This window comes from Oncorhynchus mykiss, chromosome 29 (genome assembly GCF_057628025.1).
Source record: "Oncorhynchus mykiss isolate SJ-2025 chromosome 29, ASM5762802v1, whole genome shotgun sequence".
Taxonomy (NCBI): domain Eukaryota; kingdom Metazoa; phylum Chordata; class Actinopteri; order Salmoniformes; family Salmonidae; genus Oncorhynchus; species Oncorhynchus mykiss.
In genome coordinates, this window is record NC_143050.1 from 46656203 (window position 1) to 46728291 (window position 72089).

The window sequence follows — 72089 nt, forward strand, 5'->3', positions numbered from 1 at the left end:
TGGCCAGGGCAATATATTGCAATGTCAGTACTGTGAGACGCCTAAGACAGCGCTACAGGGAGACAGGATGGACAGCTGATTGTCCTCGCAGTGGCAGACCACGTAAAAATAAAAACAGAGGAAATGATTTTATGTAGAGGTGCTGACTATTAGCTATCAGCTATAAAAGTAAGGAGAGTCACACTACATATATAAACTCACATTCATTTATGGGGTAAATCACCAATGTTTTCGGCATCACTGTGCCTTCTTTATGGTAATGTCATGAATGCTTGAACCGGGTTATGTAGACAAAGAGTGCAATTAGTGCAACCAATGATAATAGTGAGGGGTGTGTCATAATTATTATTAAGTTAATTGGAATGAATTGAGTGAAACTGTTAAAAAACAATTGTTTATGGCATATTGAATATACTAGGCTATTGTTATCATATGGAAACATAATTGAATATACCTGGCTATTGTTATCATATGGAAACATAGTTGAATATTGTAAATATTAGCATCAACATACATTATTTTTTATTTCAATTTCACATATTTAATTGTTTCCTATTTCATTAAAAAAATTGTTACAAGTAATCTTTTGGTTCAAACATAATGCATAATAAGCATCATCAAAACAGGGGGAACATATTGGGTGTTCGCTGATAAGCTGATATAAGGAATATATCAATTCATAAGGCTTGTTCATAAAAGAGAGAATTGTTCATAAGAAAGTCCTGAGATCAAAGTCATTATTCAGACCACTATTGGTCAATGTTTTTAGATAGGATATACAGTAAGCCTCAATTTGTAGTATAAGGTTATGGCTATAAGAACTGGTTGTTTAGTGCGTTCGGAACAGAGTAGAAGGGTGTGGTTTTTCTGGGCGTTGAAGAATTGATTCAAGGCATAATGTACAGACAAGGGTATGGTAGAATGTGGGTACAGTGGAGGTAAACCTAGACATTGAGTGACAATGAGGTTTTGTCTCTAGAGGCACCAGTTAATCCAGGTGAGGTCACCGCATGTGTGGGGGGTGGGACAAAAGGGCATGTTGGGCTGGCCTGGGGGCTCTACAGTGAAATAAGACAATAATCACTAACCAAAACAGCAATAGACAAGGCATTTTTTTTTATTTTACCTTTAATTAACTAGGCAAGTCAGTTAAGAACAAATTCTTATTTTCAATGACGGCCTAGGAACAGTGGGTTAACTGCCTGTTCAGGGGTAGAACGACAGATTTGTACCTTGTCAGCTTGGGGATTTGAATTTGCAACCTTTCGGTTACTAGCCCAACACTCTAACCACTAGGCTACGCCTGCAAGACCAAGGGAGTAATCTATCTCATCACCTGTTCATGTGGGAAAGCCTACATATGACAAACAAAAAGACAATTAAAACAACGCATAGTTGAGCACTGCAGCTCAATCAGGTGTAAGAACATTGAATATCCAGTAGAAGCTCACTTTGTTGAAGCTACCCATCCCATCTCTTCGCTCAAATACACAGGCATTGAGCATGTTACTGTACCAAGGGGAGGAGGTAACATTGAGATCCTACTACTACTTCTCCTCTGTTCCTCTGGTAATGTAGAGGTTAACTCAGGCCCTGTAGCCCCCAGCACCACGCCCATTCCCCAGGCAGTCTCATTTGTTGACTTCTGTAACTGTAAAAGCCTTGGTTTCATGCATGTTAACATCAGAAGCCTCCTCCCTAAGTTTATTTTATTCATTGTGTTAGCACCCTCCGCTAACCCTGATGTCCTAGCTCTGTCTGAATCCTGGTTTAGGAAGGCCACCAAAAATCCTGAAATTTCCATCCCAAACTACAACATTTTCTGACAAGATAGAACTGCCAAAGGGGGCGGAGTTGCAATCTACTGCAGCGATAGCCTGCAGAATTCTGTCATACTATCCAGGTTGAGCTTCTACTTTAAAAATCCACCTTTCCAGAAACAAGTCTCTCACCGTTGCCGCTTGTTATAGACCCCCCTCAGCCCCTAGCTGTGCCTTGGACACCATATGTGAATTCATAGCCCCCATCTATCTTCAGAGTTCGTACTGTTATCAAGGAACCTACCAGGTACAGCCCTAAATCCGTAACCATGGGCGGATATCATCATCATCATAGATATCATCCTGACCAACTTGCCCTCTAAATACACCTCTGCCATCTTCAACTAGGATCTCAGCGATCACTGCCTCATTGACTGCGTCTGTAATGGGTCCACAGTTAAACAAACACCCCTCATCACTGTCAAACGCTCCCTAAAAAAAGTCAGCGAGCAGGCCTTTCTTATCGACCTGGCCCGGGTATCCTGGAAGGATATTGAATTCATCCCATCAGTAGAGGATGACTGGTTGCTCTTTAAAAGTGCTTTCCTCACAATCTTAAATAAGCATAGCCCATTCAAAAAATATAGAACTATGAACAGATATAATCATTGGTTCACCCTAGACTTGACTGCCCTTAACCAGTACAAAAACATCCTGTGGCGTTCTGCATTAGCATCGAATAGCCCTCACGATATGCAACTTTCCAGGGAAGTCAGGAACCAATATACACAGTCAGTTGGGAAAGCTAAGGATAGCTTTTTCAAACAGAAATTTGCATCCTGTAGCACTAATTCCTAAAATTTTGGGACACTAAAGTCCAAGGAGAATAAGAGCACCTCCTCCCAGCAGCCCACTGGACTGAGGCTAGGAAACACTGTCACCACCGATAAATCTGAAAGAGCTGCAAAATCTGGATCCCTACAAATCAGCTGGGCTAGACAATCTGGAGCATCTCTTTCTAAAATTATCCGCCAAAATGATTGCAATCCCTATTTCTCTCTTTCGTATCGTCTGAGATCCCCGAAGACTGGAAAGCTGCCGAGGTCATCCCCCATCCCCCAAAAACTGTTATAGATCTACATCCATCTCGCCCTGCCTTTCTAAAATCTTCAAAAGACAACTTAACAAACAGATTACCAACCATTTCGAATCCCACCGTTCCTTCTCCACTATGTAATCTGGTTTCCGAGCTGGTCATGGGTGCACCTCAGCCTCGCTCAAGGTCCTAAACGATATCATGTGCAGCCATCTTCATTTCTCTTGGCCAAGGCTTTCGGCTCTATCAATCACCGCATTCTTATCGACAGACTCAACAGCCTTGGTTTCTCAAATGACTGCGTCGCCTGGTTCACCAACTACTTCTCAGATAGAGTTCAGTGTGTCAAATCTGAGGGCCTGTTGTCCAAACCTCTGGCAGTCTCTGTGGGGGTGCCACAGGGTTCAATTCTCAGGCCGACTCTTTTCTCTGTAAATATCTATGATATTGCTCTGGCTGCTGGTGAATCTCTGATCCACCTCTATGCAGACGACACCATTCTGTATACATCTGGCACTTCTTTGGACACTGTTAACAAACCTCCAAATGAGCTTCAATGCCATACACCACTTCTTCCATGGCCTCCAACTGCTTTTAAATGCTAGTAAAACTAAATGCATGCTCTTCAACCGATTACTGCCCGCACCTGCTCGCCCGACTAGCATCACTACTCTGGATGGTTCTGACTTAGAATGTGGACAACTACAAATAACTAGGTGTCTGGTTAGACTGTAAACTCTCCTTCCAGACTCACATTAAGCATCTCCAATGCAAAATTAAATCTAGAATTGGCTTCCTATTTCGCAACAAACTATCCTTCACTCATGCTGCCAAATATACCCCCGTAAAACTGACTATCCTACCGATCCTTGACTTCGGTGATGTAATTTACAAAATAGCCTCAAACACTCTACTCAGCAAACTGGATGTAGTCTATCACAGTGCCATGCATTTTGTCACCAAAGCCCCATATACTACCCACCACTGCGACCTGTATGCTCTCGTTGTCTGACCCTTGCTACATATTCGTCGCCAAACCCACTGGCTCCAGGTCATCTATAAGTCTTTGCTAGGTAAAGCCCCGCCTTATCTCAGCTCAATGGTCACCATAGCAGCACCCACCCGTAGCAAACACTCCAGCAGGTATATTGCACTGGTCACCCCCAAAGGCAACACTTCTTTTGGCCGCTTTTTCTTCCAGTTCTCTGCTGCCAATGACTGGAACGAATTACAAAAATCACTGAAGCTGGAGACTTATATCTCCCTCTTTAAATTTAAGCATCAGCTGTCAGAGCAGCTTACCGATCACTGTACCTGTATATAGCCATCTGTAAATAGAACACCCAACTACCTCATCCCCATATTGTGTTTTATCTTCTTGCTCTTTGCACCCCAGTATCTCTACTTGCACATAATCTGCACATCTGTCTCTCCAATGTTAATGTTAAATTGCAATTATTTCACCTCTATGGCCTATTTATTGCCTTTTACCGCCCTACTCTTCTACATTTGCACACACTGTACACAGATTTTTATATTGTTTTATTGACTGTACGTTTGTTTATGTGTAACTCCATTCTGTTGTTTTTGTTGCACTGCTTTTCTTTATCTTGGCCAGGTCGCAGTTGTAAATGAGAACTTGTTCTCAACTGGCCTCCCTGGTTAAATAAAGGTGAAATAAAAAAATAAAAAAATAAGTAAAAATGTGATACCTCTAACAGGGATTTTTCAACCTGTATGTGGTTTTCTGAAGAAGGATGTTTTTATAGTGCTATTGCACTGTGTATATGAGCCACATTTGTAGTTCCTATTTGGAATGGATGTCAAGAGTGTCTGAGTGGGCTCAGGGGGCATGTCAGATCTCACCAAGTTATCACCAATATTGTGACCACGCTTATAGACCACCAGTGGGGGTTCCTTGAAGAGGTGTGCAATTTTTTTGTCTGATTGCAGAATATGACAGTGCTTTTTCAGGACTGCTTTAATTTTCTCCAAAAACCTGGTGTACTTGATGCCGAAGACAGTTGCGTTGTTTTCTTCTTTGGTTGAGTTTTTAGCAATTACTCTCTTGGTTTTTGAGATATTTTCATCATTACAGCATCAGGAGTTTTGTCCTTGTAGCCTCTCATTTTGAATTTATCTATAATTTTTTTTGCATTGGTGTCAAAATCTGTCTGGTGGCCACAAATTTGTTTAACCTTGCATAACTGGCTATATGGTAGACCATTCCTGAGGGGAAGGGGATGAATACTATCCACACATAGCAGGGTATTGCGGTCTGTGTGTAATGCATCATTCTCTTTGATGATCCATAAGTACAGGTAGTTTATTTTTCTCATCAGTCTGCATGGTTAATTTGAGGTATTCAGAGCTCTCGTTTAGTAGAGTTTGGAATTAATTTAGTTCCTGCTCACTTCCTTCCTAGACTACAAATACATAATCTACAATGCCTTGCGAAAGTATTCGGCCCCCTTGAACTTTGCGACCTTTTGCCACATTTCAGGCTTCAAACATAAAGATATAAAACTGTATTTTTTTGTGAAGAATCAACAACAAGTGGGACACAATCATGAAGTGGAACGACATTTATTGGATATTTCAAACTTTTTTAACAAATCAAAAACTGAAAAATTGGGCGTGCAAAATTATTCAGCCCCTTTACTTTCAGTGCAGCAAACTCTCTCCAGAAGTTCAGTGAGGATCTCTGAATGATCCAATGTTGACCTAAATGACTAATGATGATAAATACAATCCACCTGTGTGTAATCAAGTCTCCGTATAAATGCACCTGCACTGTGATAGTCTCAGAGGTCCGTTAAAAGCGCAGAGAGCATCATGAAGAACAAGGAACACACCAGGCAGGTCCGAGATACTGTTGTGGAGAAGTTTAAAGCCGGATTTGGATACAAAAAGATTTCCCAAGCTTTAAACATCCCAAGGAGCACTGTGCAAGCGATAATATTGAAATGGAAGGAGTATCAGACCACTGCAAATCTACCAAGACCTGGCCGTCCCTCTAAACTTTCAGCTCATACAAGGAGAAGACTGATCAGAGATGCAGCCAAGAGGCCCATGATCACTCTGGATGAACTGCAGGGATCTACAGCTGAGGTGGGAGACTCTGTCCATAGGACAACAATCAGTCGTATATTGCACAAATCTGGCCTTTATGGAAGAGTGGCAAGAAGAAAGCCATTTCTTAAAGATATCCATAAAAAGTGTCGTTTAAAGTTTGCCACAAGCCACCTGGGAGACACACCAAACACGTGGAAGAAGGTGCTCTGGTCAGATGAAACCAAAATTGAACATTTTGGCAACAATGCAAAACGTTATGTTTGGCGTAAAAGCAACACAGCTGAACACACCATCCCCACTGTCAAACATGGTGGTGGCAGCATCATGGTTTGGGCCTGCTTTTCTTCAGCAGGGACAGGGAAGATGGTTAAAATTGATGGGAAGATGGATGGAGCCAAATACAGGGCCATTCTGGAAGAAAACCTGATGGAGTCTGCAAAAGACCTGAGACTGGGACGGAGATTTGTCTTCCAACAAGACAATGATCCAAAACATAAAGCAAAATCTACAATGGAATGGTTCAAAAATAAACATATCCAGGTGTTAGAATGGCCAAGTCAAAGTCCAGACCTGAATCCAATCGAGAATCTGTGGAAAGAACTGAAAACTGCTGTTCACAAATGCTCTCCATCCAACCTCACTGAGCTCGAGCTGTTTTGCAAGGAGGAATGGGAAAAAAATTCAGTCTCTCGATGTGCAAAACTGATAGAGACATACCCCAAGCGACTTACAGCTGTAATCGCAGCAAAAGGTGGCGCTACAAAGTATTAGCTTAAGGGGGCTGAATAATTTTGCACGCCCAATTTTTCAGTTTTTGATTTGTTAAAAAAGTTTGAAATATCCAATAAATGTCGTTCCACTTCATGATTGTGTCCCACTTGTTGTTGATTCTTCACAAAAAATACAGTTTTATATCTTTATGTTTGAAGCCTGAAATGTGGCAAAAGGTCGCAAAGTTCAAGGGGGCCGAATACTTTCGCAAGGCACTGTATCTCAAGGTCTAATTTGTGTAATCTAGTTGTTTCAGCAGGGTTAAAACAGCCTCTTGCTCCTGGGAAATGTAGACAGGTGTTAGTACCACTACCATTGGTTTGCACTCGGTTAACAAATAGCTGACTCTCCAGGGCTGTGTTCATTAGGTAACGCAACTGAAAAGGTTAACAAATAGCTGACTCACCAGGGCTGTGTTCATTAGGTAACGCAACTGAAAAGGTTAACAAATAGCTGACTCACCAGGGCTGTGTTCATTAGGTAACGCAACTGAAAACTCAAATTGAGGGTCCAGGTAGTCAGTCTTCCATTTGGTGTCTAATAAACAATTGGGGTCCATAGACTACTTCCTTGGTATCCATAATATGAGGTAGACCCAAATCCTTGGAGAGGGCCTTCTTCAACACCCATCCTACCATATCAGTTAATCATATGCATTTATAAGATGTCATAAATTGCTTATTCAGAACCCAGCCTAAAACCCTAAACAGCAAGCCATACAGTATTACTACACACTCTTGTTATACTTTGGACTTGTAACTTGGTAACATTCGAATCTGTAACGGCATTCGTCCTCCTCTGATAAAGAGTAAGAGAGGTGAACAAACGAAACAGTCCCGTGTGGGAACAAACACTGACACGGAAGACAAACACCCACAACTCAAAAGTGAAATCAGGCTACCTAAGTATGATTCTCAATCAGGGACAACGATTGACAGCTGCCTCTGATTGAGAACCATACTAGGCCAAACACATAAATCCCAAAGTATAGAAAAACAAACATAGACAACCCACCCAGCTCACGCCCTGACTATACTAAAACAAAGATATAATAACAGAACTAAGGTCAGAACGTGACAGAATCAAATCCATTTTTATTTGTCAGATGCACCGAATACAGCAGGTATCACCCTAGAGTGAAATGCTTACTTTACAAGCCCTCAATAAATCCTGTTGGTACTTGGGGGCATTTTTTTTTCATTTTTGGAAGAAAAACGTTCCCGTTTTAAACGGGATATTTTTTCAGGACAAGATGCTAGAATATGCATATAATTGACAGCTTTGGTTTGAAAACACTAACGTTTCCAAAACTGTAAAGATATTGTCTGTGAGTATAACAGAACTGATGTTGCAGGCGAAAGCCTGAGAAAAATCCACTCCGGTATTACCCCAGGTTTTGAAAGCGCTGCGTTCCAATGCATCCCTATTGAGCTGTGAATGTGCTATCAACGAGCTTACGCTTTCTACGTATTCCCCAAGGTGTCTACAGCATTGTGACGTAGTTTTACGCATTTATGTTGAAGAATAGCTGTAGGCGGCTACATTGCGTAAGTGGTCACATGGTGGCTCCGGGAGAGATTCTCTCCTAAAATACAGAGGTAGCCATTACTCCAATCGGTCCTACTGAAAAACGAATTGTCCCGATGGATATATTATTGAATAGATATTAGAAAAACACCTTGAGGATTGATTATAAACTATGTTTGCCATGTTTCTGTCGATATTATGAAGCTAATTTTGAATATTTTTTGCCGTTTTCTTGACTGCAATTTTCCTGGGCGATTTCGCCTACAAAAATAATATTTTGGCTATCTACCTGGGAGTCTCGTGAGTGAAAACATACGAAGTCAAAGGTAAACGATTTAATTTGATTGCTTTTCAGATTTTCGTGACAAGGTTGCCTGCTGCTAGGAAGGCATAATGCTATGCTAGTCTATGATAAACTTAATAACAGAGAGTAGCAGCGGTGTGAAAGGGAGGTGGGTAATGCAAATAGTCTAGGTAGACATTTGATTAGCTGTCCAGGAGTCTTATGGCATGGGGGTAGAAGCTGTTAAGAAGTCTTTTGGACCTAGATTTGGCGCTCTGGTACCGCTTGCCGTGTGGTAGCAGAGAGAACATTCCATGACTAGGGTGGCTGGAGTCTTTGACAGTTTTTAGGGCCTTTTTTTGGGACTGCCTGGTATAGAGGTCCTGGATGGGAGGAAGCTTGGCCCCAGTGATGTACTGGGCCATACACAGTACCCTCTGTAGTGCCTTGTGGTCAGAGGTTGAGCAGTTGCCAAACCAGGCAGTGATGCAACTAGTCAGGATGCTCTCGATGGTGCAGCTGTAGAACTTTTTGAGGATCTGAAGACCCATGCCAAATCTTTTGTGTCTCCTGAGGGGGAAAAGGCTTTGTCGTGCCCTCTTCACGACTGTCTTGGTGTGTTTGGACAATGATAGTTTGTTGTTGATGTGGTCACCTGTGCTCCACTACATCCCTGTCGATGAGAATGGGGGCGAGCTCGGTCCTCCTTTTCCTGTAGTCCACAATCATCTCCTTTGTCTTGATCACATCGAGGGAGAGGCTGTTGTCCTGGCACCACACGGATAGGTCTCTGACCTCCTCCCTATAGGCTGTCTCATCGTGTCAGTGATCAGGCCTACCACTGTTGTGTCATCTGCAAACTTAATGATGGTGTTGGAGTCATGCCTGGCCATGCAGTCATGAGTGAACAGGGAGTACAGGAAGGGACTGAGCACGCACCCCTGAGGGGCCCCCGTGTTCAGGATCAGCTTACCACCTGGGGGCGGCCCGTCAGGAAGTCCAAGATCCAGTTGCAGAGGGGGGTGTTTAGTCCCAGGGACTTTAGATTAGTGATGAGCTTTGAGGGCACTATGGTGTTGAACGCTGAGCAGTTGTCAATGAATAGCATTCTCACATAGGTGTTCCTTTTGTCCAGGTGGGAAAGGGCAGTGAGGAGTCCTGTGGATCTGTTGGGGTGGTATGCAAATTGGAATGGGTCTAGGGTTTCTGGGATAATGGTGTGGATGTGAGCCATGTCCAGACTTTCAAAGCACTTCATGGCTACAGATGTGAGTGCAACGGGTTAGTAGTCTTTTAGGCAGATTACATTAATGTTTTGGGGCACAGGGACAATGGGGGTATCTGTTTGAAACATGTTGGTATTATAGAGTCAGTCAGAGACAGGTTGAAAATGTCAGTGAAGACACATGCAGTTGGTCAGCGCATGCTCACAGTACGTCTTGGTAATCCGTCTGGCCCTGCGGCCTTGTGAATATTATCCTGTTTAAAGGGCTTACTCACATGGGCTACGGAGAGCATGATCACACAGTCGTCCGGAACAGCTGATGTTCTCATGCATGTTTCAGTGTTACTTGCCTCGAAGCGAGCATATAAGGAACTTAGCTTGTCTGGTAGGCTTATGTCACTGGGCAGCTCACAGCTGTGCTTCCCTTTGTAGTCTGTAATAGTTTGCAAGCTCTGCCACATCCAACGCGCATAGGAGCCAGTGTTGTATGAATCAATCTTAGTCCTGTATTGACGCTCTGCCTGTTTGATGGTTTGTCGGAGGACATAGTGGGATTTCTTATAAGCTTCCGAGTTAGAGTCCCGCTCCTTGAATGCGGCACTCTTCCCTTTAACTCATTGCGGATATTGCCTGTAAACCATGGCTTCTTGGGGTACGGCGTCATCAATGCACTTATTGATGAAGCCAGTGACTAATGTGGTTTACTCCTCAATGCCATCGGAAGAATCCCGGATATTCCAGTCTGTGTTCGCAAAACAGTCCTGGAGCTTAGCATCTGCGTCATTTGACCACATCTTTATTGACCAAGTCACTTGTGCTTCCTACTTTAGTTTTGCTTGTAAGCAGGAATCAGGAGGATAGAACTTTGGTCCAATTTGCCAAATGGGGGGCGAGGGAGAGCTTTGTATGCGTTTCTGTGTGTGGAGTAGAGGTGTTCTACAGTTTTTTTCCCCTCTGGTTGCACACTTAACATGCTGGTAGAAATGAGGTAAAACAGATTTAAGTTTCCCTTCATTAAAGTCCCCGGCCACTAGGAGCGTCGCCTCTGGATGAGCGTTTTCCTGTTTGCTTATGGCCGTATACAGCTCATGTGTGCGGTCTTCGTGTCAGCATCGGTTTGTTGGTGGTGAAGACAGCTACGAAGAATATAGATTAAATCTCGCTTGGTAAATAGTGTGGTCTACAGATTATCATGAGATTTTCTACCTCAGGCGAGCAAAACCTTGAGACTCCCTTAGATTTCATACACCACCTGTTGTTTGCAAATATACATAGACCGCCACACCTAGTCTTACCAGAGGCCGCATTTCTAAAGCTGTATGTGATTCATGTCGTTCATGTTCACCCACGACTCAGTGAAACATAAGATATTACAGTTTTTAATGTCCCGTTGGTAGGAGATACATGCTCATTGTTTGTCCGTTTCTTTATCCAATGATTGGATGGCTAATAGGACCGATGGTAAAGGCAGATTACCCACTCGTGGTCAGATCCTTACAAGGCACCAAGACCTACCTCCCCAATATCTCTGTCTCTTTCTCATGTGAATGACGGGTCATTAAAGTGAGCATCTTCATCCACTACGAAGTGAGTAATCACTGTTCTGATGTCCAGAAGCTCTATTTGGTCATACGGGCCGGTGGCAGAAACATTATGTACAAAATAAATTACAAATAACGCGAAAAAACACACACAAAAGCACAATTGGTTAGGGGACCATAAAACCATTGGGACTAGTGTGTGGGACCAGCGCAGTGTTGAACGCTGGCCTTACATACACCTGTCCCTCATTTCTGAAAGATACATGTCAACAAACTCTTTGCACAGCACTCCCACTGACAGGCATCCCCATTTCCAGCAGCATACCACCCTGCATCCCACTGCTGGCTTGCTTCTGAAGCTGGTCATGGTCAGTCCCTGGATGGGAGATCAGACGCTGCTGGAAGTGGTGTTGGAGACACTCTTTCCTCTAGTCTACAAAATATCCCAATGCCCCAGGGCAGTGATTTGGGACACTGCCCTGTGTAGGGGGACGTTAAACGGGTGTCCTGACTCTCTGAGGTCATTAAAGATCCCATGGCACTTATCATAAGAGTATTGGTGTTAACCCCGGTGTCCTGGCTAAATTCCCAAGCTGTCCTTCATACCATCATGGTCACCTAATCATCCCCAGCTTACAATTGGCTCATTCATCCCCCTCCTCTCCCCTGTAACTATTCCCAAGGTTGTTGTTGCAAATGAGAATGTGTTCTCAGTCAACAACAAAATAAAAATAAATATGCTTACCAACTGTAAAAGGCATCAAAGTGGTAATTGTTTGATAAGTATCCAGCTAGCACATAATGTTCTGAGAACCATATGTTTCTTAGAACGTGGTAAGAAAGTGGTTGTCCTATGGTTGGTTTGCATACAACATTCTGGGAATGGTGCCAGATACCCAGTTACCACATAACATTCTGAGAACCATATGTTTCTTAGAACGTGGTAAGAAAGTGGTTGTCCTATGGTTGGTTTGCATACAACATTCTGGGAATGGTGCCAGATACCCAGTTACCACATAACATTCTGAGAACCATATGTTTCTTAGGTGGGAATTTCAGTACTTCAGCATAATGTTTCTGCAGGTTTCCTCATGGTTCTATTTAAAGTTATGTGCTCAGAACATAAAGATTTTTGCCAGAGTCACCCGTCTGTCCTGAGCTGCCAGAGTCGCCCGTCAGTCAGGCGCTGCCAGAATCGCCCGTCTGTCCTGAGCTGCCAGAGTCGCCCGTCTGTCCTGAGCTGCCAGAGTCGCCCGTCTGTCCTGAGCTGCCAGAGTCGCCCGTCTGTCCTGAGCTGCCAGAGTCGCCCGTCTGTCCTGAGCTGCCAGAGTCGCCCGTCTGTCCTGAGCTGCCAGAGTCGCCCGTCTGTCCTGAGCTGCCAGAGTCGCCCGTCTGTCCTGAGCTGCCAGAGTCGCCCGTCTGTCCTGAGCTGCCAGAGTCACACGTCTGTCCTGAGCTGCCAGAGTCGCCCGTCTGTCCTGAGCTGCCAGAGTCGCCCGTCTGTCCTGAGCTGCCAGAGTCGCCCGTCTGTCCTGAGCTGCCAGAGTCGCCCGTTTGTCCTGAGCTGCCAGAGCCGCCGTCAGCCAGGAGCTGCCAGAGCCGCCCGTCAGCCAGGAGCTCCCAGAGCCGCCCGTCAGCCAGGAGCTGCCAGAGCCACCCGTCAGCCAGGAGCTGCCAGAGCCGTCCGTCAGCCAGGAGCTGCCAGAGCCGTCCGTCTGTCCTGAGCTGCCAGAGTCGCCCGTCTGTCCTGTGCTGCCAGAGTCGCCCGTCTGTCCTGAGCTGCCAGAGTCGCCCGTCTGTCCTGAGCTGCCAGAGTCGCCCGTCTGTCCTGAGCTGCCAGAGTCGCCCGTCTGTCCTGAGCTGCCAGAGTCGCCCGTCTGTCCTGAGCTGCCAGAGTCGCCCGTCTGTCCTGAGCTGCCAGAGTCGCCCGTCAGTCAGGCGCTACCAGAGTCGCCCGTCTGTCCTGAGCTGCCAGAGTCGCCCGTCTGTCCTGAGCTGCCAGATCCGCCCGTCTGTCCTGAGCTGCCAGAGTCGCCCGTCTGTCCTGAGCTGCCAGAGTCGCCCGTCTGTCCTGAGCTGCCAGAGTCGCCCGTCTGTCCTGAGCTGCCAGATCCGCCCGTCTGTCCTGAGCTGCCAGATCCGCCCGTCTGTCCTGAGCTGCCAGATCCGCCCGTCTGTCCTGAGCTGCCAGAGTCGCCCGTCTGTCCTGAGCTGCCAGAGTCGCCCGTCTGTCCTGAGCTGCCAGAGTCGCCCGTCTGTCCTGAGCTGCCAGAGTCGCCCGTCTGTCCTGAGCTGCCAGAGTCGCCCGTCTGTCCTATGCTGCCAGAGTCGCCCGTCTGTCCTGAGCTGCCAGAGTCGCCCGTCTGTCCTGAGCTGCCAGAGTCGCCCGTCTGTCCGGAGCTGCCAGAGTCGCCCGTCTGTCCGGAGCTGCCAGAGTCGCCCGTCTGTCCGGAGCTGCCAGAGTCGCCCGTCTGTCCGGAGCTGCCAGAGTCGCCGTCTGTCCGGAGCTGCCAGAGTCGCCCGTCTGTCCGGAGCTGCCAGAGTCGCCCGTCTGTCCGGAGCTGCCAGAGTCGCCCGTCTGTCCGGAGCTGCCAGAGTCGCCCGTCTGTCCGGAGCTGCCAGAGTCGCCCGTCAGCCAGGCGCTACCAGAGTCGCCCGTCAGTCAGGAGCTACCAGAGCCGCCCGTCAGCCAGGAGCTGCCAGAGCCGTCCGTCAGCCAGGAGCTGCCAGAGCCGTCCGTCAGCCAGGAGCTTCCAGAACCGCCCGTCAGTCAGGAGCTGCCAGAGCCGCCGTCAGCCAGGAGCTGCCAGAGCCGCCCGTCAGCCAGGAGCTGCCAGAGCCGCCCGTCAGCCAGGAGCTGCCAGAGCCGCCCGTCAGCCAGGAGCTGCCAGAGCCGTCCGTCAGCCAGGAGCTGCCGGAGCCGTCCGTCAGCCAGGAGCTGCCGGAGCCGTCCGTCAGCCAGGAGCTGCCGGAGCCGTCCGTCAGCCAGGAGCTGCCAGAGCCGCCCGTCAGCCAGGAGCTGCCAGAGCCGTCCGTCAGCCAGGAGCTGCCAGAGCCGTCTATCAGCCAGGAGCTGCCGGAATCGCCCTTCACTCCTGAGCTTCCGGAATCTCCCGCCTGTCCGGTGCTGCCGGAATCTCCCGTCCATTTCTGACCCATTGCTAGGGTCCCAGTCCGAGGTCGGCGGCGAGGGTCGCCGAAAAGAGGCCTCGAAAGAGGCCACGGAGGCGGTTGAGGAGGCGGACAAAGACTATGGTGGAGTGGGGTCCACGTCCCGCGCCAGAGCCGCCACCGCGGACAGATATCCACCCAGACCCTCCCCTATAGGTTCAGGTTTTGAACCTATATGGGGGGGGGGGGGGGGGGGGTACTGTCACGTTCTGACCTTAGTTCCTTTGTTATGTTTTTGTTTTAGTATGGTCAGGGAGTGAGTTGGGTGGGTTTGTCTATGTTCCGTTTTCTATGTTGTGTTTTGAGTTTGGCCTGGTATGGTTCTCAATCAGAGGCAGGTGTCGTTAGTTGTCTCTGATTGAGAATCATACTCAGGTAGCCTTTTCCCACTTGTGTTTCGTGGGCGTTTATTTTCTGTGTCTGTGTGTTCCACACGGAACTGGTTATTTCACGTGTCGTTTATTGTTTTGTTTTAGTGTTCGCTTGTTTTAATAAAGAGCATGAACACGTACCACGCTGCGCATTGGTCCTCCGATCCTTACTACTCCTCCTCGTCATCGGAGGAGGAAGACAGCCGTTACAGTCAGCTGCATGATCCCAATGATCATCATTGAGATGTTTCTACAACTTTGGATTGGACTCCACCTATTGTAAATTCAATTGATTGGACATGATTTGGAAAGGCACACACCTGTCTTTATAAGGTCCAACAGTTGACAGTGCACGTGATAAGGGAATTATATGCTTAAAGGTAATGAATAAAGAAATTCCACCCTGAAACGTAATTATGACATGATGTAACAGATATAATGAATAATTAGACAAATGTAACTATTAGTAATCATTCGATTCTGTAACATGTATAATTAATTAGAATGGTAAACTTCAGTGTGACTAAGGAGAGACCGAGAACCATTGAACTATGCATGACCTGACCTGGCTAGAACTCTGAGAAACTTATGGTAGGACAGGGAGTCCTTTCAAGGTTCCTCTAATCTCAGGGGAATGGAACAGCCGGCTTGGTAGTGATAAACAGTGGATACAACTCACCAAATGTTCATGTGTATGTATGTGTGTAGGATATCTACTGTTCGTGTGTATGTATGTGTGTAGGATATCTACTGTTCGTGTGTATGTATGTGTGTAGGATATCTACTGTTCATGTGTGTTACAACTTCTACAATGGTGAGTGGAGGAGTCAAGCGCAGAGAGCAGGTAATTCAGTTCGTGGATATTTTATTCCATAGACTGTGGAGCCACCCGACATGCAAAACACCAGGGCGCATGAAACAACCAGTCCCAAAATACAACGGACTAAACTGTCCAGAAAAAAATACTCTTTACACTCATACACCAGATAACAGAAAACAAGCCCGCACAAATACCCAGCGGGCCTAGTGCCCTTAAATAGCATACAAACAAACACTAACTCAAAACAGGTGTACCCAATTACCCAATAAACAGAAACAAACGGAAAGGGAATCGATGGCAGCTAATAGGCCGGCAACGACAACCGAACAGGAAGAGGCACCATCTTCGGCGAGATTCGTGACAGTACCCCCCCCCTGACGCGCGGCTCCCGCAGCGCGCCGACCCTGGCCTCGAGGACGACCCGGAGGACGAGGCGCGGGGCGAATCCGGGTGGAGGCGGTGGAAATCCCTCAAGAGGGAAGGATCTAAAATGTCCCTCCCCGGTACCCACCTACCCCTCCCAGTCAACAAGGTACTGCAGGCCCCTCACCCGGCGTCTCGAGTCCAGAATAGCTCGTACTGTGTACGCCGGGGACCCCTCGATGTCCAGAGGGGGTGGAGGGACCTCCGGCACCTCACTGTCTTGTAGGGGACCAGCTACCACCGGCTTGAGGAGAGACACATGAAACGAGGGGTTAATGCGATAGTAAGAGGGAAGTTGCAATCTATAACACACCTCGTTTATCCTCCTCAGGACTTTAAATGGCCCCACACACTGCGGCCCGAGCTTCAGGCAGGGCAGGCGGAGGGGCAGGTTTCGGGTCGAGAGCCAGACCCTGTCCCCTGGTGCGAACACCGGGGCCTCACTGCGGTGGCGGTCAGCGTCTCTCTTCTGCCGTTCACTGGCCTGCCTGAGAGAATCCTGGACTGCCCGCCAGGTCTCTCTAGAACGCTGTACCCACTCCTCCACCGCAGGAGCTTCGGTCTGACTCTGATGCCACGGAGCCAGGACCTGCTGGTAGCCCAGTACGCATTCGAATGGCGACATATTCGTGGATGAATGCCGAAGTGAGTTCTGGGCCAACTCTGCCCACGGGACGTACCTCGCCCATTCTCCTGGCCGGTCCTGGCAATACGACCTCAGAAACCTACCCACTTCCTGGTTTACTCTCTCCACCTGCCCATTACCTTCGGGGTGATAACCAGAGGTAAGGCTGACCGAGATCCCCAGACGCTTCATAAACGCCTTCCAAACCCGGGACGTGAACTGGGGACCCCGATCAGATACGATATCCTCTGGAACCCCAGAGTGCCGGAAGACGTGGGTAAATAGAGCCTCTGCAGTCTGTAGGGCCGTAGGGAGACCAGGCAATGGGAGGAGACAGCAGGACTTAGAGAACCGATCCACAACGACCAGAACGGTAGTGTTCCCCTGAGATGGGGGAAGATCAGTAAGGAAATCTACCGAGAGATGGGACCATGGCCGTTGTGGAACCGGGAGGGGTTGTAACTTCCCTCTAGGAAGGTGCCTAGGAGCTTTACTCTGGGCGCATACCGAACAGGATGAGACAAGGAGCTTCACATCCTTAGCTAAGGTGGGCCACCAGTATTTCCCCCTAAGATCCCGCACTGTCCTATCAATCCCCGGATGACCCGAAGACGGTAGTGTGTGAGCCCACCGAATCAATTTATCACGGACACCAAGCGGCACGTACCTACGACCGGTCGGACACTGTGTAGGCGCGGGTTCAACCCTCAACGCCCGCTCGATGTCCGCGTCCACCTCCCATACCACCGGGGCCACCAGCCGAGAGGCTGGAAGGATGGGAGTGGGTTCGATGGACTGGTCCTCGGTGTCATAGAGACGGGACAGCGCGTTGGCCTTAGTGTTAAGGGAACCTGGTCTATAAGAGATCGTAAATCTAAAGTGTGTAAAGAACATGGCCCACCTAGCCTGACGCGGATTCAGTCTCCTCGCTGCTCGAATATACTCCAGATTGCGGTGGTCAGTCCAGATGAGGAAAGGGTGTTTAGCCCCCTCTAGCCAGTGTCTCCACACCTTCAGGGCCTTTACCATAGCTAGTAACTCCCGGTCCCCCACATCATAGTTCCGCTCCGCCGGACCCAGCTTCTTAGAAAAGAAAGTGCAGGGACGGAGCTTTGGTGGCGTGCCCGAGCGCTGAGACAGCACGGCTCCAACCCCAGCCTCGGACGCATCCACCTACACAATGAATGCTAACGAAGGGTCCGGATGCGCCAACACGGGAGCCTCAGTGAACAGCGCCTTCAACTGGTTGAAGGCTCCATCAGCCTCTGCCGACCACCGTAGACGCACCGGCCCCCCCTTCAGCAGTGAGGTAATGGGAGCCGCTACTTGGCCAAAACCCCGGATAAACCTCCGGTAGTAATTGGCAAACGCTAAAAACCGCTGCACCTTCTTTACCGTGGTCGGTGTCGGCCAATTACGCACGGCGTTAACGCGGTCACACTCCATCACCACCCCCGAGCTGGAAATGCGATAACCCAGGAAGGAAACGGCTGGTTTGGAGAACACACATTTCTCAGCCTTGACGTATAGGTCATGCTCCAGCAGTCGCCCAAGAACCTTGCGCACCAGGGAGACATGCGCGGCGCGTGTGGCAGAATAAATCAAGATGTCATCAATATAGACTACCACACCCTGCCCGTGCAAGTCCCTGAGAATCTCATCTACAAAGATTGGAAGACGGCTGGAGCATTTTTCAACCCATACGGCATGACGAGGTACTCATAGTGGCCTGATGTGGTACTAAACGCTGTTTTCCACTCGTCTCCTCCCCGAATACGCACCAGATTATACGCGCTCCTGAGGTCCAGTTTTGTGAAGAAATGCGCTCCTTGGAATGATTCCACTGCCGTAGCGATGAGAGGTAGCGGATAACTAAAACCCACTGTGATCGAATTGAGACCTCGCTAATCAATGCACGGACGCAGACCTCCCTCCTTTTTCCTCACAAAAAAGAAACTCAAGGAGACGGGTGACATGGAGGGCTGAATGTATCCCTGTCTCAGAGCCTCCATGACATATGTCTCCATAGCCAACGTCTCCTCCTGTGACAGTGGGTACACGTGACTCCGGGGAAGTGCAGCGTTCTCCTGGAGGTTTATCACGCAATCCCACCGTCGATGGGGTGGTAATTTGGCCGCTTTTTTTTTACTAAAAGCGATAGCCAAATCGGCATATTCTGGGGGAATGCGCACGGTGGAAACCTGGTCTGTACTCTCCACCGTCGTGGCACTGATGGACACTCCTATACACCTACCCGAAAACTCGTCTGACCACCCCTGAAGAGCCCCCTGTTTCCAGGAAATGAGGGGATTGTGAATAGCCAGCCAGGGAACCCCCAACACCACTGGAAACCCAGGTGAATCAATAAGGTAGAAACTGATCTTCTCCCTATGATCCCCCTGCGTTACCATGTCCAGCGGAATCGTGGCCTCCCTGACCAGCCCTGACCCTAACGGTCGGCTATCTAAGGAGTGCATGGGGACAGGTGGGTCTATCTGCACTAACGGAATACCCAATTTACGGGCGAGTCCGCGATCCATAAAACTCCCAGCTGCGCCTGAATCGACTAGCGCCTTCTGCTGAAGAGAGGGAAAAAACGCAGGGGAAAAAATAAACAAAAACATGTGACCAACAGGGAGCTCTGGGTGAGTTTGGTGCTTGCTCACCTGGGGTGGCCGAGAAGTGTTCCACCGGCCAGCTCGACTCCCGGAGGAACTCCTCCAGCACCGGTCCGAAGTGTGTCCTCTCCGTCCACAATAGGCGCAGGAGGAGCCTCCTCCTCTGGTCTCCCTAGATGCAGCTCCTCCCAACTCCATCGGAGTGGGAGCGGGAGGGCTGGAAGGTGGAATTGACAGGACCCCTTCTGAACGCCCGCGGGCAGCTAGCAGGTTGTCCAATCGAATCGACATGTCTATTTGTTCATCCAGGGAGAGAGTTGTGTCCCGACAAGCTAGCTCCCGGCGGACGTCGGTAATGGTCCATCAGGGCCCTGTCATTCCACCCAGCACCAGCAGCTAGGGTCCTGAACTCCAACGCGAAGTCCTGCGCACTCCTCGTCTCCTGTCTGAAGTGGAACAGTCGCTCACCCGCCGCTTTGCCCTCTGGTGGATGATCGAACAAAGCTCGGAAACGGCGGGTGAACTCCAGGTAGTTGTCCCGAGCCGAGTCTGGGCTGTTCCAGACAGCGTTGGCCCAGTCCAGGGCCCTACCCGTTAAACAGGAGACGAGGAGGCTCACACTCTCCTCACCCGAGAGAGCCGGACGCACGGTAGCCAGGTAGAGCTCGAGCTGGAGCAAAAATCCCTGACACCCAGCTGCCGCTCCATCGTACTCCCTCGGGGGGAGAGACGCAATGTGCTGGACCCAGAGGACGACGTAGGTGGAGTAGGTGGCATCGTCTGTGGGGGAGCTGGGGTAGACGTCGGTAGACCACTCCTCTCCCATCGTTCCATCCTCTTCATCATCTGGTCCATCGCTGTACCGATCCGATGGAGGACAGCTGTATGGTGATGAACGCGCTCCTCCATAGTTGGGAGATGGGTGGTCGCTGCTCCTGCTGACTCCATTTAGGTGGTGCGGGCTTCTGTTACAACTTCTACAATGGTGAGTGAAGGAGTCAAGCGCAGAGAGCAGGTAATTCAGTTCGTGGATATTTTATTCCATAGACTGTGGAGCCACGACATGCGAAACACCAGGGAGCATTAAACAACCCGTCCCAAAATACAACGGACTAAACTGTCCAGAAAAAATACTCTTTACACTCATACACCAGATAACAGAAAACAAGCCTGCACAAATACCCAGCGGGCCTAATGCCCTTAAATAGCCTACAAACAAACACTAACTCAAAACAGGTTTACCCAATTACCCAATAAACAGAAACAAACGGAAAGGGAATCGATGGCAGCTAATAGGCCGGCGACGACGACAGCCGAGCGTCGCCCGAACAGGAAGAGGCACCATCTTCGGCGAGATTCGTGACAGTGTGTATGTATGTGTGTAGAATATCTACTGTTCGTGTCTATGTATGTGTGTAGGATATCTACTGTTCATGTGTATGTATGTGTGTAGGATATCTACTGTTCATGTGTATGTATGTGTGTAGGATATCTACTGTTCATGTGTATGTATGTGTGTAGGATATCTACTGTTCGTCTGTATGTATGTGCGTAAGTAGGTAGTGAACTATAAAGTGGATGTCTTTGTATTACGGACTTCAGAGCATTCTCGTGAATAAACTGTAGGAACATTTTGCATAAGCTGAGTCTTTGCCTAATTATTATTAAACCCAGGGTCTTACAAACCTCTGGATTGGTCAAAGCTTATTGATTGTTAGTTATTATCATTAGGATTGAAAATTCTCGTGACAGCATGTCAGGTCAAAAACCAAGCCGGTCTGTCTGCCCAATATAAAGAATCAAAACTGGCGGAGGAATAAAAATAGCATAAATAGGAAAGTATACCAGTTTTTTTTGAAGACCAGGATGTTGACAACTGTGCCATACAGATTGCAAAACAGTTGGGAAGAGATTTTTGATGTACCAATTCCATGGTAGGAGTTGATATAGAAAACAACGCAAGATTCAAGACTTTGTGCTTTTCAGCTAAAATTATTATATAGAATGTTGAATATTTGGGGCATAAAATCATCGAAGCTCTGCAGATTTTGTTGTGAGGAAACAGAATCAATTGACCATTTATTTTGGTATTGCCCTCAGGAAGCCTGTTTCTGCTCTCCGGTTCAGGAATGGCTGAAAATGCATAGCATTGATTTAAAATTGACCCTAGAAATAGTACTGTTAGGAGCTCTGGAGAGACCGTGTCAGTCAATTACTAATATACTAATACTCTTAGTAAAAGTATTTTCAACTCGCAATATGTGGAATCCATTTGATTAGACAGATTGAAATTGTATGTTAAACATCACTGCATAGTTGAAAGATATATGTTTCGTAGAAATCAAAAGAGGGTGGCCAGCAGAGATAGATGGGATGGGCTGAGGGAAGCTGAGGGTTGGGATGTGGAATTGGAGACAAGTGGGGGTGGAGTTGCTGTGCGGGAGATAGAATGATGGTCAAAGATAAAGTCAAAATAAAACATAATAAAAGTATGTTTGAATGATACTGGGGGGCAGTGTTTTTACAGCTAATGCCGGTTTGCCTGAGGCTGATGCCGTGCAGGTGTTTGTATACATACATATACACACACTTTCATTCAAATGAAAGCATACAAGAACACATACATACATGTAATAGTGCACACAAACATATACAGTTGGCATTGCTGTTATGATTTTAGTTGTTCTTGATGTCCTTTGTTTTTTTTATTTGTTTTTTTAGTGTTGTTTGCTGTTTTCTGTCTTTCTTTCTCCTTTTTAGTTAATTCTCTTGGTTGTTGGTGCATTGGGGGGTTCTTGGGGGTAGGGAATGGGATTCATCAAATGTTTTATTTCATGTTGTGGCGGGACTGTGGGAGGGGTCTCGAATGGTTGAGGGATAGCTATTGGGGAACTGTGTGGGGATCTTGGAGGGTTCAGGTTCACGTTTTTTGGCCTGGTGGGAGATCTGTCAACGTGCCCTTGAGCAGGGCATTGACCCTGGATGCTTCTGTGTGTCGCTCTGGATGGGAGTCTGTTGGATGACTGGTATGGTGTAGTTGTTGAGTGGCTTCACTGCAAGTATATTGTATGTTTCAGATATTCAATAAAATAAAAAATAAATACAAATAAAATAAAAAACAAGCCGTGAGGTAAAAGGAATTGTCAATAGAGCTATGCGACAGAATAGTGTCGAGGCACAGATCTGGGGAAGGCTACCAAAACATTTCTGCAGCATTGAAGGTCCCCAAGAACACATTAGCATTTATCATTCTTAAATGTAAAAAGTTTGGAACCACCAAAACTCTTCCAGGAGCTGCCGCACGGCCAAACTGAGCAATCGGGGGAGAAGGGCCTTGGTCAGGGAGGTGACCAAGAACCCGATGGTCACTCTGACAGAGCTCTAGAGTTCCTCTATGGAGATGGGAGAAACTTCCAGAAGGACAACCATCTCTGGAGCACTCCACCAATCAGACCTTTATGGTAGTGGCCAGATGGAAGCCACTCCTCAGTAAAAGGCACATGACAGCCTGCTTGGAGTTTGCCAAAAGGCACCTAAAGACTCTCAGACCATGAAAAACAAGATTCTCTGGTCTGATGAAACCAAGATTGAACTCTTTGATCTGAATTACAAGCATCGCATCTGGAGGAAACCATATGCTGAAGCATGGTGGTTGCAGCATTATGTTGTGGGGATGTTTTTCAGTGGACGGGACTGGGAGACTAGTCAGGATCGAGGGAAGATGGAACGGAGCAAAGTACAGAGAGATCCTTGATAAAAACCTGCTCCAGAGTTCTCCGGACCTCAGACTGGGTTGAAGTTTCACCTTCCAAGAGGACAACGACCCTTAGCAAACACCCAAGACAATGCATTTAGTGGCTTTGAGGCAAATCTCTGAATGTCCTTGAGTGGCCCAGCCAGAGCCAGGATTTGAACCTGATAGAACATCTCTGGAGAGAACTGAAAATAGCTGTGCAGTAACGCTCCCCATCCAACCTGACAGAGCTTGAGAGGATCTGCAGAGAAGATTGTGAGAAACTCCCCAAATAAAGGTGTGCCAAGCTTGTAGCGTCATACGCAAGAATACTCGAGGCTGTAATCTCTGCCAAAGATGATTCAATAAACGACTGAGTAAAGGGTCTGAATACCTACACTTCCGGTCAAAAGTTTGGGCACCTACTCATTCAAGGGTTTTTCTTTTTTGAACTATTTTCTACATCGTATAATAACTATGAAATAACACAAACGGAATCATGTAATAACCAAAATAAGTCTTAAACAAATAAAAATATTTAAAGTTGAGATTCTTCAAAGTAGCCACCCTTTGCACACTCTTGACATTCTCTCAACCAGCTTCATGAGGATTGTCACCTGGAATGAATTATTAAATTAACAGGTGTGCCTTGTTAAAAGTTAATTTGTTGAATTTCTTTCCTTCTTAAAATAAAACAAACTGATAATCTAGTCTTGTACTGCGCGCGTTGACGACGTGTACTCTAGTAATATGAGGAGATGAGGCGTATACACTGTGGGGATGACGTCATCAATGCACATATTGATGAAGCCAGTGACTGATGTGGTGTCTGGTTCCATTTTCAATGCCATCGGAAGAAATCCCGGAACATATTCCAGTCTGTGCTAGCAAAACAGTCCTGTAATTTTTTATTGGCCGAGTCACTGGTGCTTCCTGCTTTAGTTTTTGCTTGTAAGCAGCAATCAGGAGGACAGAATTATAGTCAGATTTGCCAAATGGGGGGTGAGGGAGAGCTTTTTACGCATCTCTGTGTGTGGATTAGAGGTGGTCTAGAGTTTTTTTTCCCTCTGGTTGCACATTTAACATGATGGTAGAAATTAGGTAAAACGGATTTAAGTTTCCCTGAGTTAAGGTCCCCAGCAACTAGGAGCACCAACCCTGGATGAGAATTTTCCTGTTTGCTTATGGCCGTATACAGCTCATTGAGTGTGGTCTTAGTGCCAACATTGGTTTGCAGTGGTAAATAGACAGCTATGAAGAATATAGATGAAAACTATCTTGGTAAATAGTCTGGTCTACAGCTTATCATGAGGTACTCTACCTCAGGTGAGCAAAACCTTCAGACTTCTTTAGATTTCGTACACCAGCTGTTTACCAATATACATAGACCGCCACCCCTTGTCTTACCAGAGGCCGCTGTTCTACCCTGCCGATACAGTGTATTACCCGCCAGCTGTATGGTATTCATGGCGTCGTTCAGCCACGACTCGGTGAAACATAAGTTTACAGTTTTTAATGTCCTGTTGGTAGGATATACAGTGGGGCAAAAAAAAGATTTATTCAGCCACCAATTGTGCAAGTTCTCCCACTTAAAAAGATGAGAGAGGCCTGTAATTTTCATCATAGGTACACTTTATCTATGACAGACAAAATGAGAGAAAAAAAATCCAGAAATTTTTTTAATAAATTTATTTGCAAATTATGGTGGAAAATAAGTATTTGGTCACCTACAAACAAGCAAGATTTCTGGCTCTCACAGACCTGTAACTTCTTCTTTAAGAGGCTCCTCTTGTCCTCCACTCGTTACCTGTATTAATGACACCTGTTTGAACTTGTTATCAGTATAAAAGACACCTGTCCACAGCCTCAAACAGTCACACTCCAAACTCCACTATGGCCAAGACCAAAGAGCTGTCAAAGGATACCAGAAACAAAATTGTAGACCTGCACCAGGCTGGGAAGACTGAATCTGCAATAGGTAAGCAGCTTGGTTTGAAAAAATCAGCTGTGGGAGCAATTATTAGGCAATGGAAGACATACAAGACCACTGATAATCTCCCTCGATCTGGGGCTCCACGCAAGATCTCACACCGTGGGGTCAAAATTATCACAAGAACGGTGAGCAAAAATCCCAGAACCACACGGGGGACCTAGTGAATGACCTGCAGAGAGCTGGGACCAAAGTAACAAAGCCTACCATCAGTAACACACTACGCCGCCAGGGACTCAAATCCTGCAGTGCCAGACGTATCCCCCTGCTTAAGCCAGTACATGTCCAGGCCCGTCTGAAGTTTGCTAGAGAGCATTTGGATGATCCAGAAGAAGATTGGGAGAACGTCATATGAATGTTTTTCTGCAAAGGGACCAGGACGACTGATCCGTGTAAAGGAAATAATGAATGGGGCCATGTATCGTGAGATTTTGAGTGAAAACCTCCTTCCATCAGCAAGGGCATTGAAGATGAAACATGGCTGGGTCTTACACTATGACAATGATCCCAAACACACCGCCCGGGCAACGAAGGAATGGCTTCGTAAGAAGCATTTCAAGGTCCTGGAGTGGCCTAGCCAGTCTCCAGATCTCAATCCCATAGAAAATCTTTGGAGGGAGTTGAAAGTCCGTGTTGCCCAGCAACAGCCCCAAAACATCACTGCTCTGCATGGAGGAATGGGCCAAAATACCAGCAACAGTGTGTGAAAACCTTGTGAAGACAGAAAACGTTTGACCTCTGTCATTGCCTACAAAGGGTATATAACAAAGTATTGAGATAAACTTGTTATTGACCAAATACTTATTTTCCACCATAATTTGCAAATAAATTCATTAAAAATCCTATAATGTGATATCCTGTTTTTTTTTTCTTCTCATTTTGTCTGTCATAGTTGATGTCACGAGTCCAACCGAGGGTGGCTCCCCTTCCCATTCGGGTGGCGCTCGGCGGTCGTCTTCGCCGGCCTGTTAGCTGTCACTGATTTCCTCTCCTCCCCGTCCTTGTATGTTTATTGTTAGCACCTTAGTTAGTAATTAGTTGGGCTTTATTAGACAGCCGGCCCGCCTGTTTCTTTGTGCGGGATTAATTATTGTCACCTTCGTGTATGAAGTAGACAAACGTGTTTGTTCCTGGTCGTGTATTCTGCTGTACTGTTTTCGTTTGAGGCATTTGTTTTTGAGCACCCAGTGTTTCGTGAGTTCATTAAATAGCACAGTATTGAACTCTGTTTCCTGCGTCTGACTCCACACCCACGACACCTGGAGCGTTACAGTTGAAGTTTACCTATGATGAAAATTAAAGGCCTCTCATCTTTTTAAGAGGGAGAATTTGCACAATTGGTGGCTGACTAAATACTTTTTTGCCCCACTGTAAGTGATCGTAGTTGCTCTATTTTATTATCCGTTGGCTAATATGACCGAAGGTAAAGGGAGATTACCCACTCGCTGTCGGCTCCTTACAAGGCACCCAGACCTTTGATCTGATATCTCTGTATTTTTATCCTGTGAATGACAGAGATGAGGGCCTTGTCAGGCGTCTGAAGTAAATCCTTCCTGTCTGACTCGTTGAAGAAAAAGTATTCGTCCAGTATGGGGTGAGTAATCGCTGTCCTGATATCTAGAAGCTCTTTTCGGTCATAAGACACTATTATTATGTACAAAATAAGTTACAAATAATGAGAAAAAACAGACAATAGCACAATTGGTTAGTGGATCGTAAAACTGCAGCCATCTCCTCTGGCACCATTATAACACCCTGTGTCGTTCTTGTGTTGGGTTGCAACTTGCAGAATCCTTCCAAGACTGAACCCACCAGATGGGGACTGTCATGACTCTCATGTGAGGATCCAGTTGGGCAATAAATAACTTCAGCCAGACCCCCTCTCACCCACAGAGGGTGGGGGTTTGACAGTTCAGTTCACACCCTGTTGTAAATCAAGGATTAGAACTTTCAGCCATCTCTCTCCAAATTCACACAGGAATGTGCCTTTGTTTCACAGACGTTTGCCCACCTAAACTCTAAAGTGAATACTGGAACAATATTTATTAAATAGAACAGGGGAATGGTCAGAGGTGATCTAAAGCATAATAATGTAATTTCGGTTGTTATTTTGTGATGTCATTAAAAATGTTATAAAGGAAATACTGTAACTTGAAAGGTATATACACTACATGTACGAAGTCTCCATCCTCTAGGTTGTGTATGAAATATGAAACATTATGAACGTTTTTTTGTTAAGAGGGATGTGATCTTGGAAACTATAAACAATTGTTTCTATAACTTTGTACAAGTGAGTAGTCACCGCCCCTTGAGTGAGCCTCACGAACCATCACTTTTGAATGAACTGTAATAAACGGTTGATTAATATCAAAGTGGTTCGAACTCTGAATATCAACAGTAGAGGCGAGAAGTGAATTTAAGTGGGACCATTCTACTCCTCTCTTCAAACCATCATATTCTACTACTCTCATCACCCCACTGGGAACCATTGACACGGCTGGGTTGCCTATCTTCAAATAATCAGCTTCAGGAGCAAATGGAAAGTAGAATAAGCTCTATAGTTCTGTTCAGGACTACACGACAAGTCAACGGATACCGGATGACGGCAGAGGAGGACAACAGTAGAAGACGTGTGGGGACACCTTTTGGACAATCAGAGCATTACAAGCATACCACGGAAAAGCCCAACAAAACCCCTTTCCAAGAAGGCTTGGTTCCGACAGAGATACACGGAGAACTAAGGCATTTACATCTAAATACATTCATGATTTCTTACTCCAAACGGTCAGTGGTTCGTGTCCCTCTCTCTTTCTCTCTCTCTTGCCCTCTCCATCTCTTATGTAACAAGCCTCCATATTGTGTCGGTCCGGTAAGGACCTGATTTAATGTATTAAGTGTGTATGTTTATCCTGTGTTACCATTTAGTAAATTAATAATTAAACCAATTTGTGTAGTACTTTGTAGTACTTAGTGTCCACCTCAACAACAAACTAGAATGCTCCAAACACCAAAATGGTCGTGAAGAGGGTACGACAAAGCCTATTCCCCCTCAGGAAACTAAAAAGATTTGGCATGGGTCCTGAGATCCTCAAAAGGTTCTACAGCTGCAACATCGAGAGCATGGTTGCATCACTGCCTGGTACGGCAATTGCTCGGCCTCTGACCGCAAGGCACTACAGAGGGTAGTGCGTACGGCCCAGTACATCACTGGGGCTAAGCTGCTTGCCTGCCATCCAAGACCTCTACACCAGGCGGTGTCAGAGGAAGGCCCTAAAAATTGTCAAAGACCGCAGCCACCCCAGTCATAGACTGTTCTCTCTATTACCGCATGGCAAGCGGTACCCGAGTGCCAAGTCTAAGACAAAAAGGCTTCTCAACAGTTTTTACCCCCAAGCCATAAGACTCCTGAACAAGTAATCAAATGGCTACCCGTACTATTTGCATTGTGGTCCCCAACCCCCCCCCCCCCCCCCCCAAACCCCTCTTTTTACGCTGCTGCTACTCTCTGTTTATCATATATACATAGTCACTTTAACTATACATTCATGTACATACTACCTCAATTGGGCCGACCAACCAGTGCTCCCGCACATTGGCTTCCGGGCTATCTGCAATGTGTCCTGCCACCCGCCAACCCCTCTTTTTACGCTACTGCGTAACGCTACTCTGTTCATCATATATGCATAGTCACTTTAACCATATCTACATGTACATACTACCTCAATCAGCCTGACTAACCAGTGTCTGTGTGTAGCCTCGCTACTTTTTTAGCCTGTCTTTTTACTGTTGTTTTAATTCTTTACTTATCTATTGTTCACCTAATACATTTTTTGCACTATTGGTTAGAGCCTGTAAGTAAGCATTTCACTGTTGTATTCGGCGCACGTGACAAATAAACTTGATTTGAATCATACGTAAGGCTGGGTTTTTTGCAGATGCAGGAGGTTACAATTGTTCAGAATGATGATATGATACAAGGTTATGATTAATACACTGACTGTTTAATGGACGTGATAGGTAAAGACCTTTAGAGTTTAATTCGGGAGATGGTAACTCTTTAAACAACCGCTCTCATGGTGCCCCAAATTACTAATGAGTTAATTGTGACATGACTAATTTAATTGGGTAACAATTAAACAAAGTTAGTTGATTAGATAATTAACAGTCATCAGATTAATGAAAGTAAATTCATGACAATAAAAACAGCCTAACCAGCTCTGCTGAGGCAAGTAAAATGGTCATAGTGGGCTGTTCCGTGCTTCTACACCTGCATTGCTTGCTGTTTGGGGTTTTAGGCTGGGCTTCTGTACAGCATTTTGAGATATCAGCTGATGTAAGAAGGGCTTTATAAATACATTTGATTTAAATTTGATTTGTTCTATCATTTGTGTCTGGAAGTACCTAGCAAGCTAGCCAATGTTAGCCAGTTAGCGTGGGTCAGAACGCTCGGATCAACCATATTTTTCGGCCAGTGTGCGCTCTGAACGCCCCGAGAGCGAGTACACTCCGGCACTCCAGATTAAATTTACGAACACACCCGTAGTATAAGCCAGCCTTTAGTCTTGAAATCTTTGTTTTTTTAGTGCATCGCCTCACATGTGAATCCTTAAAACCTCCTGACTCCCCATCCCACATGAGGGAGCGTGATCATCGACTGACACTAATTAGCATAACGCAACGGACATAAATATTCCTAGAAAATATTCCTATTCATGAAAATCACAAGTGAAATATATTGAGACACAGCTTAGCCTTTTGTTAAACACCCTGTCATCTCAGATTTTCAAAATATGCTTTACAGCCAAAGCTAGAGAAGCATTTGTGTAAGTTTATCGATAGCCTAGCATAGCATTTTGTCCAGCTAGCAACAGGTAACTTGGTCACGGAAATCAGAAAAGCAATCAAATTAAATAGTTTACCTTTGATGAGCTTCGGATGTTTTCACTCACGAGACTCCCAGTTAGATAGCCAATGTTCCTTTTTTCCAAAAATATTATTTTTGTAGGCGAAATAGCTCCGTTTGTTCTTCATGTTTGGCTGAGAAATCGCCCGGAAATTGCAGTCACGAAAACACCAAGAAATATTCCAAATTAGCTCCATAATATAGACAGAAACATGGCAAACATTGTTTATAATCAATCCTCAAAGTGTTCTTCAAATATCTATTCGATAATATATCCACCGGGACAATTCGTTTTTCAGTAGGACCGATTGGAATAATGGCTCCCTCTGTATTTTACGCGAGAATCACTCTGGGAGCATCAGCTGACCACTTGTGCAATGTAGCCGCTTACGGGTATTCTTCAACATAAATGCGTAAAACTACGTCACAATTCTGTAAACACCTTGGGGAATACGGAGAAAAAGTAATCTGGTTGATAGCCCATTCACTGCTCAATAGGGACGTATTGGAACGCAGCGCTTTCAAAACATGAGGCACTTCCGGATTGGATTTTTCGCCTGCAACATCAGTTCTGTTATACTCACAGACAATATTTTTACAGTTTTGGAAACTTTAGAGTGTTTTCTATCCTAAGCTGTCAATTATATGCTTATTCTAGCATCTTGTCCTGACAAAATATCCCGTTTACTATAGGAACGTTATTTTTCCAAAAATGAAAAAACTGCCCCCTAGTCACAAAAGGTTATTAAAGAGATGGGTGGGGCTAAAACTTAAAAGGGTGTGAATGATGCTGAATGGGTGTAGACAAAGAAGAGCTCTCCAATAGGTACCAAAACATTCAAGGGCCAAAAGTGAGGTTACAAGTTTATCAACTATCAAAGCAGAATTCCTTTCCCATTGTTCCTCAACTGTAGTGTATGATATACCATTTTCTAGCTCTGAGCCTCTACTTTTATCCAATGTAAAAAGCACAATTTCAACTACATATGACCGAATCGAGCCGATTGGTCACAAATGGGGTTTGAAAATGCTTGGGGACTTTGGAGTAGGAGTCTGGGGGAGTTAATGATTTGGGCAGCGGTGCCATTTAGTGAGCTCTGAAATGTAAACTGATTATGAAGAAATAGGATTCTATTCTGAAAAACATTCTGTATCAGCTTCCTGTGGATCACTCTTTGTTGAAGGTGTAGAGAGATGTAAGGCGAAGACAGACACCTGCAATTTGTCAGATGTTGTAGGCCTACATTTGTGCATATCATTTCAAAAGCTTCAACATGTGATGCATATAACCCGACACCAGGCTGACATCTCCTATTGTAATATATGACTATAGGTCCATCAGCATACTCTGAGGAAACATCCAGAGAACAACATTGAAAAAAAGCTATATAACCTCTCATTAGGAATTAATTGGTCTTGTGCTCAGTATCATCATATACAAATGTCGGATCTTAATTTGACCCGTTTCGTCGCAGGAGGAAAATAATCCTCCAGCAAGAAAATTTGAATATCTGAAGAAATATTTAGAAGCACCGACAGGGGGCAGCTGGAAGCTGTGTTTGTATACATTGCAGTCCCATACCTACATTGTACCTTAGACTCTAGGTCCACTGGGCGCCAAGTAGTGTATGTAACTGTGGAGGCTGGTAGGATGATATATAGGGAGGACCGACTCATTGTAATGGCTGGAATGGTATGAATGGAACGGCATCAAACATATGGAAATTACGTTTGACTCCGTTCCATTTATTCCATTCTAGCCATTACAATGAGTCCATCCTCCTATAACTCCTCCCACCAGTCTCCTATGATATTTAGACTACATGCAGGCTACAGTGCATCTCGTATGAATTCTTATGTGGATTATAATAAATTGACATATTTGTAGGGGGTAGATGTATCTCTCGTTAGGGGAAATCTTTTTTTTGTCAACTGTTTTAATATACAGTGTGTTCAAGGCAAACCATGGGTGGCCTCAATGCCTGTGGGGTCCATCGGTTACAGCCGCTGGACCCCACTACACATACTGTATGCCAGAGTTGGCATGCGTTCAAATCTGGCCCACTGCCCTTTGACTCACCTTCCCTTGTCTTTCCATCTCTTCAAAAAAAAGTAATATAATGACTTAAATTAGTTTAGAGAGACTATAGCCTACGTTAGGCCCACAAGTTGATTGCATTAATCAAAATGTTTTCAAGAAGTAAAACCAATAGTCTAATAATTGACAAGTGCCTCAGCGCAATAAAATAATCTTTGGAATTGCTCAAATGCATAAACATCTGACCAGCTTTACGAAATGACCTACAGTATTAAAGCCACACAATACAGGCTTTCAATCCACAACAAGGATGACTTCAAATGCAGGCATCAAACTGAAAGTGCAGTAGGCCTATGCTACTGTAGCCAGTGCATAACAGCTTAGCAATGGAAATAACACCTACTGTAAGGGCCCACCAAAGATCCTTTAACCATATTGACAAATGATACATAGCCTAACTATAAAACATGAAGGAGCATCCACACTGGAGTAAAATGTATCGTTCTACAGTAGGCCTACATCCGTCAATCAACTGACGGCCCAAATCAGCTCATCAACTCAGCCAGGGAAACACAAACAGTAGCATGTTATCGGTTTTCACACCGTTAATGATGTGACAATGGGTAGGCTAACGGTAGCCTACAGAATGTATTGGAATATTATCAAATAACAAGGGGCCTATTGCAAAAATTGATGGCATGTTAAACCATCAATACGCAACCTATTTTGGAGTATGCTGATACCTAGCTAGTAACTGAGATTAACTAAGATTAAGCTACATACAATATGTTTATCTTATATGCACATTACCATAAATTCAAATGTTGGGGTATGGCAATCATTTTTTATATGCAATGCAATGATCAAGCACATTTCAACCACATTTTCAACAGCATTTTAACTAGCCTAGCACATTTTGTTGATGGTTTCTGGTGTCCTTAGCTTTTCCATTCCTCCCTATGTTCTATCTCAAAACCAATACACAGCAGGGGTAAAATAGATGACAGAATGAAATCAATGCAAATCTCCTTAAGCCTATTATCATGTTAAACTCTCTAGTTCAGAGGCAAGAAAGGAGAACAGACTGGACATTAGAAATGCACTGAGCCTTAGGTCTCAGCTCACTACTACCATTGTGTAGCTTTGTGTAGCTTTGTGTAGCGGATGGGGGCCATGGCATAGCATAGACACACACACACAGAGGCACCCACGCACCCATGCAGCCACACACACACTACAGGACACACACTGGGGGGGGGGGGGGGTAAATCTGCATTGTCAGTCAAGCACGCAGATGTAGCTGAAGAGTCTACCCCCCTCCCCCTTTCCCCCCATCCCTTCAACCCTTCACTGTCCACTGGGCCCCAATCATGTGTATAGAAGTATGGGGGAAAAGAGAGAGAGAAAGAGAGCATGGCCACAGCAATTAAAAACCCTGGCCGCCCAATTGACTGTGCTCATAGAGGAGGGGAGAGAGGGGGTGGAGTGGGTCTTGGAGTGTAATGCGTAATGAAAAAATGAGGGTGTATGCAGATCAGGGGGCCGAGGCCATTAACTGACCATTTAGGGGCGATTAGGACTCTTATCCTCCAAGCCGCAAATGTTTCCCCTGACCCCTGGGTTCATTAATTAGAGACTCCAAATAGGCACACACACACAGACGTGTTCAAACCTACAACCCAGAAACACAAACACGTGCGATAGGGTTATGTGATGCATACATACAGCCTTGACAAAATTACAATGATAAATTGGTTTTTGGCACACAGCCAAGCAGTTTTACGATTCACCCTCCTGTCACATCGCTGACAATCTCTGGGCGGGAGAAGTGATCGCGGAGGCCCTCCGAGTGGGACTGACCCCTAGGAGGGGAGGCAGTGTTTCGTTAATGGCAATTATGCCTAATTAGGTGAGTGGGCCATTCCTGTAAGGGACTAAGGGAACGCACCCTATTTTGGACTACGCTGATACCTAGCTAACCAGTAGGGTGTGGGTCTGTTCACTTTTACACAGGAGAAGTGGATTCTTGCACATTTCTCTGCATGCTATCAGAATGCCTGCTATAGTTTTTTTCTTGCTATGCATCGATCTTGACATTGCTTGCTTATGATTTTTTTGTCCACTAACAATAACGTCTATGCAATACCATAATTATTGGCATTGCATGTATGGCTAACAGATTAGAATCCTTTCTACACACAATAGTTTATACCATAGGCATTTGTTTGAGAAATGTGTCGTCACTGTACGTGGTGTTTGTGTCTATCCAGTTATGCACAGAGTTATGCTTGTCCATACTCTTCTATTCTCCCACTGTTCCCTGCCTTCAGTCATTAGTGACGTCTAGTGTATTAGTGCTGAGCTGGAGAATGTTTTTTGTAGAGAAACTGCCGTGGAAAGCCTCCTCTTGCATGGTGGTGTATCCACTGTAGCTGCAGGCAGTAGTGTTGTCTTTGGGTTGTGTTGAGATGACCTCTACTGGTCTACTGGGTGAATGGCATCACCAAGGCCTGGGCCCAAACTCAGTGTTTCAGATTAGGAGTGCTGACCTAGGATCTGTTTGCGCTTTAGATCATAATGAATTATATTATATGGACAGTTTGGACCTGATACTAGATCAGCACTCCTAGTCTGAGACACTTTATGAATACGGGCACAAAGCTCAGATACTAATGAGTCAGGGGTTCCAAGCTCGGATTAATTCTCTCGTCACCAAACGGAAGCTAACGGGGCGAAACATGGAGGAACCAACCTGAACTTGTCCAATTAGAAACTCTCATTTTCGTTGCAATTTTTTTTCTACGGTTTGATATAGTGTACACTAGAGAATGCACCCAAAGGTTTTTAGAATGATCCAGATTGAGTTGTTTCACAGTATTTACAGGTTAGCGTTACCTGTTAGCTGTTTACCGAGCATTGCTCATGCATAGTGGAATACACCATAGATAATTGTTTCTATAGATTTCTTCTATGCCAAACAGGAGAAACAAAGCATTTCTATTCATCAAATCAGTTGCCAGTCCGATAGATAACTACAAGAAATGCCATCACAAGAATCATATAAAGGACGCTTAACTTCCTTATTATTATAAAATTATATTTTGTCGCATTCCAATGCTGAATATCAGAAGCTAAACATGCAAGTAATTTCCACCAAGCTAAAGACATGTAAATAAATTGACTTTAATCAACATAATAATGTCAATTGTAACATTATCCCATTATTATCAACGAACCAGAGACCATAACTTTATGATACATAAAGCCATCTCCTCAGCCTCAGGGTTGCTTCAGAGGATCCGATGGCACCGGTAGTTTATGAGGAGCTTGTTGGCACATTATAAATCAATTGAACTAGCGACACATGAACTTTAAGATTTAAAGGCCATAGGTACACAGTGCCTTCGGAAAGTATTCAGCCCCCTTGGTTTTTCTTTACACATTTCATTACGTGACAGCCATATTCTAATATGGATTCAATAAAAAACTAATCCTGAGCAATCTGCACACAATACCCCATAATGACAATTCAAAAGCAGGTTTTTAGAAATGTACATAAATATTCATATCCTTTGCTATGAGACTCATAATTGAGCTCAGGTGCATCCTGTTTCCATTGATCATCCTTGAGATCTTTCTAAAGCTTGATTGGAGTCCACCTGTGATAGATTCAATTGACTGGACATAAATTGGAAAGGCACATACCTGTCAATGTAAGGTTCCACAGATGACAGTGCTTGTCAGAGCAAAAACCAAGCCATAAGGTTGAAGGAATTGTCCGTAGAGCTCCGAGAGAGGTTTGTGTCGAGGCTCAGATCTGAGGAAGGGTACCAAAAATGTCCTGCAGCATTGAAGGTCCCCAAGAACACAGTGGCCTCCATCATTCTTAAATTGAAGAAGTGTGGAACCACCAAGACTCTTCCGAGCGCAATTGGGGGAGAAGAACCTTGGTCAGGGAGGTGACCAAGAACCCGATGGTCACTCTGACAGAGCTTTAGAGTTCCTCTGTGGAGATGGGAGAACCTTCCAGAAGGACAACCATCTCTGCAGCACTCCACCAATCAGGCCTTTATGGTAGAGTGGCCAGACGGAAGACACTCCTCAGTAAAAGGGACATTACAGCCCGCTTGGAGTTTGCCAAAAGGCACCTATATGACTCTCAGGCCATGAAAAAAAAGATTCTCTGTTCTGAGGAAACCAAGATTCAACTCTTTGGCCTGAATGCCAAGCATCACTTCTGGAGGAAACCTGGCACCATCCATACGGTGAAGCATGGTGTGGGGGTATTTTTCAGTGGCAAGGACTGGGAGACAAGTCAGGATCAAGGCAAGGATGAACGGAGCAAAGTACAGAGAGATCCTTGATGAAAACCTGCTCCAGAACACTCAGAATCACAGACTGGGACAAATGTATGGGAAATTATGTAAAATATATCACTAGCCACTTTAAACAATGCTACCTAATATAATGTTTACATACCCCACATTATTCATCTCATATGTATATAAATATATACTGTACTCTATATCATCTACTGCATCTTTATGTAATACATGTATCACTAGCCACTTTAACTATGCCACTTTGTTTACATACTCATCTCATATGTATATACTGCACTCAATACCATCTACTGTATCTTGCCTATGCCGCTCTGTACCATCACTCATTCATATATCTTTATGTACATATTCTTTATCCCCTTACACTTGTGTCTATAAGGTAGTAGTTTCGGAATTGTTAGCTAGATTACTTGTTGGTTATTACTGCATTGTCAGAACTAGAAGCACAAGCATTTCGCTACACTCGCATTAACATCTGCTAACCATGTGTATGTGACAAATAAAATTTGATTTGATGTTCACCTTCCAACCGGACAACGACCCTAATCACACAGCCAAGACAACGCAGGAGTGGCTTCAGGACAAGTCTCTGAATGTCCTTGTGTGGCCCAGCCAGAGCCCGGACCTGAACCCGATCGAACATCTCTTGAGAGAACTGAAAATAGCTGTGCAGTAACGCTCCCCATCCAACCTGACAGAGCTTGAGAGGATCTGCAGAGAAGAATGGGAGAAACTCCCCAAATAGAGGTGTGCCAAGCTTGTAGCATCATACCCAAGAAGACTCGAGGCTGTAATTGCTGCCAAAAGGTGTTTCAACAAAGTACTGAGTAAAGGTTCTGAATAATTATGTAAGTTATATTTTCATTAGATTTTTTTTTAACAAATAAGTAAACATTTCTAAAAACATGTTTTTGCTTCGTCATTATGGGAAATTGTGTGTAGAATGATGAAGAAAAAAACAATTTAATACATTTTAGAACAAGGCTGTAACCTAACAAAATGTGGAAAAAGTCAACTGGTCTGAAGGTCTCTCTCTCGCAGTGCATGCCGGGAGTTTTTTGGAGTATGAGTGTTTGGTGTGGAGGGCTCTGTCCTAACTAACTTTCTTGATTCTGTTCTTGGTCTTTTCTTTCAATTTAATTTTCTATGGTGGAGGGTTAATGCAATATTTGTTTTAGCGGTATCCACAGTTTTTTCAAAGTTAGGGTGGAAGAGGACAGAATGCGTTTCCTGGGGGTTTGCAAGGTGTGGTGTGCACGATGGCTTCTCAGCCTAGCGCGGAGGAGACGCTGTCAATGCGGCATTGATTCAGGTGTGTTCCTGAGAATGGAGTTAAGGTGGAAGAGGTTCTGTTCACGGTCGGAGAACAGGTAGGAGCTGAATTAATACATTCTGCTTCTAGAATGAACAAAGCTGTGATTGTGTTCATGAAAAGAGCAAATTTGGTTGGTAGGCAAATTGCTAGTGGAATATTTGTAAGGGGTCTGTTGGTGCCAATTTCACCTCTCTCTACCCCTTCGACAAGAATGGTAGTTGCAAATTTGCCTCCGTTTCTTACGGATGATCAAATCAGGGAAGAGCTCAGTCATTTTGGTAAGTTTGCTAGCGGTTTCCGTGTACTGGTCGACAGGTTTTCAGGCAGATACCGTTAAGCAACTTGTTTCGTTCCGGAGGCAAGTGTTTATGTTTCTGAATAACAATGAGCAACAACTAAATGTGCATTTTAAAGTGAGGCATGGGGAGGGGCTCTATGCAGGGTTTGCCAGTACAGATAGTCTACAGTGTTTTGAGTGTGGGAATTTGGGGCATAAGAGCTTTCCATTCCCACATAAAGGCAGTAGACAAGGTGAGGATACAAGCTCCAGTGGGGGAAATCGAAGTCAACGTGCAGGGGGTAAGGAGATGCAGACAACAGAGGCTGGGCCTAGTCATGCCAGGGATGGTGGTGTAGATGAGGCTGGGCTTAGTCATGCCAGGGATGGTGGTGTAGATGAGGCTGGGCCTAGTCAGGCTAGAGATGGTGGTGGCTGGGTCTAGTCAGGGTATGGATTGTGGTGTAGCGGAGGCTGGGTCTAGTCAGGCTAGAGATGGTGGTGAAGCGGAGGCTGGGTCTAGTCAGGCTAGAGATGGTGGGGTAGCTGAGGCTGGGTCTAGTCAGGCTACAGATGGTGGGGAAGCTGAGGCTGGGTCTAGTCAGGCTAGAGATGGTGGGGTAGCGGAGGCTGGGTCTAGTCATGCTATGGATGGTGGTGTAGATGAGGCTGGGTCTAGTCATGCTCTGGATGGTGGTGTAGCGGAGGCTGGGACTAGTCAGACTAGAGATGGTGGTGTATTTGAGGCTGGGTCTAGTTATGCTATGGATGGTGGTGTAGATGATGCTGGGCCTAGTCATGCTATGGATGGTGGTGTAGATGAGGCTGAGTCTAGTCAGGTTATGCTAGTGGATGAGGAGAGTATAGTGGGGAAGTGTAAGAGACTAGGGGGGAGGAGGAGGAGGGTGTCAAGCGGAAAAGGAAAAAGGGTGTGGTCAAAGGCACCATGGAAACTTTGCCTGGTGCTGTGGGGGAGGGGGGGGTTGCCCTGACCAGAGAGGAAGGGCAGGTGATCAGGATGGGAGATGGAGACGAGGAGGAAAGTGAGTATGAGGAGTTGTTTTTGTCAGACTCCTCTTCAATGGGCCCAGTGCTGACTGCCAATTCAAGCAGAGGGGTCAAAGTACACATTGAGAGAACTGACAAGGTTCCTGAATGAGACCAAGGTGGAAAAAGTTAATCTTGAGGCTTTTTTTTCTGATCCGAGAAAGTTTGTAAGATCAGTACAAAATGTTCTGAAAAATGAGGGGCATGGTGTCCTCTCACCCAGGAAACGGTTTAGGTTGAGGAAGTGGGTCACAACAGTGAGTAAAGGTTTACCTTCAGACACTATTTAGATGTATATTTTCTTTCTGACACTGGGGCTTTTTGAGCTTTGCTATTGGTCTCTTTCTTTGCTGGCTTTTCTCCTACTTCTTATGGAGACTCTTTGGGTACGCTCGCTCAATATAAATGGCGCCAGAGATGCGGGAAAGAGGAGTGAGTTGGGTGAATATGTAAAACAAACAAAAAAGTACAGGTGTTGTTTCTGCAGGAGACGCATAGTGATGTGTTGAATGAAGTCGATTGGGGCCTCTGGTGGAAAGGGGCAAGTGTGTTGAGCCATGGGACAAATTTTAGAGCAGGGTGGCAGTCCTTTTTGCACCGGGTCTGTCTGTAAAAATTTGCTCCTCAAAGGAGGTGTGTAGGGGTAGGCTGCTTGTTGTAAAAGCAGAAATAAGCAACATGGGTTTTGTCTTTATAAATGTGTATGCACCTAATACATGCAGAGAGAGTGGGGTTCTATTTGGGAGTCTTAGACAGGAACTCTCACAGGTAGCGCCTGAGGAGACGCTGGTGGTCGGAGGGGACTGGAACTGTACAATGGATTTTACGAAAGACAAAAATGGGGAAGAGCCTTATTCAGTGTCAGTGGGAGTGTTAAGGGACATCATTAATCAGTTTGACCTAGTGGATGGTTGGAGAACTAAACATCCCAACACAAGACAGTAGACATGGGTGAAGGTTTTTGGGGCCAGGGTAAGTGCAGCCCGACTTGATCGGTTTTACATGTCTAGGAATCGGGGCAATAGGCTGTTGGGCGCTACCATTCTCCCGGTGGAGTTTTCGGATCACCACCATGGCTCGGCTGTCTATTTCACCAGGCATCCTATTCGAGTTCAATGTAAAGCTCTTACAAGATGCCACTTTTTGCTCAGGTTTCCAGACCTTTTGGGAAAGGTGGGGACAGCGTAGAGAGGAATATGAGTCTCTGAGTCAATGATGGGATGTAGGGGAAAGTCGGCTTTTCTGTCAACAGTACACAGCTCTCTCATCCTCAGAGGCTAGGAGAGTATTGGGGGAACTAGAGCGTTGTATTAGTGAGATGGAGGTAGAGATGGTGGGGCAAGGCAATATAGGCCTCCAGACTAATTTAGCTGAATTACTTAGGGACCTGGGCAGTTTTTTCCAGGTTAAAGCAAAGGGAGCACTTGTAAGAGAGAGGTTCTCTATGATCTATGATCAAGGAGATGGATGCTCCCAGCTCCTTCTTTGCTTTGGAAAGACTGAGCGGTGAAGCCAAGGGTATGCATTGTCTACCGCTGTCTGATGGGCGGGTGACCTCTGTGGTGGGGGAGATGCGGGAGCGGACTGTGGAGTTTTATACTGAGTTGTATAGGGCAGAAGTGTGTGATCCAATATGTGCTCAGGTCTTGTTCGCAGGACTCCTCCCTAAGCTCTTTCTGGCACAGAGGGATAACATGGACATTCCCCTGTTGTCCCATGAACTGGCAGAGGCCATAACCCAGATGTCCCCCGGTCGTGCACTGGAGGTTGATGGACTTCCAGTGGAGTTTTATAAAAAATTCTGGGGAATAATTGGACTGGACTTCTTTTGCGTGTTGCGTGAATGCGTCGGGGTAGGAGAGTTGCTGATGAGCTGCCGTCGGGCGGCTCTGGCTCTCCTGCCCAAAAAAGGGGACTTGTGTGAACTTAAGAACTGGAGGCCTCTGGCATTACTCTGTGCGGACTACAAAATATTTGCCAATGTCCTCTCTAACAGACTGAAGTCCCATTTGGACTCGATAGTACATAAGGACCAAACATATAGTCTACCGAGAAGCTCAATCACGGACAACTTGTTCTTAATCAGGGACATGTTGGACTTGTAGAGAGGTTCTAATGTGAACTTTGGACTGGTCTCTTTAGATGAAGAGAAGGCTTTTGATAGAGTGGACCATGAGTATCTGTTTAATGTGATGTCTGTGTTTGGGTTTGGGGAAAGGTTTTTGACCTGTGTGAAGCTGTTGTATGCTGGGGCGTCATGTATGGTCAAGGTGGGAGGGGTGCTCAGTAGGCCAATCTGGGTGAGACGGGGCATTAGATAAGGATGCCCTCTATCTGGGCAGTTATACACACTAGCCATTGAGCCTTGTTTGGGACTGCTACGCAGGAGACTGCAGGGAGTGTGCTGGACAGGCATGGATGTAGTGACAGGCATAGCAGTGTCAGCATATGCAGATGATGTTTCTGTGATGGTCGGGATATGCAGGCACTAGAGACTAGTCTGAAGGTGTACGAGGGAGCTTCTTCAGCTAAGGTGAACTGGGGCAAGAACAAAGCTCTGTTATGTGGGGCATGGGGGGATATGGCCCCTCTGCTTCCAGGGGGTTTGCAGTGGGGTTGTGAAGGGCTTAAAGTGTTGGGGGTGTACCTGGGCTCGGAGAAGTGGGTCTGGAAGAACTGGGAGGGGCTGTCACAGGCAATGGTGTCAAGACTGTCCAGGTGGAGGTGGCTCCTGTCCCAAGTGTCATATAGAGGGAGGGTGCTGAAAATCAGCAACCTGGTGGCATCTTCCCTGTGGCATAAACTGGATGTCCTCAACCCCCCCTCCCCCTCCGCTGGTCTGCTCGCAAGCTGGTGGACTTTTTCTGGTCGGGCCGTCACTGGCTGAGGGCGGCAGTGTTGTACGTGACAGTCCACGAAGGAGGATAGGGCCTGATGGAACTGGAGAGCAGTATGGCTGCTTTCCGGCTAAAGGCGGTGCAGAGACTGCTGTACCATTCTGGTGTTGGCTGGAGGGAACCAGCATGCACACTGCTGTATGGAGGCTGGGCTGTGGGAGGAGCCTATCTTCAACAACCCAGCCATCCCTTTGAGATCGGTTCAGTCGGCCACCCTGCAGAGAAAACTGATGGGTTTGCAAAGGCTGGGTGACCTGAGACTGCTGGGAGAGGGGTGGAAAACCCCGGACCTCTTGGCACAACAAACAAGAATAACGTATCTTAGGCTGCTGGAGGAGGTCTAGGAGGTACTGTCTGAGCTGGTATGTGGGGTGTTTGAGCGGCCAAAGTGGGAGGGGCCACCAATGTTTCCGCCACTTCAGGTGACGGCAGAGACTGGAGACTGGCAAGGGGGTCTGGAGGACTTGTTAGATTTTAAAACACCGAGCCTGGGGGAGTTTGAAGGGGTGGGAGGTAAAGCCCCCTACAACCTCTGCATTAAGGTAAGGAACATTAGGAGCCTGACAGGAGTGAAGGCACATCAGTGGCAGGGGGTGGTGTGGGGCAGAGAGTATGATGGGTTTTAGATGGAGGGGGCTCTACAAACCCCCAGTAAAAAAGACGTCAGGGGACCTACAGTGGAGGGTTCTTCATGGAGCCCTGGCCAGTAACAGCTGGTTGGCACGGGTTGAACCGGGAATCGGGCAGCGGTGTCCTTTCTGTGTAATGAAAGAAACTGTGATTCATGTGTTTTCTGTGTGCCCCAGGTTAATGCCATTAATGTCTCTGTTGGAATGTCTGTGTGAGAGGTTGGGGGTGGTTTTTACTGTTGGGATGTTCATAATGGGATACAGGTATTCTGTTTGCTCAGGCGAAGTTGGTTATTTGGCTAGCAAGGAGGAACAGGGTCAAAGGTGGGTGGATAACAGATCCTTTACTATTATTTAATGGGATGGTCTCTGCGCGCCTTAGGATTGAGTACCATAGAATGATAAAAAGTGTGGAGATGTTCCAGGAGATATGGTGTGTTGGGGCGGCTGTCTGTATAGCTGGGGAAGATGTTTTGGATATACGGTTGTAGAAGTGGGTATTGTTTTGCGTATTGTGATGTTGGTTTGTATCATGTGGTATATGGAAAGTTGAGTATGGTACACGTATGCAGTACAGGATATGTTTGTGTTTTATTTTTAAGGGAGGGTGAGTTTTTATAAATGAAATGAGAAAGTCTCTCTCTCTCTTTCTCATTTGTGAAAAAGCTCACGTATGCACTGTGCGACTGTGCCTTCAGAGTGTGTGTTATGTTGCATGTCCTTGGCACAGCATAGCAGGCTACATGGAAATAAAAAGGTACCCTAAGTCTTTTATCCCATCCAAGTTGTATCAAACTCCGGACTTTATGTTTCAGTGTCAAGCTACACACTTACAAGACAACACAAAAATCAAGGCCTAAAATGACACATGTTGATCAAAAACATACTACTGTATGTTTGTAAAATCTTACCCTTTGATGTGTCTATGAGACATACACACGCTCTTGATGTATCTGGTTTCATAGGGTTGGCCCTCTCTCTCCCTCCTTCTCACTATCTTTCCCCTCTCTCTCAAAGCTCTGGGCTGCCTCCCCGCCTGCCACAAAGCTTGGGGGCTGCTGCCCCCTTTAGTCCTGTCACTCACTCAGGTGAAGGGATGCAGGGGTGTTCTGAAAGGGGGTTAGGGTTAGGGTTATAGTAGCTCCATCAAGCCCTCTATGCTCCAGACTCCTTCAAATGGGCCACACCGGGAGGAAAGGCTGTCAAATTGTATTGGCCATTGTCCCCCCCAACAACCCCCTCCAGCCCTCCCTCCTTTGGCCCTGTCTGTCTGTGATAATGTGAAAGACCCCTGGCAGTCAGAGAATGAATAGACAAGGATGTTCATCTCTATTAAGGGACATCTCTTCAGTCTGCTGCCCAACAAGGCATCACACAAAGGACGAGAAGCTTTTAATTCACAGGGGCAAGCTTTTCTACTCCTCCTCCATCTCCTACTCCTCTTCACTTTCTCTGACTGTCCTCTTCTATTGCTCTCTGTCACTCATTCTCTTCTGAGAAGAATTGTAGCCATTTTCAACGGACAGGGAGATTTTTGGGTTGTCTTGGGGTTGGCTAATTCTGCTGTTAAGGTTTCTTAAGGTTGTGAATGAGTTTAATTGAGATTTTCTGTCTGCAGGGTGAGGTAATGTGTTCTTTTTGTTTAAGCTTTTCTGGTGTTTCAGAGAAAGGCTGCAGACAGGGTCAAACCGAGGTCTGTCCATTGTGAGACACACAAACGGCCTTGTGTGTGTGCATGTGTCTAACTTTGTTGATTAATAGTCCAGAACACTGCGTTTCCTTGGAGCTATTCAAAGTGTTATTATTCATTATTGGAGTTATTCAAAGTGTCTCTTAAAAAATGCAATATTCAAAGTTATAAATGCCTATTAAAATACCCTAGATTGCTACTAATTTAATTGACGTTCATAGCCGGGCATCTAACAAATACTGTCATCTTATACAAAAGTTTTGTTTTCCTTTTTTTCCTCTATGATTCTAGCGAGTAACATCAAGACCCCCTGCTGAAGGACCTGCACTGAGAGCACACACACCAAAATAACCTACACCCAGACTACAACATCACCAGCCAGATCCCCTCCAGCAAGGAATCGAATCCACAACCTTGGCATTGCAAGCACCATGCTTTACCAACTGAGCCACATGACACCTACTGTAATGGTCTGAGCCTAAACCACACGAAAACAACACTAGACACTATGAAACACAAAGCTTTTACTATCTCACCCTGGATTATACAAGGTCTGAGTTCATCTGCCTTTGGCCTAAAGAGCAGGAACCCAGACTTCAAAGAAAATGGATATACAGACATCGTCATCCTACAAGAAACATGGTATAGAGGAGACCGACCCCTGCTTGTCCTCTAGGTAGTCCCAATCGCCAAACTACCAGGTGTGAAACAGGGAAGAGACTCAGGGAGTATGCTAATTTGGTATAGAGAAGATGTAACCCACTCTAACTAGGAATAAATAAGGAAATTATCTCAAAAGACAAAACATTTCCTCATGTTTACTGAGGGAGAGATAAAACACTTCCAGGCCCAGGGACATATACTAGTGGTGACGCAAATTCCAGAACTGGACAAGAACCTGACACTCTCAGCACACAGGGGGACAAACACCTAATCTGTACACGGAGGTGACAGCACTCCCTTCCCAATATGCCCCCCTGGACAAAACTACAACAAAACAACCCACAACTCCTACAGCTCTGTTGCACGCTGGGTCTGTGATAGATATATTTAGTTGTATTCTTTTCACTTAGCCAGCTAGTTTAGCCTACTCAAAGACCCGGCTCAAACAGAGAGGGATGCTATGTTAGCTAGCTGGCTATGACTATCCAACTGGAACTTTTCTAAGTCAAGGTAAACTTTTGGTTTTATTAATTTATTGCCACCAGGGCTCGCCAGTATAACTGGTAAACTGCTGTAGTGCTTACCGGTTATGAGATGAAGGTTTGGCTCGGAAAGGTTTTTTCGCCTGGTCACAGACAGCTGATGTGTTGTGAAGTCCACAAGCGAAGGGAACAGGTGAGAGGAGGAGAGCGTGTAGATGTGAGAAGGAATTATACAACGAGAAAAATGTAAGTTCATTTGCAACTGTTGGACTAATGATTACACCCTCAGCTAGATGCAGGCGCTATTGAATGTGTCACTGTCCGTCCCCTTGATTACTTAACTTTTTCTCTCAACCTGTGCACCTACGTTGTAAACTTTAATTCATAGGCTAGGTAATAACAACCTCCAAATGGAAAATGAACCGAAGCATACTTCCAAAGTTGTGGCAAAATGGCTTAAGGACAACAAAGTCAGGTATTGGAGTGGCCAAAATTCACCCAATTTATTGTGGGAAGCTTGTGGAAGGCTATCCGAAACTTTTGATCCAAGCTAAACAATTTAAAGGCAACCAAATACTAATTGAGTGTATGTAAACTTCTGACCCACTGGGAATGTGATAAAATAAATAAATGCTGAAATAAATCATTCTCTCTACTATTATTCTGACATTTCACATTCTTAAAATAAAGTGGTGATCCCAACTGACCTAAGACAGGGATTTTTTCCTTAAATGTCAGGAATTGTGAAAAATCTGAGTTTAAATGTATTTGGCTAAGGTGTATGTAAACTTCCGACTTCAACTTTATTAGGGTTAGGGTTAGGGTTAGGGTTAGGGTTGTGTAAAATTATTTTTTGAAGGTTGTATTTATTATGATGAGCTAAGCTAATTCCAGCTATGTGTGGAGTCATGTTAACATACAATGCATTCTGGGTGTCACGTAATCGTCTGTCGGACCAAAGATGTTATAACAAAATGAGGTGAGTAAGGGTTCACACATTTTTTGAGAACGTCCGGAAGTGAATAGTGGGATGTGAACAATGGTAGACGACACACCCCTTCAACGTGCATACTATAAACAGATCAAACTCATGTCGTCTTCTCTTATTATCTTTGGTTCCTGTGAGAGAAAAAATGTATGGCGAAGCACAAACTACCCATCATCGGATTACTTTTGATTTCTAGAAAGTGATTTACTCAATTATTCCAGCCAATGGCGTGCTCAACCGTGATGTGATTCATTATAATAGTAATTGCTATTAGCTAATTCATATTGTAGATTATATCAGACAAGAGTTATAAAATTCTGACCGCTTGTGTTATGTCAATCATTCCTCAGGTAGTGCTAGGACAAATATAGCCTACATTTTTTCGGTTTGGATGATTGTGTTATGCTGTAGATACTTCTGTGAATGTCTGAACATTGCATCCAAAAATAAACTGCTCACATTCTGGACATAACTTTGTAAGGACCGTGTTTGTGCTAAATGTTTCTGAAAAAAAAAGTGTGGCCAGCTCAAATACTGATTGTTGCGTTATTCGAAACTGTCCGTTCTAAATAAGCGTTCTAATCAAGCATTCTAATCACACCGGATTGATCGTACGCTACAGGGATGGGTAACGATGCTTCGAGGGTGGCTGTTTTCTGTGGGCAGAGGGTCCCTGGTTTGAGCCCAGGTAGGGGCGAGGAGAGGGACAGAAGTAAAATTATTACACGGGCACCATTGTAAGCAGGAGAATCTCCTCTTGGTAATTATTTAAGTCTGGGCAGCGAGCTCGTTTGTCATCGATCGCTAAACCAGAAATAGTCAGAAGTTTTTATTTTTTCCCTACTTTTTCATTATACAGACATAAGCACAGTTGACACCATCGAGGTGAGGATGTTTACTTCGACCTCATGGCTTGGTTTTTGCTCTGACATGCACTGTCAACTGAGGGACCTTATATAGACAGGTGTGTGCTTTTTCAAATCATGTCCAATCAATTAAATTTACCACAGGTGAACTCCAATCAAGTTGAGAAAGATCTCAATGATGATCAATGGAACCAGGATGCACCTGAGCTCCATTTCGAGTCTCATAGCAAAGGGTCTGAATATGTATCTAAATAAGGTATCCTTTTTTTATACATTTGCAAACATTTCTAAAAATCTGTTTTTGCTTTGTCATTGTGGGTTACTGTGTGTAGATTGCTGAGGACATTTTTTAATTGAATCCATTCAAGAAAAAAGCTGTAATGTAACAAAAAGTGAAAAAAGTCAAGGGGTTGAATACTTTCTGAAGGCATTGTATACGGGCATACGAATTTATAGGGAGAAGCCGAGCTGATGACCTCATTTTAAGATGGCCTCCACCACAAACTGACAGGATGGGTCAGGATGGGCTAATATGGGAGCTGTGGTGAAGTGGTGCTTGAGGTCCAGGAACGCCCGGTCAGCAGCTGGGGACCACGTGAACGGAACCTTAGGAGAAGTGAGTGCAGAAAGGGGGGAAACCAGGGTGCTGTAGCCCAGGATAAAGCGACGATAAAAATGGGCAAATCGCAGGAAGTGTTTCACAAAAAGCTGGTTCTCCAGGAAGTGCTGATCTGTCGGACGTGGAGCATGTGGTCTTGGGCTGAGCAGGAGAAAACGAGGACGTCGTCGAGGTATACAAAACGTCATTAACTTCTTGATCCTACTTGAGACGCAGATGTCTCAACTAGGCACCTGGAAATGCAAATGCGCTACGCTAAATGCTAAATGTACTCGTTAAAACTCAAACGTTCATCAAAATACACATGCAGGGTATAGAATTAAAGCTACACTCGTTGTGAATCTAGCCAACAAGTCAGATTTTTAAAATGCTTTTCGGCGAAAGCATAAGAAGCTATTATCTGATAGCATGCAACACCCCAAAATGCCTGAATGCGACGTAAACAAAAGATTTAGCGCTACACAAAACGCAGAAATAAAATATAAAACATTCATTACCTTTGACGAGCTTCTTTCTTGGCACTCCTATATGCCCCATAAACATCACTATTGGGTATTTTTTTCGATTAAATCGGTCCATATATACCCAAAATAGCCATCTATGGAAGCTGTGTAATTCAGAAAAAAAACATTGTTTTAAAACGCAGCGTCATTTTTTAAAATTAAAAAAGTTGACGATAAACTTTCACAAAACACTTCGAAATACATTTGTAATCCAACTTTAGGTATTAGTAAACGTTTATAATCTATCAAAATGATCACGGGGCGATGTGTATTCAATAGCTCCTCGTCTTCAAATCAATGGCCAAAAATGTGCACTTCAAAACATCCTGGCGAAGACCGGAAGAAATGGAATCCAGTTAGTTGGATTTACCAACAAAAAACTCCCCGGATAATGACGACAATGGCGACATCGTGTGGAATCTGTAGGAATTGCATGCAGGTCCATAATTAATTTTGTGACCTTTTAACAATTCATGAAAGTGACGCATGGATATTATTTTTAGCTTTCAGTGAGCAGTTTTTCTTGCGCTTTTCGATGAAACACACAATCTGTTATAGTCACAGCCGTGATTCAACCAGTTTTAGAAACTTCAGTTTTCTATCCACACATACTAATCATATTCCTGGCATGAGGACGCTGAAAAGTTGCGCGATTTTTAACAGAATGTTCGAAAAAGGAGGGGGTAGGCTTAAGAGGTTTAACCAGGGCCTGGAACACAGCTGGAGCGTTGGTCAGACCAATGGGCATAACCAGATATTTTCAGTGTCCGCTGACCGTGTTGAAGGCTGCCTTCCATTCGTCCCATTCCCGTATCCGCACCAAATGATAGGCATTCCGCAGGTCCAACTTAGAGAAAATAGTGTCCCCCTGAAGTGGCTCGAAGGCCGAGGCGATGAGTGGTTCTTAATGAACCTTTTTGGGATAGGGGGCAGCATTTTCACTTTTGGATGAATAGCGTGCCCAGAGTGAACTGCCTCCTACTCTGTCCCAGATGCTAATATATGCATATTATTATTAGTATTGGATAGAAAACACTCTGAAGTTTCTAAAACTGTTAGAATGATGTCCGTGAGTACAACAGAACTCATATGGCAGGCGAAAACCTGAGAAAAATCCAACCAGGAAGTGGGACATCTGAGGTTTGTAGTTTTTCAAAGCTTGGCCTACTGAGTACACATTGAGATATGGATTAGGTTGCACTTCCTAGGGCTTCCACTAGATATCAACCGTCTTTTGAAACTTGAATGAGGATTCTACTATAAAAGAGGGGCTCATGAGACCTCTTTGAGTCAGTGGTCTGGCAGAGAGCCTTGGTCTCATGACGCGCGCTCCCGACAGAGTTACCTCGCGTTCCAGTGCTTTTTCTGAAGACGAAGGAATTCTCCGGTTGGAACATTATTGATGTTTTATGTTAAAAACATCCTAACGATTGATTCCATACATCGTTTGACATGTTTCTAAAGGATTGTAACGGAACTTTTCAAGTTTTTGTCTGGATGAAATGCTCGCGCCTCATGAAGATGGATTACTGGGCTGAAGACGCGAACAACAAGGGGCGATTTGGACATAAATTATGGAACAAATCAGTCATTTATTGTCGAACTGGGATTCCTGGGAGTGCCTTCTGATGAAGATCATCAAAGGTAAGTGAATATTTATGGTGTTGTTGCTAACTTTGTTGATTCCAAAATGGCGGCTATTCCTCTGGCTGTTTTGGGTTTTGAGCGCCGTTCTCAGATTATGCTTTTTCCGTAAAGTTTTTTTGAAATCTGACACAGCGGTTGCATTAAGGAGAAGTCTATCTTTAATACTGTGAATAACACTAGTATCTTTTATCAACGTTTATTATTAGTATTTCTGCAAAATCACCAGGGGCCTGTTGCACAAAAGTAGAATTAAGACATCCGGGATAAATGACTCAGCTGAGCTCAATGAAGCCAAAACATGTGCGTCCAGGCTTAATTGGTTGCACAAAGACCAAGCCAGGATGAGCAGACACGGATTCATTAAGCCAGGTGAAACCAATCCTGGATAGGTGCGCGCTCACGGCTCACTCAAATAGACCCCGCCACAGATCACAGATTAACTGATTTACCATGGCAACTAGAGCCGCGTACTTTTCCCCGTCGGAAGCACAAATCCTCATGGAGGCATACGAGGAGGTAAAAGATATAATTAAGAAGAAAGGCAACACCGCCACAGTGATAAAGCAAAGAGAAAAAGCGTGGCAAAGTATTGCAGACCGCCTGAATGCGTAAGTAGTGCACAATTACACACTCACCGCTCCGCTGAAACATCACAATTACAATTCAAATATTTAATTCACATCTCCAAAAATGCAGTTGTACTGTAATTATGAAACGGTTAATTTTTTTTATTGAAATGCACTGCAGATATGAGTGAAATTGTGTAAAGTAACTCCATCACACTGTATAAAGCTATGATAAAATTTTTGATATTTTTACTGAAAACAAGACAAAAATACCAAGTAATTTTTTGCAGTGTGACTCCATTAAGTGTGTGTGTGTGTGTGTGTGTGTGTGTAGATTAAACATGAACGGGCCAAAACGGACATGGCAGCAGGTCAAAATCAAATACAAGAACATTCTGCAGAATGGTATGGTCCCTGACTAATATTTAACAAAGCACAAGCATATATTGTACCCAGAAGGTGCCTGCTCACACATTGTCTGTACTGTTTTAGCAGTGAAAAAGAATACCCACAGACATGGCACGGGTGGTGGGTCACCAAAGGCTGACCTTACCCCAGCAGAGGACATGGCCTTGGAGCTAAATAAAGGCAGGCCCGTCTTAGAGGGGATCCCTGGGGGGAAAGAGACGAGCATAGGTTCCTCCCAAGATGCCACCCGCTTCATTCAAGGTATGTCCTTCCATCTCTACATGGGATACAACCACATTCATATTGAATCAATTTGGACTGTCTGACTTTGGTTTACCTATTGCCTTGCAGTGTCTGGCAGCACTGTGTTCCTGTTAGAGCCACCAGCACAAGCACCAGACGATGCTGATCCAGTGAGTACTCCATCAAAGGCATACTGTAGGCCTGGCATGTCTTGTCTACTAGCTTCAATATGAATCCGATTAAATGTGATAGGGTGAAGGCCCCAGTGCAGCAGCAACAGCACATGATGGAGACGATGATGAGGAGGAGACCATCTCTCTGGATTCCAGAAGGCATGAGGTATCATGTTAAGACTGTGAAAGTACTATTTACTCTACAATGGTGAGGAGTCCTCATCAAAATCAAAAAATCTAATTTATTTTACAGGACCCAGATGCTATACAGTGGGAAAACCAGCCTGGCAACATAGTGCGTATTAATAAAAGGACACCACATCCTGCCAAATTCCAGCTGCGCTAATTGTATTGTGTTCACAGAGCTCACAAGCTATCAGAAAGTTGTATGGCAACCACCTCCGGTGCCAAATAGAACTGGCAGACATAGACATTCAGTACAAGAAGAAAAATATGGAAAATCTTGCACTGGAGTTCGAAATAAAAAAGAGGACAATTAGGAAACTGGACCTTGAAATAAAAAAACTTGAGAGGGAGGTGAGATATGCCTTCAATGTACACTGTATGCTAACTGTAACACAAATGTATTAATCATTATTTTTCTTTCCTCCCCCAGCTCCAAGAAGATGACACAGCTCAAAATAAAAATTAGGTATATTCTCGTAAAGTCAAGTGAGCCATGACATATGAGCTCTTATTGTGAGCACACAGGACGGTGGCATCTTTCTAAGGTTTTTTTTATTTTCCCAGCAATCAGTACAACCAAGTCATCGTTATAAGGCATCGCCCTCTTTTGCCCACCCCCCCCAGCACCAGGTGTGGCCACTAGCCTATATGAAGGCCCAAAATTGTGTGTTCCTTTCTGCTCTGACAATGGCATGCCCATTCGTGCGAGATGTGGTGGATGAAAAGCACTTGTGCTGAGGAGAGCCTTCAGGTGAGAAAGGGTCTTCAGGGACCGGTTGGACCCACTGGCCTTCCCTGATGACCATCTATATGAAAGATACAGGTTTTCTGCAGATGGCATCAGGTATCTATGCAGACTACTGGGTCCCAGGATTAAGCACCGCACTGCACGGAGCCATGCACTGAGTGTGGAGCAAATGGTTTGTGTGGCCTTGCGCTTTTTTGCTAGTGGAGCCTTCCTGTACTCAGTGGGGGATGCAGAACAGCTGAACAAGGCCACAATTTGCCGCACAATAAGGAGTGTGTGTCTGGCTATCAAAGCATTAGCAGATGTCTTCATCTCCTTCCCTGGCCACAGAAGACTCTGTGACATCAAAGAGGAGTTCTATAGGATTGCAGGTAAGAGGATCTACAAATTACAGGACAACTGCTAACACATAGTAGGATACTCATTACTTTGTGTGACAGGTTTCCCCAATGTCATTGGTGCAGTGGACTGCACACACATAAGGATAAAAGCCCCCTCAGGTGCCCATGAGGCCGATTTTGTGAATAGGAAATCCTTTCACAGCATTAATGTTCAGGTGAACATAACTTTTTGATATTGTCCATTGACGAACACTCTGCATTGCCAGTGATGTGCATTGATTGGTGTAATATTCCTCATCTTATGATTTCAGATGGTCTGCAATGCTGACTGTGTGATCAGCAATGTTGTGGCAAAATGGCCTGGCTCAGTCCATGACTCCAGAATCTTTCGGGCCTCTGAAATCTATCAGTGCCTATCACAAGGTAAGCCACACAACCCCTATTTATAACCATCATGGCTGTGTCAAGAATATCACTGTGTTTATGAGGTAGTAATGATGAGATTTTGTGTTGACAGGTGAATTCTCTGGTGTGTTGCTGGGAGACAGGGGGTATGGCTGCCAGCCTTTTCTCCTGACACCTTTCACAGACCCCCAGGAAGCACAGCAGGCCTACAACCATGCCCATGCCAGGACCAGGGCCAGAGTTGAAATGACCTTTGGCCTCCTGAAGGCACGCTTTCACTGCCTTCACAAATTAAGGGTCAGCCCTGTTAGGGCATGTGATATTACTGTGGCTTGTGCTGTCCTCCACAATGTGGCCTGCCTGAGGAAGGAGAGGGCCCCCAGAGTGCCACCAGCCATGGACTGGGACAATCCGGCAATCTTCCCTGATGACGACAGTGGTCGGCTGCTGAGGGACCAATATGTGTTGAATTATTTTAGTTAGTATGTGTGCTTTCAATTTTGGTTAAATATGTCCTGCGGTGGCAGAGGAATTTGGGTTTTTTTGGGTTCGTTTTTTGACGAATTTGGCCTCTTATGATGTTTGTGCGGTATACTGTGTGTAATACAAGGCTGCAGGGAGGCTACTGCATCCATTCATTTGTCTGTTCAGTTGATGTGTATGGATTTGTCCTGCATTTATTTTAGTGTGCAGACATGCAGGGTGTGTTATACACATTCAAAGGTCTGTATATGTATCATTTTGTATAATATGCTTAGATTCTGTGCTTTCCATCTTGTAGAGTCACTGTGACTTCAGTTTTGAAAGGAGCTGATGGTTTACCTGCTTTGTTTTGTCCTTATTCAATAAAGGAACATAATGTTACACATTGTGTTTTTATATTCATATGGAATGTGTATTTGTTTATATGACAGAGTACTAGGGCCACACTGAAGAAAAAGGATAAAGTCATAAATTTATGAGGCTGGTTCTTTCTGCAGAAAAGCTACATATTGTTTTTACAGTTTTGATACTTATGACAATGTGATACTTAATATTCTGGCACATCAGCATGTCTTTGTTTATGAAACCATACTGAAGTACAATTTCACGAAATGCCCCACATCTGTCATTTTAACAACTGTCCTCCTTTAAAACAACTGGTTACAATATTATGACTTGTGTTTTTTTCCCCTCTGTGGCCCTAATATTCTAGCATTTTATATATAGCCTTATAGTCTATGGGAAACTGTAAATTATCTAATGATAGCAACATCATCTAAAAATCATTTTTTATCCAAAATCATTGAAATTAATGATCACAAACGTTTAAATAACAGTGGGTCTAGTTATATGTGATAACAATGTATAGTGAGCAGTGAAATAACTATTGGTTTCCATTTGTGGTGACTGCTGACTGACATTAGGGATGAGATTAAATAGATCCTGGAATTTAGCCTGGTCTGGAGCAGGCTAGCTCCACAGAATAAATCTCCATGGTAATTTATACCATAACATATCCTCCTGCCCCCTATCCATCTTTAGTGCAACCGGATTACGGATCAATTGAGCCAGGATCACCAAGATATCCTGGCTTAATCCCTTATCCTAGTTTTGTGCAACAGGCCCCAGATGTTTTAGAATCAAAACATTACTGGACGTAAGGCGTCAATGTAAACCGAGATTTTGGGATATAAATATGCACATTATCGAACAAAACATACATGTATTGTGCAACATGATGTCCTATGAGTGTCATCTGATGAAGATCATCAAAGGTTAGTGATTAACCTTTTGCGTGTAGGGGGCAGTATTTTCGTTTTTGGCTAAAAAACGTACCCATTTGAAACTGCCTATTTCTCAGCCCCAGAAACTAGAATATGCTTATGATAGAAAACACTCTAAAGTTTCCAAAACTGTAAAAATATTGTCTGTGAGTATAACATAACTGATATTGCAGGCAAAACCTGAGGAAAATCCAATCAGGAAGTGCCTCTTATTTTGAAACCTCTCTGTTCCTATGCATGCCTATCCTCCATTTAAAGGGATATCAACCAGATTCCTTTTTCTATGTCTTCCCTAAGGTGTCAACAGTCTTTAGACATAGTTTCAGGCTTTTATTTGGAAGAATGAGCGAGAAAGATCACATTGCGTTAGTGGATAGGTGGGGTCTCTCAGAGTGAGTTTTGCGCAACTGAGTAAAGCGGCCATTGTTTCTCCCGGTCCTATTGAAAAACCTACACACCCGGTTGATATATTAACGAATATATATTTTAAAAACAACCTGAGGATTGATTATAAAAAACGTTTGACATGTTTCTGTGGACATTATGGATATTATTTGGAATTTTCGTCTGCGTTGTCGTGACCGCTCTTTCCTGTGGATTTCTGAACATAACGCGACAAACAAACGGAGGTATTTTGGGTATAAAAATAATCTTTATGGAACAAAAGGAACATTTGTTGTGTAACTGGGAGTCTCTTGAGTGAAAACTGTGTTTTGCAATATTGACCTTGTGATTTCATGAATATGAATATTTTTTAGTAATATTATTTGACTGTGGCACTATGCTATTCAGCGGTTGCTGATGACAATTATCCCGCTTAAGGAAGTTCATTTAATCTATATTTCTGCTTTTTGTTACTCTTTGTCTGGAAAAAATGGCTGTGTGTTTTTTCGACTTGGCAGTGATCTATATGTTGTGCTTTAGCTGTAAATATTTTTTTACATTTGACACGATGGGTAGATGAACAAGATGTTTATCTTTCATTTGCTATATTGGACTTGTTATTCATGTGTGAAAGTTACATATTTCAAAAAATATTTCGGGATTTCGAGCTGCATTTCCAGCGGAATGTTGTCGAGGTGTTCCGCTAGAAAGGTTAATAGGACTATTTATGTAGCGATCACCGTATGTTGTGGAATTTCAGCCCACTAGCGGGTTCCGTGCGCAGAGAGGTTAACAGTCTGATGGCCTTGAGATAGAAGCTGTTTTTCAGTCTCTCTGTCCCAGCTTTGATGCACCTGTAATCGCCTTCTGGGTGATAGCGGGGTGAACAGGCAGTGGCCCGGGTGGTTGATGTCCTTGAGGATCTTTTTGGCCTTCCTGTGACATTGGGTGCTGTAGGTATCCTGGAGGGTGGGTAGTTTTCCCTCGTAATGCGTTGGGCAGACCGCACCACTCTCTGGAGAGCCTTGCAGTACGTCCAGGTATCGATGGCAGGCAGGCAGACCACCACCAGACCCTGGCTCCCCGTTATCATCTCAGGCAGAGAGTCGGGATCTGTCCACTTGGGATCTGTCCCTCTGGGTGGAGTCCCGCAAACTCCCCCCCCCCCCCCACCGTTTAATAGGCCCTTTCCCAATCTCCAAGATTCTTAGCCCCTATGCTGTTCGTGTTCTGTTGCCTCGTAGCCTGCGCATACATTCCGCTTTTCATGTATCAGGGATTAAACCTCTGTCCCACAGCCCCGTCTCCTCTTTCTAGGCCCACCCCTCTCATCGACAGCCATCCGGCTTATACGGTGAGGCGTTTCCTGAGGGTTTGACCTCGGAGTAGGGGATTCCAGTACCTGGTTGACTGGGAGGGTTAACCGCCTGCATCCCGGTCAACCAGGTATGTGCCAGGGTAGGATGCCAGGTGGCGTCCCTAGAGAGGGGGGAGGTACAGTCACACCCTAATCTGTTTCACCTGTCTTCTGCTTGTCTCCACCCCCCTCCAGGTGTCACCCATCTTCCCCATTATCTCCGGTGGATTTATACCTGTGTTTTCTGTTTGTCTGTTGCCAGTTCGTCTTGTCTCGTCAAGCCTACCAGCGTGTTTTTTCCACGTACTCCTGTTCTCTCTAGTCCCTGTTTTTTAGTTCTTCTGGTTTTGATCATTCTGCCTGACCTGACCCTGCCTGCTGTTCTGTACCTTTTTGACACTGCCCTGGATTACTGACCTCTGCCTGACCTGACCCTGAGCCTGCCTGCTGTTTTGTACCTTTTTGACACTGCCCTGGATTACTGACCTCTGCCTGCTCTGACCCTGCCTGCCGTTCTGTACCTTACTGACTCTGCCCTGGATTACTGACCTCTTGACCTGTCATTCCCCTGCCCTCTGTTTTGTTAACGGGATAATTGTCATCAACAACCACTGAATTGCATAGCGCCCCATTCAAATAATATTACTAAAAATATTTATATTCATGAAATCACAAGTGCAATATAGCAAAACACAGCTTAGCCTTTTGTTAATCCACCTGTCTTGTCAGATTTTGAAAATATGCTTTACAGTGAAAGCAATCCAAGCGTTTGTAAGTTTATTCTTGTTTGTTGTGCCAAGACGTCCGGGGTTTTCCACCCCTCCTCTCCCAGCAGTCTCAGGTCACCCAGCCTTTGTAAACCCGCTGCCATCAGTTGCCTCTGCAGGGTGGCCGACTGAACCGATCTCAAAGGGATGGCTGGGTTGTTGAAGATAGGCTCCTCCCACAGCCCAGGCTCCACACCCCCTTCTCGTGTGTACCTTAGCAGCTGCCAGGCCCTCAGCACTGCAGAGTAAACATCTGAGAGACCTGCTGTACTCAGCCTCTCCAGCTTCATGAGGAACAGCTGCCGGTCCAACCCTAATCCGCCAGCTCTCCTCAGCAGTGTGCATGCTGGTTCCCTCCAGCCAACATCAGAATGGTACAGCAGTCTCTGCACCGCCTTTAGCCGGAAAGCAGCCATCCCAGGCCCTGTCCTCCTTCGTGGACGGTCACGTACAACACTGCCGCCCTCAGCCAGTGACGGCCCGACCAGTAAAGGTCCACCAGCTTGCGTTACAGGTCTGCGGGGGGGGGGGGGGTTTGAGGACAGCCAGTTTATGCCACAGGTAAGATGCCACCAGGTTGTTGATTATCAGCACCCTCCCTCTATATGACACTTGGGACAGGAGCCACCTCCACCTGGCCAGTCTTGACACCATTGCCTGTGACAGCCCCTCCCAGTTCTTCCTGACCCACTTCTCCGAGCCCAGGTACACCCCCAACACTTTAACCTCTTATGGCTGCCATCCCGTTAACGGGATAATTGTCATCAACATCCGCTGAATTGCATAGCGCCACATTCAAAAAATATTACAAAAAATATTTGTATTCATGAAATCACAAGTGCAATATAGCAAAACACAGCTCAGCCTTTTGTTAATCCCCCTGTCCTGTCAGATTTTGAAAATATGCTTTACAGCGAAAGCAATCCAAGCGTTTGTGTAAGTTTATCGATCGCCCGACAAAGCATTATGTACACCTAGCATTAATGCATATTTAATTTTGTTTGATTTAATTTAAAATCATCTTTAGGGGTGGCAATTATTATTGTCACACCCTGATCTGTTTCACCTATCTTTGAGCTTGTCTACACCCCCCTCCAGGTGTCGCCCATCTTCCCATCATCCCCTGTGTATTTATACCTGTGTTTTCTGTTTGTCAGTTGCCATATCGTCTTGTCAGGTCTTACCAGTGTTCTCTCACGCCGTTCAGTTTCCTAGTTTTTCCCTGTTCTGACCATTCTGCCTGCCCTGACTCCAAGCCTTTCTTCCGTCCTGTACCTGTCTGACTCTGACCTGATTATTAACCTCCACCTGCCTTGACCCCAAGCCTGCCTGCCATCCTGTACCTTCCTGACTCAGACCTGATCATGTACCTCTGCCTGTCCTCGACCTGCCCTCTGCCTGCCCCGTGTTTCTAATAAATGATCTGGGAACTGTACTATCCGCCTCCTGTGTCTGCATCTGGGTCATATCCTGAGTCGTATGAACTGGCCATGACTGACCCAGCAGACTCGGAACAGCTCTGCAACACTGTCTCCTCACAAGGAGCCACCATTAGAAGAGACATGGAGTTACGTCAAGGGCTTATGGAAGGATTCCAGATCTTGGCAGAATGCCAGGACCGTGCCTTCAACACATTGCTGGTGCAATTCCACGGATTGTCTGGGAGGGTGAGGCAGCCCGCCAGTATAGTAACCCCCAGACTGTCAATTAACCCGCGACCAGCAGCATTTCTCCCCAATCTACCCCTGCTTACCTCCTCCGGAGCGCTACGCTGGTGCGTTCTCCCAGTGTTCTCTCATCTTTGAGCTGCAGCCCTCTTCTTTTCCCTCGGATCGCTCAAGGATAGCGTACATGATTACGCTGATGTCCGAAAGGGCACTTGCCTGAGCTATGGCGGTGTGGGAGCAACAATCCACCGTTTGCCTCAGATTGGAGGAGTTTGTGGCAGAGTTGCGGAAAGTGTTAGATTCTCCGTTGTCCGGGAGAGAGGCAGATTGAAAGCTGCTCCAACTATGTCAGGATTCCTTAAGTGTGGCAGACCACGCAGTGGATTTTCGCACATTGGCAGCTGAGAGTGCCTGGAACCCGGAAGCCCTGTTTGATGTGAAAATGCTGTGCAGAGACGCTCCCCATCCTACCTGACAGAGCTTGAGAGGATTTGCATAGAAGAATGGGAGAAACTCCCCAAATACAGGTGTGCCAAGCTTGTAGCTTCATACCCAAAAAGACTCGATGCTGTAATCGCTGCCAAAGGTGCTTCAACAAAGTACTGAGTAAAGGGTCTGAATTCTTATGTAGATGTGGTATTTCAGTTCATTTTCAATTTTTTGTGTCTTTTTTTTCTAAAAACATGTTTTGTCATTAGTGAGAAAAAAAACACGATTGAATCCATTTTGAATTCAGGCTGTAACACAACATGGAATAAGTATGAATTGGTATGAATGGAATGAATTCTTCCTGAAGGCACCGTATATCTGGTCACAGTCAAAGTGACACCCGTAGAGGTCAGGAGGTGGGCTTTAAACTGGATGAAGGACTGCTGGAGGGAGAAAGAGGAATGAATGAGTATCTTTATGGAGGTATGGGCAATAGCTACCTACCTCAGATGGTATTGCTGCTCAGATACATAGTATCATTATGTGATAATAAAGGACCTTGAGCTCAATCAACCCAATCTTGCCGGTTCCCCAAAACTTTCTTCCTACAAATGATCACTTCTTCACAGTCACACAAAAATAATATACTTCCCCTCTTATAACTTAGTCTGAATGTTGTAAAAAGACTAAACTAAACACGCAAATTAAAACCCAAAACAAGGCAAGATGTGCAAAATAAACTGTTTTTCCTCTCCTCCGTGGTAGAGGGCTGGGCCTTAGCCATTGTAATCCGGAGAATCCCCAGTCTGTTCTCCCCCTCAGAACTTTCCCAGGTATTCTTGGGATGCTTAAAGTGCGCAGCGCTACCAGCTATTTTTGAACGCTGACGGGAGAAGGGGAAACAGCCGCAAGGGGCTGGAGCTGATATTAATGTCGTCGCTAGCACTGTGCCTAATAGAGATGCTCGCTCTCTTTTAAACGCGCTGATTGTTTTCACTGAATGAGAGATGAAAGGAGAGTAGAAGACGACACCGTTTCTGAAAGGACCTCCTGGTGTCCCCCTGCTGCTGTTGCCATGATTATTTATTTGTTGATGCGTTTCTTAATTTGATCTGTGGAGAGGATTGAAATAAACAAAATACAGGGAACATCTACTGCTGTAGTTCCCTACTTGGATTTTGATTGATATGCTGGACAGGAAGACTTGAAAAGTGAGATATGATTCATGTATAACAATTGTAATTGCGATGCATTCCCCATCCAGGGTGCATTGAAGCAGAAGCCAAGCCAAACCTGTGTTAAAGTGGCATAATGCACAACCGCAACATGAGAGCCATAGCCAGCCGAGCTAAAGCCCAAGTGGTTAATTCCTCATTTGAACACCATGTAGGGGCACTACAGTCCCCACAATTGCCAAGTAAAACACTATAGCTCCCCACTAGACATCCATCCGGTTGGTTAAAGTCGCTGCCAGTTGGCACAGGTCTCAGACTCCAGTAAGTGCCTACAACTGACTCATCAGTTGGCGGGGGATCGGGGGAAGAGAGAGAGAGAGAGAAGGGAAGTCAAATGCGAAGAAAAAAAAGCTTTCCATTCTCGGGGAGACAGGTAGCAAGTCTTGGCCATGCCCATGCATGCTGTTATTTTGTAGCCCTTTCCTGCAGGCAAATGATCTAATGGCCTCATGGATAGAATTATATTAATATTCTTCACAATTATTAATTTTCTGTGTCACAAGGTTTTGTTATATTTCAGTCTTCTGTGATGTATATAAAGTGTAATAGTGGGATACAAACTCAAAATTGAATACATTTCAACTCTATATCTGACTTGGTGCATGTGTCTTCTTTTTTTAAGTTCATTGTGTGTGCGGTGTGTACTTTTGTTAAAGTAGATGTGTTGAAGACTATCAGGAAACACGGATTAGGTTAAGGAGCCATGTGGGGTCCTTTCCTTTCTCAAGAATTAAGTCATTTCTCATCATACTGGGTCATTTTGTGACTCATGTTTTCTTCCAACTATGTAGTTTGTAATTTAAGTAGATCCAACGAACTTGGTTAATTGCATCTGTCTCATGCGAGGAACAAGAAAAGTGGTAAATTGGTCGAATAATCCACTTCAGTTTAACGCTGTCAAAACTGTCAAAGGTCACGGACTGCATCCCAAGCTGAGTCTGGCAGGTCACCCGGGTGATCTCCTCCCATTCAGTGCCATTGACCCAGGCTAAAGGGCAAAGCCAAGCCAACTGGAAGTTATTAATGTCACTCAGTTACCACTGGGTATCCATTGTCCTCCTAGTGCAGGATGAAAGCAGAGAGTATTGGGCAATTGCTTTTAATTGCCTTAATCAGTAAAAGTGGGTGGGGATGCGGGGCCAGAACGTGGTTTACAAGGACCATCCTCATTAATCCTAGAACCCCTCCGTCTTTTAGATGGAGCAGATGTCAATCATTTTGCTCCACCCTCACCCAGTCGTCACTGTGTGGGGAAATGGGGAAGGGGCGGGTGTACCTACTACTGTGAAGTTGAGGGTCTAATTAGGCCTGGTGGTTTAAATGTGTGTGTGTGTGTGTCATTGCACATGGGTATTGCAGGTTTGTATGACTGAGTGTGTGTCAGAAACAGCCTTGAGTGCAGTATTGCTGTATAGGGGAGTGGCTCATCTGTCTGTCTGTATCTGCCTCTGTCTGTCTGTCAGCCGCTGGTCTTGGAAGCTTTTACAATCTGCAGCCTTGGTTGTGGCGCTGTCATGGATGTGCGTCTGTGAGGGGCTTAGTTTGTGGTTGAGGCCCTGACACGAAAAGAAAGAGATGAGTGTGGTGAAAGCCTGCCGCGTACTACTCATTTACAGTAAGCGGAAGAAGCAGCTCCCGCTGTGATCCTTTGATCAGCCCAGAAAGCCTCTGGTCTTTAGCATTAGACGGTAAACAAGTCTTAAAGAGCAAAAAGCAGCTTTTAGTCAGACAACTGTTTGGGAATGGAGCACGCTTCATTATATAGCACTGCACAAGATGGTCACAATAATATAGTGGGTGTGCGTGTGAACACGAACTCGATATACTATACTATGCCACTTTCACATGCTAGTTGGAACTAGGAAACTTGAAAATGTTGCTTTGCCACATGTAATTATTTGCATGAAATTGATCAAAACTAAGCCTGGTTTGTTGTAATGTCCTAAGGTAGGCCTACTGTACTTTATATTTGTATGAGAGGGTTAATCATTGATTTTTGATAGGCTAACGTTACTTGATGAAGGAATGCTGTTAGCACCTGAGCTTTTGTCTTGAAGCTTAAATGTAACAATGAATTCTGATAAATTCTAAATAAATTATATTTAATTACCTCTGAAATTCCATGAAAACTATAGAATGACAAAGTAAATAAATTGTAGGCTATAGCAGCCTATAGGTAGGTAAATTGTGATTTCTTCCCTGTCTTCTCTCACTCTGTCAGTGAATAATAACTGTAGGTGAGTGTGCAGAGAGGCCCGTCGGTCGGAGGCTTGACTACTTGATCGGGCCAAATCCGACATAAAAAGAACAGACACAGACAGAAAACTCTACCAGGGGTTGCTAAAACGTCTGTCCTCAAAACAGTTTGCTAGTGTGCCACGCACTTGAACTGTCCAAGTGCTTAGCTTACAAAAAACGTACCATCTCTATTGCGTATAAACACAAGCTGATCCACTGGATGGACCTCATCATCACACCAACGAGATAGAGGATTCAAATGTACCCTGTTTGCCTTAATGTTCATAAAACTCCACGGACCCCCTCTTGTACAGTGGAACTCAGAAATATATGTGGTTACTTGGTTACTGTGCTGTCCTTGGTTACTGTGCTGTCCTTTCAGCACCACGATTCGAAGGACGCTCAAATCGCTTAAAATAACCCTCATCAAGATCTGTTGCCTAATAGTCCTACCCATCACATTATTATTACAAATAGATGATAACTTATCACAATGGTGCTCGTTTAGGAAAGTTAGACCAAAGCTGAATCGATGTCTTGCAAGATCACATAATGGTTAATTAGTATTTTAGCATAGCAGCAGTAATGTTACACCAGAAACATCTCCCCAGTCATTTCTTATCTGAAGCTTTGATTGAAAAAAAATAGGCCTACAAGAGAGGCTAATAGTTTGTCAACATCGTCTGCTTTAATTTGCTCACGAAAAAGTAAAATGTGAACAAATGTCTTTCACGAATGACAGTGATGGACTATTTTGAAATGAGGTTGGTGTTTGAGACAATATCTGTTGGCAAAGGCAGAAGTTGCAATTGGAGGATGCATTTTATGTTTAGGGCTATTCTACAATTATATTCAATAGGCTACATCAGTCGGTACAAACGTTGATTAAGAAATGATGATGTCGTAAAAAAAAAGCTCCCTCACCTAAAATAAATTGCATTAGACCCTTTAATTGTCTGCACATGCTTGTGAATTGTTGCATTATTTAAGAGTGCAAAGGGGTTTGGTTCCATTATTCAAATGTGTAACAAGGTTAAGATGAAAAGTCACTTACAAGCCCGCTTACTGGCGACACTGGGATGTTTACGGTAAATGTCTGTTGCCAAGCCCCAAACCCTATCTCGGCACGATTAAATGTACAAATGATGTAAATTGAAATCTAGTTGAGCTGTTTCTCCTTAAACTTTCGTCAAGGAGAAAAGCCCCTAAGCGAGAGAGAGAAATGTGTGTAAGGAATGAGGCTGCTAAAAATGTAGTAGTTGCTGACAGTGTTGCTCCTCTCTCTCGCTCTTCCCCCTTCTCTCCCTCTTTTCCCTCTCCTCTCTTCCCTGCTGTGGTGGACAGCTGGCTCTCATCCATCATCCCTTCACTGAGATATAGTTCAGTGGGCCACTGTCAGTTAACCTGTTGTTTTCTAAAGAAACACTCACCCAGTCCCTAGCCAGGGACTTTGTTTTTCTGATATCTGGATAGTCTAAAAACATGTGTTTGAAATACTGTATATATCTTTAAAAAAAATTGGGGGGAGGGTGCACTCTGTTGCACAGCAGGTGGGGGAGGGGCAGAAGATGAGCAGGGCCTGGTGCATAGAGGGTGGAGAGAGAAAGTCTGCGAACTCTCGCAGGGGAGACAAACTTGTTTCTGCAATAGGTTATCTGTCATCTTGTGGTAGTGTCTGTATTGATCCCATCAAATTGATGTTAAGAAGCTAGCTAGCTACACTAGCCAGCTAAGTTAGCTAGCTAATTGAGGGTGTTGCTGCGCTCCCCATCCCTGTCTACAACAACCACTCTATTCATATTCAACAACACTCCTTCTCATTTAGCCAAGTTAATTATAATTCCATTTTGCATTGATTAGAAATCTCCCACCTCACTTGCTACACATGGAGCCTCTGACTGTATTGTAGGCCTGTAATGCCTTTTTTGTGGGGCACACCCATAAAAACTGCCATAAAACTGTTTTATTAATATTTGAAATGACATGGTATATCCTTGTGTAACCGATGTGAAATGGCTAGCTAGTTAGCAGTGGTGCGCGCTAATAGCTAATAGCATTTCAATCGGTGACGTCACTTGCTCTGAGACCTGAAGAGGTTGTTCCCCTTGCTCTGTAAGGGCCGTGGCTTTTTTTGGCGAGATGAGTAACGATGCTTCGAGGGTGACAGTTGTTGATGTGTGCAGAGGGTCCCTGGTTCGAGCGAGGGGACGGATGAAAATTAAACTGTTACATTGATGCTGTTGACCCGGATCACTGGTTGCTGCGGAAAAGGAGGAGGTCAAAAGGGGGGTGAGTGTAACTGATGTGAAATGGCTAGCTAGTTAGCGGTGGTGCGCACTAATAGTGTTTCAATCGGTGAAATCACTCGCTCTGAGACCTGAAGTAGTTGTTCCCCTTGCTCTGCAAGGGCAGTGGCTTTTGTGGAGCGATGGGTAACAATGCTTCGTGGGTGTCAGATGTTGATGTGTGCAGAGGGTCCCTGGTTCGAGCCCAGGTAGGGGCGTGGAGAGGGACGGAAGCTATACTGTTACATTTGTAAACTCAGCAAAAAAATAAACGTCCTCTCACTGTCAACTGCGTTTATTTTCAGCAAACTTAACAGGTGTAAATATTTGTATGAACATAACAAGATTCAACAACTGAGACATAAACTGAACAAGTTCCACAGACATGTGACTAACAGAAGTGGAATAATGTGTCCCTGAACAAAGGGGGGTCAAAATCAAAAGTAACAGTCAGTATCAGGTGTGGCCACCAGCTGCATTAAGTACTGCAGTGCATCTCCTCCTCCTCATGGACTGCACCAGATTTGCCAGTTCTTGCTGTGAGATGTTACCCCACTCCCCAGTCCATGACGGACCCTCCACCTCCAAATCGGTCCAGCTTCAGAGTACAGGCCTCGGTGTAATGCTCCTTCCTTCGACGACAAACGCGAATCCGACCATCACCCCTGGTGAGACAAAACAGTGACTCGTCAGTGAAGAGCACTTTTTGCCAGTCCTGTCTGGTCCAGCGACGGTGGGTTTGTGCCCGTAGGCAACGCTGTTGCCGGTGATGTCTGGTGAGGACCTGCCTTACAACAGGACAACATACCCTCAGTCCAGCCTCTCTCAGCCTAAGGCTACGTTCACGCAGATGAGAAGTGACCCTGGGCATCTTTCTTTTGGTGTTTTTCCAGAGTCAGTAGAAAGGCCTCTTTAGTGTCCTAAGTTTTCATAACTGTGACCTTAATTGCCTACCGTCTGTACACTGTTAGTGTCTTATAGACCGTTCCACATGTGCATGTTCATTAATTGTTTATGGTTCATTAAACAAACAGGGTTTAAACCCTTTACAATGAAGATCTGTGAAGTTATTTCGATTTTTACGAATTATCTTTGAAAGACAGGGTCCTGAAAAAGGGACATTTCTTTTTATGCTGAGTTTATTTGGAATCGGTGTTAAAGTGTTAAACCAATCAAAATATATCTCAAAGTAGCCATTGATGACTGCTTTGCACACTCTTGGCATTATCTCAACCAGCTTCATGAAGTACTCCCCTGGAATGCTTTTCAATTAACAGGTGTGCCTTGTTTAAAGTTCATTTGTGGAATTTCTTTCCTTCTTAATGCGTTTCGGCCAATCAGTTGTGTTGTGACAAGGTAGGGGTGGTATACAGAAGATAAACCTATTTGGTAAAAGACCAAGTCCATTTATGTCAAGAACAGCTGGTTGAGAGAATGCCAAGAGTGTGCAAAGCTGTCATCAAGGCAAAGGGTGGCTACTTTGAAGAATTTCACATTTAAAGTACATTTTGATTGGTTTAACACTTTTTTTATTACTACATAATTGCGTATGTGTTATTTCATAGTTTTGATGTCTTCACTACTATTCCACAATGTAGAAAATAGTAAAAATACAGAAAAACCCTAGAATGAGTAGGTTTGTCCAAAATTTTGACTGGTACTGTATGCTGTATGGCAGTGCTGATGATATGGAAATCAAAGAAAAATATCTCAAATTAATATGCAACCATTTTAAACAACCGCATTAGCATGAGAAGCAAAAATGTGTTTCAAACGATATCATAACCGCCATCGATAAAAGACAGTACCGTGCAGCCGTCTTCATCAACCTGGCCAAGGCTTTCGACTCTGTCAATCACCACATTCTTATCGGCAGACTCAAATAGCCTTGGTTTCTCAACTAACTACCTCGCCTGGTTCACCAACTACTTCTCAGATAGAGTTCAGTAGGTCAAATCAGAAGGCCTGTTGTCCGGACCTCTGGCAGTCTCTATGAGGGTGCCACAGGGTTCAATTCTCGGGCCGACTCTTTTCTCTGTATACATCAATGATGTCGCTCTTGCTGCTGGTGATTCTCTGATCCACCTCTACGCAGACGACACCATTATGTATACTTCTGGCCCTTCTTTGGACACTGTGTTAACAACCCTCCATACAAGCTTCAATGCCATACAACTTTCCTTCCGTGGCCTGCAATTGCTCTTAAATACAAGTAAAACTAAATGCATGCTCTTCAACTGATCGCTGCCTGCACCTGCCCGCATGTCCAAAATCACTACTCTGGACGGCTCTGACTTAGAATACATGGACAACTACAAATACCTAGGTGTCTGGGTAGACTGTAAACTCTCCTTCCAGACCCACATCAAACATCTCCAATCCAAAGTTAAATCTAGAATTGGCTTCCTATTTCGCAACAAAGCATCCTTCACTCATGCTGCCAAACATACCCTTGTAAAACTGACCAACCTACCAATCCTCAACTTTGGCGATGTCATTTACAAAATAGCCTCCAATACCCTACTCAACAAATTGGATGCAGTCTATCACAGTGCCATCCGTTTTGTCACCAAAGCCCCCACAAAGCCCCTGTACGCTCTCGTTGGCTGGCCCTCGCTTCATACTCGTCGCCAAACCCATCACTAGCTTTAAGCACCAGCTGTCAGAGCAGCTCACAGATTACTGCACCTGTACATAGCCCACCTATAATTTAGCCCAAACAACTACCTCTTTCCCTACTGTATTTATTTTATGTATTTATTTTGCTCCTTTGCACCCCATTAAATAATGGGGTGCAAAGGAGCAAAATAAATACATTAAATAAAATAAATTTCTACTTTGCACATTCTTCCACTGCAAATCTACCATTCCAGTGTTTTACTTGCAAAATTGTATTCACTTTGCCACCGTGGCCTTTTTTTGCCTTTACCTCCCTTATCTCATCTCATTTGCTCACATCATATATAGACTTGTTTCTACAGTATTATTGACTGTATGTTTGTTTTACTCCATCTGTGTCGTTGTATGTGTCGAACTGCTTTGCTTTATCTTGGCCAGGTTGCAATTGTAGATGAGAACTTGTTCTCAACTAGCCTACCTGGTTAAATAAAGGTGAAATAAAAAATAAATAAAAAAAATCCAGACAGCTGATGTTCTGATAGAGCTGCAAAATCTGGATCCCTACAAATCAGTTGGGCTGAGACAATCTGGTCCCTCTATTCCTAGAATTATCCGCCGCCATTGTTGCAACCCCTATTACTAGTCTGTTCAACCTCTTTTGTATGGTCTGAGATTCCTAAAGATTGGAATGCGGCCGCGATCATCCCCCTCCTCAAAGGGGGAGACACTCTAGACCCAAACTGTTACAGACCTATATCCATCTTGCCCTGCCTTTCTAAAGTCTTCGAAAGCCAAGTAAACAAACAGATCACCGACCATTTCGAATCCCACCGTACCTTCTCCGCTATGCAATCCGGTTTCCGAGCTGGTCACAGGTGCACCTCAGCCACGCTCAAGGTCCTAAAAGATATCGATAAGAGACAGTACTGTGCAACTGTCTGCATCGACCTGGCCAAGGCTTTCGACTCTGTCAATCACCGTATTCTTATTGGCAGACTTAACAGACTTGGTTTCTCTAATGACTACCTCGCTTGGTTCACTAACTACTTCTCAGATAGAGTTCAGTGTGTCAAATCGGAGGTCCTGTTGTCCGGACCTCTGGCAGTCTCTATGGGGGTGCCACAGGGTTTAATTCTCGGGCCGACTCTTTTCTCTGTATATATCAATGATGCCGCTCTTGCTGCAGGTGATTCTTTGATCCACCTCCACGCAGACGAAACCATTCTGTATACACCTGGCCCGTCTTTGGAAAACCTCCAAATGAGCTTCAATGCCATACAACACTCCTTCCGTGGCCTCCAACTGCATGCTCTTCAACTGATCGCTGCCCGCACACGCCCGCCTGACTAGCTTCACTACTTTGGACGGTTCTGACTTAGAATATGTGGACAACTATAAATACCTAGGTATCTGGCTAGACTGTAAACTCTCCTTCCAGACAACAAAGCCTCCTTCACTCATGCTGCCGAACATACCCTCGTAAAACTGACTATCCTGCCGATCCTCGACTTCGGCGATGTCATTTACAAAATAGCCTCCAACACTCCAATACTCAACAAATTGGATGCAGTCTATCACAGTACCATCCGTTTTGACACCAAAGCCCCATATACTACTCTCGTTGGCTGGCCCTCGCTACTCCAAATCATCTTTTAGTCACTGCTAGCTAAAGCTCCACCTTATCTCAGCTCACTGGTCACCATAGCAACACCCACCCGTAGCACGCGCTCCAGCAGGTATATTTCACTGGTCATCCCCAAAGCCAACTCCTCCTTTGGCCGCCTTTCCTTCCAGTTCTCTGCTGCCAATGACTGGAACGAATTGCAAAAATCACTGAAGTTGGAGACTTATATCTCCCTCACTAACTTTAAGCATCAGCTGTCAGAGCAGCTTACCAATCACTGTACCTGTACACAGCCAATCTGTAAATAGCACATCCGACTACCTCCTCCCCATATTATTACTTACCCTCTTGCTCTTTTTCACCCCAGTATCTCTACTTGCACATCATCATCTGCACATATCACTCCAGTGTTAATTGCTAAATTGTAATTACTTCGCCACTATGGCCTATTTATTGCCTTACCTCCTTACTTCATTGTACACAGATTTTTCTATTGTGTTATTGACTGTACGTTTGTTTATCCCATGTGTAACTCTGTGTTGTTGTTTTTTGTCGCACTGCTTTGCTTTATCTTGGCCAGGTCTCAGTTGTAAACTGGCCTACCTGGTTAAATAAAGGTGAAAAAAACAGTCACATGGAATTTGACTGTCATCATGACTCATGACCGCCAGTGTGCCGGTAATACGGTCACCGTAACAGCCCTAGGGGTGAGTGTGAGGGAGTCGAATGCCAATAAGAGTTTTTGTATGGCCCTTTGTCTCAGGAGCTGAGCAGAAGGTGTGTGTTTGTGCAACTTTTGTGTGGTTGTGACTGAGGGGGGCTTTATTAGTGTCTAGTTAGTATTTCGCACATTATCGTATAAATACATACTCATTGACACACACACACTTACACTGTGGCATATACTGTATACACACACACACTTATGTAAGTGGAATATATTTTTTTCATCTGTCTGATCACGTGTGTGTTACTCTTTGTCATTGTATGGGATCAAAGAGAGCCTCTGTTTTGACACTCCAAGTGTATTTGCAGTGTCTCACAATGGCTGAGAAGTGTGTGTGTGTCATCGCAAGTTGTGGGTGGAGGGACTGTTTAGCGTCAGCTGTGCTGTGTGTGTGTCATCACATGTTGTGGGGGGAGGGACTGCCACAGAATAAGCGATGAGAGTGTACAGTGCTTTGCGAAAGTATTCACCCCCTGCCTCCAGTCCTGAGCCTTCAGCGACGGTCTCCGGTCCGGGGCCACCAGCGACGGCCTCCGGTCCGGGGCCACCAGCGACGGCCTCCGATGTGGTCATTTTCAAGTTTTGTTGGCGACATTTATCTTGAATAAATAGAAATGTACGCTCACCACGCTGCACCTTGGTCCTGTTCTTCAAACGCCCGTGACAGTGGGGAGCACAGGGCTGTTAACCGGGGTAGGGGTAGCCAGGTGGAAAGCATGGCCAGCTGTAGAAAAATGCTTCTTGAAATTCTCAATTATTGTGAATTTATAGGTAGTGACAGTGTTTCCTAGCCTCATTGCAGTGGACAGCTGGGAGGAGGTGCTCTTATTCTCAATGGACATTACAGTGTCCCAGAACTTTTTTGAGTTTGTACTACAGGATGCAAATTTATGTTTGAAAAAGCTAGCCTTAGCTTTCCTAACTGCCTGTGTTGCATATTTCCTAACTCCCTGAAAAGTTGCATATGACGGGGGCTATTCGATGCTAATGCAGAACGCCACAGGATGTTTTTGTGCTGGTCAAGGGCAGACAGGTCAGGAGTGAACCAAGGGCTATATCTATTCCTGGTTCTACATTTTTTGTATGGAGCAGGAGAGAGAATAAAGTAGACGGCACGGGTCAAAGTAATTGATTTATGTCCCTGTGTCATGATGACGTGTACATGTCCAAATATGGGCCTCCGGCCAGGCCATCCTGTTCCTGTGGACACGTGTTAGAGGGTGTGTGTTATTTTATATCTATATTGCATCCTTTGAAGTAGTCATGGTGATTGATGTCTATGGGCCTGGTTGAACTGGGGGGGTTGAGTGTTTGAACTTTTGAACGTGTATGTCCCCCACCCCCAGTTTTATTGCCCTTCTGGTTGTTATCTGATAAAGCAGGAATGTCCTGGGGTATTGGCTGTTGCATATGCATTATAAATGTCCAGAACAAGGCCTGCGATTTAAAAAAAAGGCCCGAATATTAAACATAAAAAATATGTCTCCTAGGCCAATTCTCAGGGTGCTCTGCAGCTCATGTCATGAGCCCAATGACAAAAGCCTGGAGGCTGTTTTGCGTGAGGCTCCAGAATGTTTTAAAGGATTTTTGGGTACGAGTGAGGGACATATGTCTTACATATTCCAACCTGAGGAATCTACGGTTAAGATATTCACAGACAGCGGGCCCAAACCCATTTATCGGGCAGAACCCGAGAGTTTTTCTCCAGCGCTAAGGATGAGAGAATGGCTTAAAATAAGACTCGCGCTGTGTCAAATTGAACAGGCCCTGAGTGCTTCAAGTCTACCCGGATATGCGTTGGAAGAACAGGTCTGCGGACAAAATGATCTGATGGCCCTAAGAGTCGCTTCAATGGCGTATACCCCTGAACGTGTATGGCCCCCACTTTTATTGCCCTTAGGGTTGTTATCTGATGAAGCAGGAATGTCCTGGGGTATTGGCTGTGGCATACGCATTATAAATGTCCAGAACAAGGCGTGCGAACC

General features: G+C 45.1%; 1 protein-coding gene and 1 long non-coding RNA gene across 2 annotated transcripts; both read left to right on the top strand.

The window, feature by feature from the left end:
- The first annotated feature begins 8277 nt into the window (after nucleotides 1–8277).
- Nucleotides 8278–45956, top strand: LOC149970621 (uncharacterized). Its single transcript, XR_016493447.1, has 2 exons — nucleotides 8278–8555; nucleotides 44460–45956. It is a non-coding gene; the product is annotated as an uncharacterized LOC149970621 (long non-coding RNA).
- Nucleotides 45957–50202: 4246 nt separating this feature from the next.
- Nucleotides 50203–52631, top strand: LOC149970622 (uncharacterized). Its single transcript, XM_090227342.1, has 6 exons — nucleotides 50203–50544; nucleotides 50837–50907; nucleotides 50995–51171; nucleotides 51262–51323; nucleotides 51406–51492; nucleotides 51580–52631. The coding sequence occupies exons 1-6, from the start codon at nucleotides 50387–50389 to the stop codon at nucleotides 51670–51672; spliced, it is 648 nt and encodes a 215-aa protein (XP_090083468.1). The 5' UTR covers nucleotides 50203–50386; the 3' UTR covers nucleotides 51673–52631.
- The last annotated feature ends 19458 nt before the right edge of the window (nucleotides 52632–72089 follow it).

Excerpts from the sequence above, each read along its gene's own strand:
- LOC149970622 (XM_090227342.1), top strand. The coding sequence starts at position 50,387 with ATGGCAACTAGAGCCGCGTACTTTTCCCCGTCGGAAGCACAAATCCTC. Across the intron at positions 51,172-51,261 it reads TGCCACCCGCTTCATTCAAG|TGTCTGGCAGCACTGTGTTC; the intron begins GTATGTCCTTCC and ends ATTGCCTTGCAG. Across the intron at positions 51,493-51,579 it reads TGGATTCCAGAAGGCATGAG|GACCCAGATGCTATACAGTG; the intron begins GTATCATGTTAA and ends TTTATTTTACAG.